The sequence below is a fragment of the Myotis lucifugus genome, unplaced genomic scaffold (assembly GCF_000147115.1).
Source record: "Myotis lucifugus unplaced genomic scaffold, Myoluc2.0 scaffold_725, whole genome shotgun sequence".
In the NCBI taxonomy this organism is placed as follows: Eukaryota; Metazoa; Chordata; class Mammalia; order Chiroptera; family Vespertilionidae; genus Myotis; species Myotis lucifugus.
Genome location: NW_005871773.1, coordinates 144562 through 215428, shown reverse-complemented (window position 1 = coordinate 215428; position 70867 = coordinate 144562). Strand labels below are relative to the sequence as shown.

At 45.9% G+C, this 70867-nt stretch overlaps 5 protein-coding genes, 1 long non-coding RNA gene and 1 pseudogene across 6 annotated transcripts; all 7 read left to right on the top strand.

Annotated features, from left to right (window-relative positions):
* Nucleotides 1-12474: 12474 nt before the first annotated feature.
* On the top strand, nucleotides 12475-12813 carry LOC102424787 (protein p13 MTCP-1-like). The gene has a single exon (XM_006105781.1). It carries the CDS (start codon nucleotides 12475-12477, stop codon nucleotides 12811-12813), a length of 339 nt encoding a protein of 112 aa, XP_006105843.1.
* Nucleotides 12814-16487: 3674 nt separating this feature from the next.
* Nucleotides 16488-18471, top strand: LOC111823853. Its single transcript, XR_002826967.1, has 3 exons — nucleotides 16488-16577; nucleotides 16671-16748; nucleotides 18250-18471. It is a non-coding gene; the product is annotated as an uncharacterized LOC111823853 (long non-coding RNA).
* Nucleotides 18472-35298: 16827 nt separating this feature from the next.
* Nucleotides 35299-35634, top strand: LOC106694939 (T-cell leukemia/lymphoma protein 1A-like). The gene has a single exon (XM_014447867.1). The coding sequence runs from the start codon at nucleotides 35299-35301 to the stop codon at nucleotides 35632-35634; it is 336 nt and encodes a 111-aa protein (XP_014303353.1).
* A 3922-nt stretch (nucleotides 35635-39556) lies between these two features.
* LOC102423864 (T-cell leukemia/lymphoma protein 1A-like) lies at nucleotides 39557-39895 on the top strand. Its single transcript, XM_006105778.1, has one exon. The coding sequence runs from the start codon at nucleotides 39557-39559 to the stop codon at nucleotides 39893-39895; it is 339 nt and encodes a 112-aa protein (XP_006105840.1).
* A 4532-nt stretch (nucleotides 39896-44427) lies between these two features.
* On the top strand, nucleotides 44428-44763 carry LOC102423558 (protein p13 MTCP-1-like). The gene has a single exon (XM_006105777.1). The coding sequence runs from the start codon at nucleotides 44428-44430 to the stop codon at nucleotides 44761-44763; it is 336 nt and encodes a 111-aa protein (XP_006105839.1).
* A 4853-nt stretch (nucleotides 44764-49616) lies between these two features.
* LOC106694938 lies at nucleotides 49617-49952 on the top strand (annotated as a pseudogene).
* A 4636-nt stretch (nucleotides 49953-54588) lies between these two features.
* On the top strand, nucleotides 54589-54924 carry LOC102423254 (protein p13 MTCP-1-like). The gene has a single exon (XM_006105776.1). It carries the CDS (start codon nucleotides 54589-54591, stop codon nucleotides 54922-54924), a length of 336 nt encoding a protein of 111 aa, XP_006105838.1.
* Nucleotides 54925-70867: the final 15943 nt, after the last annotated feature.

The following is a 70867-nucleotide window of genomic DNA, read 5'->3' as shown; positions in this document are numbered from 1 at the left end:
ATCACTGATGTTTCTTGCTCACTTCCTGTATGAAATCAATCCTATATAATAAAAGCCTAATATGCTCAGTGTCCAGTCGCCGGTCATCTGTTCAACCAATCAAAGCATAATATGCAAATGATATACTAAGGTTGCTCACTGCTCACTATGACATGCTTTGACCACCAGGCACAAGACATTCATACTGGTAGGTCAGCTTGCTGCTGGCGTCTGACTGATCGGGACTGAGTGAGATGGGCTGGACACACCCTGGATCCCTTCCTTGGTCCCTCCCCAGCTGGCCAACCTCCCGAGTCTCTCCCCAGACCTAATGGGGCACCGGTGGGGCCCCTTGGCCTGGCCTGTGGCCTCTCATAATCTGGGAACCCTCGGGGGATGTTAGAGATCCAGTTTCAGCCGATCCCCACAGGCCAGGCCGAGGCACCACACTGGTGCACGAATTCATGCATCGGGCCTCCAGTAAAAATATATTAAACAGAGAAAGACAAAGAAAAAGACCTTCAGCTTGAAAATATTAGCTCAGCCCCGGTAGGCAAGGCTCGAAGACATCGCTGGAAATAGTTTTCATTTCAATGACCAGCGTTCTCATTGATCTCCTGAGGTTCGTCAACCTTCTCTAAAAAAAGAACGAATGTTTGGGGGATTACGGGTGTTTTATGCTGATTATCTCTTTCCTTGGAGGAATTTCGAGGGATGCCAGGGCTCATCTTCTGAAGGCTGGAACCGGCTCTATGTGTGCCTTTAGCGTCTAGCTCTGGATCCATTTGTTTTTTTAATTGTGTTTAGCAACAAACCTCCACAAACAAAGCCCAACGATCATAAAATTTATATAGTATCGCACCCTAGAGAGGTGGCGGAAGGGGGGGCCCATAATGAGCCCCAGAAATCAATTTCAGGTCATCCATGGTTGCATCAAATAGATCACTGACTGCTGATTAAATTCTCCTCTTGCAGGAAAGTGTTTGCAAATGCAAATTGAGACCTTTAAGCCTGAGGACTGGGGAGCGTGAGGGTTGTGTTTCTAACGTGTGTTTCTCATATTCAAAATATTACACTTCAGTGGCTGAGTGCGAACCTATGAACCAGGAGGTCACAGTTCGATTCCCAGTCAAGGACACATGCCCAGGTTGTGGGCTCGATCCCCAGAAGGCAGCGTTGGGTGGAGGCCTATCCGTGATTCTCTCTCATCATGGATATTTCTCTCCCTCTACTTTTCCTTCCACTTTGAGACAATAAAAACATTTAAAAAAATATTAGGCCAGTGTTGCATTCAGACTAAATGCACATTGTTTTAAAACAGTTTATTATTTTTTTTGGTTTAACATACCGGGTGGGTAGTCATTTAACGACGACCTAGTGCACAAGCTGGTTTGGCTCAGTGGATAGAGTGTTGGCCTGTATCAGCTGTCAAAGGACAAGCATATTATGTACATACTATTTTCATGGGGTGGGTTATTCTATGGTTTGTGAGTTCCCTCTGAGATGATCAGAAAGAAGGTGGTAGAGTCAGGACAAAAAGAAAAGTTGAACCAACTACAAAGTTTTCATTAAGATAAAAAAAAGAAATAAAGAAGAGAAAAGAAAAGAAGAGAAAAGACAGAAAAGAAGAGAAAAGAGCCCGGCTGGCATGGCTCAGTTGTTTAGCTTAAACCTAGGAACCAGCCGATGTGGATTTGATTCCCAGTCATGGCACATGCCCGGGTTACAGTCTTGATCCCCAGTAGAGGGCATGCAGGAGGCAACCAATCACTGAATCTCTGTCATCATTGACCTTTTTCTTTCTATCCCTCTCCCTTCCTCTCTGAAATCAGTAAAACTATATGAAAAAAACGAAAGCATAGTCATGGCACAGTAAAGTAGAGCATTGAGTCAATCCTATATAATAAAAGGCTGATATGCAAATCGAACAAATGGCAGAAGAACTGGTCGCTATGACACACACTGACCACCAGGGGCAGATTCACATGTCAGGAGCTGTCCACTGGTGGTCAGTGCACTCCCACAGGGGTGCACCGCTCAGCCAAAGCCAGGTGCACAGCTGCCGAGCACAGGGGTTGGTGGGAGCCTCCACTGCAGTACTAAGCAGGCCTAAGCTGTCAGTTGGACATCCCTCAAGGGGTCCCAGACTGGGAGAGGCCGGAGGGTTGGCGGAGGGACCTCCCAGAGTGCATAGATTTTGTGCACTTAGCCTCTAGTAATATTATAACTGTGTATGGAGTCAGATGGGTATGAGATTAATTGCATGATTTCTTAGTCCATTATATAATGTCTTATAATTGGGGTGTACCCTTGAAATGAACCTAATGTTCCATGTTAACTCATTTAAAAAATGTTTTTAAAATTCCATAGGACCATGTTACCTTCATAAAGACATATTTTACATGAAGTACGTTTTGTACAGGTTGTTTCAAAGAGAGCTCTAAAGCTAAAGAGAAAGAAAAGTGGAGATTTATAAATTTGCAAAATAAACCAAAGGCAACCACAAACACAACGGTAGAAACCATAAAGATAAAAGCTGAGGTAAAATGCGTTTGGAGAACCCATCCCCTGTCTTTCGATACCAGGAACGAAGTAGTGAGAGGCTCTGAGAACTTTGGCTGTTGCTCCTTGGACAACGGAGGCGTCATGGCCAAGCTCCCATTGAAGGTGCACCTCACCTCACTCCCCATCTGCCTGACGATCCGTTTGCCCTTGGTGTATGAGGACGAGAACCAGCGCAAGTGGGTGCATATCGTCATGGACACAGGATGTGTCCTGTAAGTACGGTTGTGGCAGTACTACATCCACAGTTGGTCTATCGCACTCAACACAAGCCGGCTGACCTCGAGGACCATCCCTTAGAGGTGCACAATCCACCCTGGCAGCTCCAGCCTGTACGTGGACTCCAGGGGCCGGTTCTGGCGCATCGTGCACCATATCAAGGAGCATGACATGGAGGAAATGATCCTTGAGCTGATGGATGACTCATGGGACATGAGATGGGGTCCCTGGCTCTTATCAACCTGAGCCCCAGTCCTGCTGGCCCGCTGGAGAGATGTGTATAGTTCTATGGACCTTTTTAATAACCTCTGTTGTTCTGCCACACCTGGGTGTGATGGCACATTGATGTCTCTCTCTCTCTCTCTCTCTCTCTCTCTCTCTCTCTCTTTCTTCTTGTTCTTCTTGTTATTGTTCTTTTTCTTCCTCACATTTCTCTCTGTCTCTTTGTCTCTCTGTCTCTCTCCCTCTCTCTCAAATCAATAAAACCATTTTGATCCACGCTGGTGTTTCTCGGTGGTTGAGGGACAACCTATGAACCCAGAGGTCATGGTTCAATTTCTAGTCAGGGCACATACAAGAACTAACCAATGAGCCCTAGCTTGTTTGGCTCAGTGGATAGAGGGTTGGACTGTGGCCTCTGGAAGGTCCCAGGTTCGATTCTGGTCAAGGACACATGCTCTGGTTGTGGGCTCAATCCCCAGTAGGAGGCGTGCAGGAGGAACCCGATGTATGATTCTCTCTCATCATTGATGTTTCTCACTCCCTTCCATAATGAAATCAATCCTATATAATAAAAGCTTAATATGCTAAGTGTCCAGTCGACCAGTCATCTATTCAACCCCTCTAAGCATAATATGCAAATGATATACTAAGGTTGCTCAGCTGCTCACTATGACATGCTTTGACCACCAGGTACAAGACATTCAGACTGGTAGGTCAGCTTGCTGCTGGGGTCTGTCTGATCGGGATTGAGTGAGACATGCTAGACACACCCTGGAGGCCTCCCATGGTCCCTCCCAAGCTGGCCAACCTCCCACATCCCACCCTGGCACCGTTCGTGCACGGGTGGAATCCCTTTGCCTGGCCTGTGCCCTCTTATAATATGGAACCCCTCGAGGAATGTCATTGAACCGGTTTCGGCTGATCCCCACAGGCCAGGCCAAGGAACCACACTGGTGTACGAATTCTTGCACCGGCCCTCTAGTAAAAATATATTAAACAGAAAAAGACAAAGAAAAAGACCTTTAGCCTCAAAATATTAGCCCAGGCCCGGTAGACGAGGCTTGAAGACATCACTGGAAATAGTTTTCATTTCAATGACCAGCGTTCTCATTGTTTGATCTCCTTAGGTTTGTCCAACAATACTACCCTCTCCAAAAAAAAGAACAAATGTTTGGGGGGTTACGGGTGTTTTATGCTGATCATCTCTTTCCATTCAGGAATTTCGACGATGCCAGGGCTCGTCTCCTGAAGGCTCGAACCTGCTCTGTGTGTGGCTATAGCCTCTAGCGCTGGATGCATTTGGGTTTTTAATTGTGTTTAGCACTAAACAGCCCCAACCAAAGCCCAGGGATCATAAAATTCATCTACCAGCGCACCAGAGAGAGGTGGCTGGAGAGGGAGCTGGGGGGAGCCCCAGAAATCAATTTCAGGGCATCCATGGTTGCATCAAAGAGATCACTGACTGCTGATTAAATTCTCCTCTTGCAGGAAAGTGTTTGCAAATGCAAATTGACACCTTTAAGGCAGAGGACTGGGGAGCGTGAGGGATGTGTTTCCAAGTTGCGTTTCTCATATTCAAAATATTGCACTTCTGGCCCGATCAGCGTGGCTCAGTGGTTGAGCATCGACCTATCAACCAGGAGTTCATGGTTCAATTCCCAGTCAAGGGCACATGCCCGGGTTTCGTGCTCGATCACCAGCAGGGGTTGTGTGGGAGGCGGCCGATCCGTAATTATCTCTCATCGTGGATGCTTCTCTCCCTTTCAATATCCCTTCTTCTCTGAGTCAATAAAATCATTTAAAAAAATATTACCAATTGCTGCATTCAGATGGCATGCACATTGTTTTAATATAGTTTATTATTTTTTTGGTTTAACATACCAGGTTGGTAGTCATTTAAAGACGACCGAGCACCGAAGCTGGTTTGGCTCAGTGTATAGAGCGTCGGGCTTTTTTTTCAAATATATTTTTATTGATCTCAGACAGGAAGGGAGAGGGAGAGAGTTAGAAACATCCATGATAAGAGAATCATGGATCGGCTGCCTCCAGCAAGTCCCTCACTGGGGATCAAGCCCACAACATGGGCATGTGCTCTTGACTGGGAATCGAACCCGCGACCCTTCAGTTCGCAATCCAACACTCTATCCACTTAGCCAAACTGACCTGGGCCAATTTGACTTTTTGAAAGGGTGCAAATGCCTTGAAGAAGAACGAAGCATCTCAGCATTTGTCACAGGGGCAATTACAACTCACCTCACCCTTCTTACCACATTGTTTCTGTAAATGCAGACTCTGACTAATAATGAAGCTTGTAGATAAACAGCATGTTTGTATAAGAATCCTAGGAACTCATTTTATAAGATAGGAACTCTGACCTTCCAGGTCTGGGATATTTGTTGACCTTCAACATTAGAAGCAGGAGGACAAATGCTAGGATGACGCACACTGGACCTACACCTGACCACTTGCATGATCCTTATCAGATTGGACTGTACCTGTTGGCACTTAGAGAACTTCTCAATCCCCGCCCCCTGACCTCTTTGCTCTGCTTGGCCTCTACCTCCTTATAAAAGCCTCTGCCTGCACAGAGATGTGCAGATGGGTTTGGAGACGAGCTTCCCCCATCTTCTCAGGTTGCCTGCACCTGAATAAACCTCTTTCCCTCCTCACCACCACCTGTCTCACGGGACTGGTGTCCGGGGGGAGGGGGGTGAGTCAGGGGAACCTTGTTTTTTCTGGACACATTCCTGGTACATGGACTGCCTGGAACATGTGTATCATGTCCATTTTCTTTCTTCTACAAGTGACAGGGGGAAGCAGAGTCCGGTCACAGAGTAAAGGAGCGAAGAACGGTGCTTTGCTATCACAGAAAGAAGAACAGGTAAGGAAAAGATGGATGGGAGGAGGAGTAGCAAGGACTGGGGATGGAGTCTGATCTGAGGGAGGAATTTGGACTTTGTGGACTGAAGTGAGTTTAGCAGCAAAACCATACAGCTCTTGCCAAGAGCATGGCTGAGGTTTGGGGAAGGGAGAGATCATTCTATTAGTGATGTCATGAGACCTCAGGAATCCTACGTTCTCTTTCACCTGTCACTTCGTTTTCTGTTTTCCTGACCAGCTATCCCCGGTATATATCTGTTACTGAATAATTTGATTCTACCTCTCTCACCAGCACATGAGAAGAGAGAACTCTGTTAAGAAGCGCACCTGGTTGCTGACATTAGCTTTGTTCCTGTGTCAGCTCTTAAAGGTAAAGCATATTATTACATATTATTTTCATAGGGTGGGTTGTTCTATGGTTTGGGAGTTCCCTCTGAGATGATCAGAAAGAAGATGGTGTTGTCAAGACAAAAAGAAAAGTTGAACCAACTAAGAAGTGGGAGTTCCCTCTGAGATGATCAGAAAGAAGATGGTGTTGTCAAGACAAAAAGAAAAGTTGAACCAACTAAGAAGTTTTAATTAAGAAAAAAAGAAAAGAAAAGAAAAGAAAAGGAAAGAAAAGAGAAGAGAAGAGAAGAGAAGAGAAGAGAAGAGAAGAGAAGGAAAGAAAAGAAAAGAAAAGAAAAGAAAAGAAAAGAAAAGAAAAGACGAGAAGAGAAGAGAAGAGAAGAGAAGAGAAGAGAAGAGAAGAGAAGAGAAGAGAAGAGAAGAGAAGAGAAGAGAAGAGAAAATGGTTAGGGCATGGGTTACAGTCTTGATTCCCAGTAGGGGGCATGCAGGAGGCAACCAATCCGTGATTCTCTGTCATCATTGATCTTTCTCTTTCTCTCCCTCTCACTTCCTCTCAGAAATCAGTAAAAATATATGAAAAAAAAAAAGAATAATCATGGCACAGTAAAGTAGAGCATTGAGTCAATCAATATAATAAATGGCAAATATGCAAATCGACCAAATGTCAGAACGACTGGTCTCTATGCACCCACTGACTACTGGGGCAGATGCTCATGGCAGGAGCTGTACGTTGGTAGTCAGTGCACTCCCACAGGTGGAGTGCCACTCAGCCAAACACCAGGCTCACAGCTGCCGAGCACAGGGGGGTGGTGGGAGTCTCCAAGGCAGCAATAAAGCTGACCTAAGTTGGCAATTTGACATCCCTCAGGTGACCCAGACTGGAAGAGGCTGCAGGGTTGTTTGAGGGACCCCCCGATTGCATAAATTTGTCCACTGATCCTCCTGTAATATTATAATAATTGTGTATGGTGTCAGATGGATATGAGATTAATTGCATGATTTCTTATCCCATTATATAATGTCTAATCACTTGGTTGTACCCCTGAAATGAACCTAAGGTTCTATGTTAACTGTCATTTAAAAATGTTTTTAAAATTCCATAGGACCATGTTACCTTCATAGAGTCATATTTTACATTAAGTATGTTTTGTACAGTTTGTTCTAGAAGAAAGATCTAATGCTAAAAAGTAAGTAAAGTTGAGATTTATAAATTTGCAAAATAAACAAAAGGCAACCACAAACACAATCATAAAAACCATAAAGATAAAAGCCGAGGTAAAATAGCTTTGGAGACCCCATCCCCTGTCTTTTGATGCCAGGACCAAAGAAGCAAGAGGCTCTGAGAAGCTGTGGCTGTTTCTCCGTGGACCACAGAGTGGTCATGGCCGAGCTCCCCTTGAAGCTACACCTCACCTCGCACCCCATCTGTCTGAGGATCTGTGGGCCCTTGATGTATGAAGACGAAAACCAGCGCACATGGCATCATTTCGTCATGGGCACAGCAGGTGACCTGAAAGTACGGTTGTGGCAGGTGAACATCCCCAGGAGGCATATCGCACTCGCCACCAGCCCGCTCACATCGAACACCATGCCTTCGATTTGGACGCTCCACCTTGGCAGCCAGTACCTGGACTCCATGGGCCAGTTTTGGCGCATCGTGCACCACGTCAAGGAGGAAGACATGGAAGAAATGATCCTTGAGCTGATGGACAAGTCGTAGGACATGTGATGGGGTCCCTGGCTCTTAACAACCTGATCTCCAGTCCTACTCTCCTGCCAGTGGGACATGTATAGTTCTTTTCACCTTTGTAGTAAGCTCTGTTGTTCTATCAGCCACCCCCTGAGTGCGATCTCTCTCTCTCTCTCTTCCTCTTTCTTCTTGTTCCTATTCTTCTTGTTGTACTTGTTCTTGTTCTTCTTCTTCTTGCTCTTCTTCTTCTTCTTCTTCTTCTTCTTCTTCTTCTTCTTCTTCTCCTTCTCCTTCTCCTTTCTCTCTCTCTGTCTCTTTTTATCTCTCTCTCTTTCTGTCTCTCTCACTGTCTCTCAAATCAATAAAAGCATTCTGAGCCAATCTAGTTTTTCTCAGTGGTTGAGGGATAACCTATGTACCTGGAGATCACGGTTCGATTCCTGGTTAGGGCACAGACAAGAATTAACCAATGAGCCCTAACTTGTTTGGCTCAGTGGATAGAGGATTGGACTGTGGCCTCTGGAAGGTCCCAGGTTTGATTCTGGTCAAGGGCACGTGCTCTGGTTGTGGGCTCGATCCCCAGTAGGGGGCGTGCAGTAGTCACCCGATGTATGATTCTCTCTCATCGTTGATGTTTATCGCTCCCTTCCTGTATAAAATCAATCCTATATAATAAAAGCTTAATATGCTAAGTGTCCAGTAGACCAGTCATCTATTCAACCCCTCTAAGCATAATATGCAAATGATATACTAAGATTGCTCAACTGCTCTCTATGACATGCATTGACCACCAGGGACAAGACATTCAGACTGGTAGGTCAGCTTGCTGCTGGCGTCTGGCTGATCAGGACTGAGTGAGAAGGGCTGGACATGCCCTGGAGCCCTCCCATGGTCCCTCCCCAGCTGGCCAACCTCCCTTCTCCCTCCCCAGATATAATGCTGCATTGGTGGGGTGCTTTGGCCTGGCCTGTGGCCTCTGGTACTCTGGGACCCATTGGGATAGTCAAAGAGCCAGATTCGGCTGATCTCCGCAGGCCAGGCCAAGGCATCACACTGGTGCACGAATTCGTGCACCGGGCCTCTAGTAAAAATATAGTAAACAGAGAAAGAAAAAGAAAAAGACCTTAAGCCTGAAAATATGATCCCTGCCCCAGTAGAAAAGGCTCGAAGACATCACTGGAAATAGTTTTCATTTCAATGACCAGCGTTCTCATGGTTTGACCTCCTGAGGTACGTCAACCTATACTACCCTCTCCAAAAAAGAACGAATGTTTGGGGGATTATGGGTGTTTCATGCTGATCATCTCTTTCCTTTGAGTAATTACGAGGGATGTGAGGGCTCATCTCCTGAAGTCGCGACCCAGCTCTGTGTATGGCTTCAGCATCAAGCTCTGGATGCATTTGTGTTTTTAGTTGTGTTTCCCACTAAACAGCCCCAAATAAATCCCAGCGATCATAAAATTCATGTAGCATCACACCAGAGAGAGGCGGCTGGAGATGGAGCTGGAGGGAGCCCCAGAAATCAATTTCAGTGCACCCATGGTTGCATTAAAGAGATCCCTGAATGCTAATTAAATTCTCTTCTGACAGGAAAGTGTTTGAAAATCCAAATTGAGACCTGTAAGGCTGACGACTGGGGAGCGGGAGGGATGTGTTTCTAAGGTGTGTTTCTCATATTCAAAATAATGCACTTCAGGGCCAGCAGGCGTGGTTCATTGGCTGAGTGTCGACCTATCAACCAGGATGTCTAGGTTCGATTCCTGGTCAGGTCACATGACAGGTTTCGGTCTCAATCCTCATTAGGGGGCGTGTGGGAGGCGGCTGATCAGTGATTGTCTCTCATCATGGATATTTCTCTCCCTCTACCTTTTCCTCCTTCTCAGAGTCAATGAAAACATTTAAAAATATATTAAGCAAGTGTTGCATTCAGATGACATGCACATTGTTTTAAAATAGTTTATTATTATTTTTTTGGTTTCACATACCAGGTGGGTAGTCATTTAAAGACGACTTTGCAACCGAGCTTGTTTGGCTCAGTGGATAGAGCGTCGGCCTTTTTTTTTCATATGTATTTTAATTGATCTCAGAGAGGAAGGGAGATGGAGAGAGTTAGAAACATCCATGATGATAGGGTCATGGATCAGCCACCTCCTGCATGTCTCTCACTGGGGATCAAGCCCACAACCTGGGCATGTGCCCTTGACCGGGAATCAAACCTGAGACCCTTCAATTCTATGGCTGACACTCTGTCGACTGAGCCAATCCGGCTACGGCGTATTTGACTTTTTCAAAGGGAGGAAATGCCTTGAAGAAGAATGAAGCATCTCAGCATTCATGTCACAGTAATTACATGAATTCATGTAATTCATGGGAATTACAACTCACTTCACCATTCTTTCCACATTGTTCCTGTAAATTCGGACTCTGACTAATAATGAAGCCTGTAGGTAAACAGCCTGTTTGTATAAGAATCCTAGGAGCTAAATTTACTAGATATGAACTCTGACCTTCCCAGTTCTGGGAGATTTGATGACCTTCAACCTTAGAACCAGGAGGACAAATTCTAGGATGACGCACACTGGACTGTCACCTGACCACTTGCAAGATCCTTATCAGATTGGACTGTGCCTGTCGGCAACTAGAGAACTTCTCAAGCCACGCCCCCTGACCTCTTTGCTCTGTTTGGCCTCTCCCTCCTTATAAAAGCCTCTTCCTGCACTGCGATGTGCAGATAGGTTTTGGGATGAGCTTCCCCCAACTTCTCAGGTTGCTGGCACCTGAATAAACCTCTTTCTTTCCTCACCACCACCTGTCTCACGGGACTGGTTTCTGGGGTTTGAGTCAGGGGAATCTCGTTTTTCTGGACACATTCCTGGTACATGGACTCCTGGGAAGATGTGTATCATGGTTAGGTCCTTTCTTCTGCAGGTGACAGGGGGAAGAAGAGACCGGTCACAAGGAAAGGAGCGAAGAACTGTGCTTTGCCTTCAGAGCAAGAAGAACAGGTAAGAAAAAGATGGATGGGAGGAGGAGGAGGAAGGATTGGGGATGGAGTCTGATCTGAGTGAGGAATTTGGACTTGGTGCACTGAAGTGAGTTTAGCAGCAAAAAACATACACCTCTTGCCAAGAGCATGGCTGAGGTTTGGGGAAGTGAGAGATCATTCTATAAGTGATGTTATGAGGCCTCAGGAATCCTACGTGCTCTTTCCCCTGTCACTTTGCTTCCTGTTTTCCCATTCAGCTATCCCAGGTTTCTGTCTGTCCCTGAATATTTTGGTGTTGCCTCTCTCACCAGCAATGGAGAAGCAAGTCCGCTGTTGAGAAGCCCACCTGGACGCAGACATTAGCTTTGTTCCTCTGGCAGCTGTTATAGGTAAAGCATTTTATTTGCATATTATTTGTATGGGGTGGGTTGTTCTATGGTTTGTTAGTTCCCTTTCTGATGTGCAGAAAGAAGGTGGTATTGTCAGGACAAAAAGAAAATTTGAACCAACTACAAAGTTTTAATTAAGAAAAAAACTTTAAAAAAAAGAAAAGAAATGAAATGAAAAGAGTCCGGCTGGCATAGCTCAGTTGTTTAGCTTAAACGTAGGTACCAGGAGATGTCAATTCACTTCCCAGTCATGGCACATGCCTGTGTTACAGTCATTATCCCCAATAGGAGGCATGCAGGAGGCAACCAATACGTGAATCTCTGTCATATTGATCTCTCTTTCTCTCCCTCTCCCATCCATTCTGAAATCAGGAAAAGTATATGAAAAAAACGAAAGAATAGCCATGGCAGAGTAAAGTAGAGCATTGAGTCAATTCTATATAATAAAAGGCTATTATGCAAATCGACAAAACAGCAGAACGACTGGTTGCTATGACACGCACTGACCTCCGGGGGCAGATGCTCATGGCAGGAGCTGTCCACTGGTGGTCTGTGCACTCCCACAGGGGGAACACCGCTTTGTCAAAAGCCAGGCTCACAGCTCCCGAGCACTGGAGGTGGTGAGAGTCTCCATGACAGCACTAAAGCAGGCCTAAGCAATCAGTTGGACATCCCTCAAGGGGTCTTGGACCGTGAGAGGCTGCAGGGTTGCCTGAGGGACCCCCCCTGAGTGCATAAATTTTGTGCACTGTGCCTCTGGTAATATTTTTACAACTGTGTATGGTTTCAGATGGGTATGAGATTAATTACATGATTTCTTAGTCCACTATATAATGTGTAATCATTGGGCTGTACCCCTGAAATGAACCTAAGGTTCTATGTTAACATTCATTTAAAAAACGTTTTTAAAATTACATAGGACCATGTGACATTCATAGAGTCATATTTTACCTTAAGTACTTTTTGTACAGTTCTTTCAAGAAGAGAGATCTAAAACTGAAAAGAATGAAAAGTTGAGAATTATAAATTTGCAAAATAAACCGAAGGCAACCACAAACAAAACGGTAAAAACCAAAAAGATAAACGCCGAGGTAAAATACGTTTGGAGACCCATCCCCTGTCTTTTGATGCCAGGACCGAAGAAACGAGAGGCTCTGAGAAGCTGTGGCTGTTGCTCCGTTAACCACGGAGGGGTCATGGCCGAGCTCCCATCGAAGGTGCACCTCACCTCACACCCCATCTACCTGAGTATGCATGGGCCCTTGATGTATGAGGATGAGAACGAGCGCCCGTGGCTGCATTTCGTCATGGACACAGGAGGTGACCTGCAAGTACGGTTGTGCCAGATGAACCTCCCCAGTGTGGATATCGAACTCACCACCAGCCCGCTGATCTCGAATACCATGCCTTTGATGTGGACGCTCCACATTAGCAGCCAGTACCTGGACTCCATGGGCCGGTTCTGGCGCATCATGCACCACGTCATGGAGGATGACATGGAGGAAATGATCCTTGAGCTGATGGATGATTCATAGGACATCTGATGGGGTTTCTGGCTCTTGTCAACCTGAGCCCCAGTCCTACTGGCCTGCCGGTGGGAAGTCTAGAGTTCTGTTCACCTTTTTAGTAAACTCTGTTGTTCTATCTGCCATCCTCTGGGTGCGAGGACACATTGATCTCTCTCTCTCTCTCTCTCTCTCTCTCTCTCCCTCTTTCTTCTTGTTCTTATTCTTCTTGTTCTTCTTCTTCTTCTTCTTCTTCTTCTTCTTCTTCTTCTTCTTGTTCTTTTTCTTCTTCTTCTTCTTCTTCTTCTTCTTCTTCTTCTTCTTCTTCTCCTTTTTCTTCTTCTTCTTCTTCTTCTTCTTCTTCTTCTTCTTCTTCTTCTTCTCCTTTCTCTCTCTCTCTCTCTGTCTCTCTTCCTCATCGGCCTGCGGACTGAAGGGTCCCAGGTTCGATTCCGGTCAAGGGCATGTACCTGGGTTGCGGGCACATCCCCAGTGGGAGATGTGCAGGAGGCAGCTGATCAATGTTTCTCTCCTATCGATGTTTCTAACTATCTATCTCTCTCCCTTCCTCTCTGTAAAAAATCAATAAAATATATTTAAAAAAAAAAAGCATTTTGAGCCAAGCTGGTGTTTCTCAGTGGTTGAGGGACGACCTATGAACCCAGAGGTCAAGGTTGATTCCTGGTCTAGGCACAGACAAGAATTTACCAATGAGCCCTAGCTTGTTTGGCTCAGTGGATAGAGGGTTGGACTGTGGACACTTGAAGGTCCCAGGTTTGTTCTGCTCAAGGGCACATGCTCTGGTTGTGGGCTCGATCCCCAGTAGTGGGCAAGCAGAGGCACCCGATGTAAGATTCCCTCTCATCATTGATGTTTCTTACTCCCTTCCTGCGTAAAATCACTCCTATATAATAAAAGCCTAATATGCTAAGTGTCCAGTCGACTGGTCATCTGTTCAACCAATCAAAGCATAATATGCAAATGATATACTAAGGTTGCTCAACTGCTCACTATGACATGCATTGACCACAAGGGACAAGACATTCAGACTGGTAGGTCAGCTTGCTGCTGGGGTCTGGCTGATAGGGACTGAGTGAGACATGCTGGACACACCCTGGAGCCCTCCCGTGGTCCCTCCCAAGCTGGACAACATCTTGTGTTCCTCCCCAGACGTAATGGGGCACCGGTGGGGTGCCTTGGCCTGGCTTGTGCCCTCTTGTAATCTGGGACACCTTGGGAGATGTCAGAGATACAGTTTCAGCCGATCCCCACAGGCCAGGCTGTGGCACCACACTGGTGCATGAATTCGTGCTCCGGGCCTCTTGTAAAAATATATTAAAGAGAGAAAGAAAAAGAAAAAGACCTTAAGCTTGAAAATATTAACCCAGTCCTAGTAGAAAAGTCTTGAAGACATCACTGGAAACAGTTTTCATTTCAATGACAGTGTTCTTTTTTTTTTCTTTTTTTTTAAAATATATTTTATTGATTTTTTACAGAGAGGAAGGGAGAGAGATAGAGAGTTAGAAACATTGATGAGAGAGAAACATCAATCAGCTGCCTCCTGCACATCTCCCACTGGGGATGTGCCCGCAACCCAAGTACATGCCCTTGACCGGAATCGAACCTGGGACCTTTCAGTCCGCAGGCCGACGCTCTATCCACTGAGCCAAACCGGCTTCGGCCAATGACAGTGTTCTCATTGTTTGATCTCCTGAGGTTCATCAACCGATACTACCCTCTCGAAAAAAAAAAAACACGGATGTTTTGGGAATTAGGGGTTTTTTATTCCGATCATCTCTTTCCTTTGAGGAATTATGAGGGATGTCAGGGCTCGTCTCCTGATGTCTCGAATCAGGTCTGTGTGTGACTTTGGCATCTAGCTCTTGATGCATTTGGGTATTTAATTGTGTTTAGCACTAAACAGCCCCAAACAAAGCCCAGTGAACATAAAATGCACCTAGCATTGCACCAGAGAGAGGTGGCTGGAGAGGGAGCTGGAAGGAGCCCCAGAAGTCAATTTCAGGACATCCATGGTGGCATGAAAGAGATCAGTGACTGCTGATTAAATTCTCTTATCCAGGCCCTCACCAGTTTGGCTCAGTGGATAGAGCATTGGCCTGCAGACTGAATGGTCCCAGGTTTGATTCCAGTCAAGGGCATGTACCTTGGCTGTGGGCGCATCCCCAGTAGAGAGTGTACAGGAGGCAGCTGATCGATGTTTCTCTCTCATCGATGTTTCAAACTCTCTCTCCCTCTCCCTTCCTCTCTGTAAAAAATCAATAAAATATATTATTTAAAAAGTAAATTATCCTCTTGCAAGAAAGTATTTGCAAATGCACATTGAGACTTTTAAGCCTGAGGACAGGGGAGCGTGAGGGATGTGTTTCTAAAGTGTGTTTCTCACATTCAAAATATTTCACTTCAGTCTCAGCCGGCGTGGTTCATTGGCTGAGTGTCGACCTATCAACCAGAAGGTCACAGTTCAAATCCCGGTCAAGGGCACAGGCCCCGGTTGGGGGCTCAATACCAAGTAGGGGGCATGTGGGAGGCAGCTTATCCGTGCTTTTCTCTCATGGATGTTTCTCTTGCTCTCGCTTTTCCTTCCTCTCTGAGTCAATAAAATCATTTAAAAAATATGAAGCATGCCAAAACCGGTTTGGCTCAGTGGATGGAGTGGCGGCCTGCGGACTATTTTTCTTTTGCTTTCACATACCAGTGGGTAGTCATTTACTTGGGTTGCGGGCACATCCCCAGTGGGGGATGTGCAGGAGGCAGCTGATCGATGTTTCTCCGTGCTTTTCTCTCATGGATGTTTCTCTTGCTCTCGCTTTTCCTTCCTCTCTGAGTCAATAAAATCATTTAAAAAATATTAAGCAAGTATTGCATTCAAATTAAATGCAAACTGTTTTAAAATAGTTTATTTTTCTTTTGCTTTCACATACCAGGTGGGTAGTCATTTAAAGTGGACCTAGATCCCGAGATGGTTCGGCTGAGTGTATAAAGCATCGTTTTGTTTTTTTTTAAATATATTGTCATTGATTTCAGAGAGGAATGGAGAGGGAGAGAGTTAGAAACATCCAAGATGAAACAAACATGGATCAGCCGCCTCCTGCAACTCCTTCACTGGGGAACAAGTCCACAACCTGGGCATGTGCCCTTAACCAGAAATCGAACCCGGGACCCTTCAGTTCAAAGGCCGACACTCTATCCACTGAGCCAAACCGGCTAGGGCCTATTTGACTTTTTCAAAGGGTCAAAACGCCTTGAAGAAGAATGAAGCATCTCAGCATTCATGTCACAGTAATTACATGAATTCGTGTAATTCACGGGTGTTACAACTCACCTCACCATTCTTTCCACATTGTTCCTGTAAATGCAGACTCTGACTAATAATGAAGCTTGTAGGTAAACAGCATGTTTCTAGAAGAATCCTAGGAACTCATTTTAGACGATATGAGCTATGACATTCACAGTTCTGGGAGATTTGATGACCCTAAACCTTAGAACCAGGAGGACAAAGGCTAGGATGACGCACACTGGACCGTCACCTGACCACTTGCAAGATCCTTATCAGATTGGAATGTGCCTGACACCACCTAGAGAACTACTCAAGCCCCGCCCCCTGACCTCTTTTCTCTGTTTGGCTTCTCCCTCCTTATAAAAGCCTCTGCCTGCACTGAGATGTGCAGATGGGTTTTGGGACAAGCTTGCCCCATTTTCTCAGGTTGCCAGCAGCTGAATAAACCTCTTTCCTTCCTGACGACCACCTGTCTCACAGGATAGGTTTCTGGGGTGTGAGTCAGTGGTACCTTGTTTTTTCTGGACACATTCCTGGTACATGGACTCCTGGGAATATGTATATCATGTTCATGTTCTTTCTTCTGCAGCTGATAGGGGGAAGGAGAGACCGGTCACAGAAGAAAGGAGCAAAGAAGAGTGTTTTGCCTTCAGAGAAAGAAGAACAGGTAAGAAAAAGGTGGATGGGAGGAGGAGGAGAAAGGATTGGGGATGGAGTCTGATCTGAGGGAGGAATTTGGGCATTGTGGACTTAAGTGAGTTTAGCAGGAAAACAAACAGCTCTTGCCAAGATCATGGCTGAGGTTTGGGGAAGCAAGATATCATTCTATAAGTGATGTTATGAGACCTCAGGAATCCTACGTGCTCTTTCACCTGTCTCTTAGCTTCCTGCTTTCCCAATCAGCTATCTCAGGTATCTGTCTGTCCCTGAATATTTTGGTCCTGCCTCTCTCACGGGCACCTGAGAAGCAAGACCTCTGTTAAGAAGCCCCCCTGGACGCTTACATTAGCTTTGTTTTTCTGCCTGCTGTTAAAGATAAAGCATATTATTTGCATATTACTTGCATGGGGTGGTTTGTTCTATGGTTTGTGAGTTCCCTCTGAGATGATCAGAAAGAAGATGGTGGTGTCAGGACAAAAAGAAAAGATGATCCAACAAAAAATTTTAATTAAGAAAAGAAAAAAAGAAAAGAAAAGTAAGAGCCTGGCCAGCGTGGTTTAGTTGTTTAGCTTCAACCGAGAAACCAGGAGATCACAGTTTGATTCCCTGTCAGGGCACATGCCCGGGTTACAGTCTTGATCCCCAGTAGGAGGTGTGCAGGAGGCATCCAATCTGTGAATATCTGTCATCATTGATCTTCTTTTCTCTTTTGCTCCCTCTCCCTTCCTCTCTGAAATCAGTAAAACTATATGAAAAAAAATGAAAGAATAGTCCTTACACAGTAAGGTACAGCATAGAGTCAATGCAATTCTATATAATAAAAGGCTAATATGCAAATCGACCCAATGGCAGAACACCTGGTTGCTATGACACACACTGAACACCGGGGACAGATGCTCATGTGAAGAGCTCTCCACTGGTGGTCAGTGCACTCCCACAGGGGTAGCACCGCTCAGCCCAAAGCCAAGCTCACAGCTGCCAAGCACAGGGGTTGGTGGGAGCCTCCACAGCAGCACTAAAGCAGGCCTAAGCCATCAGTTGGACATCCTCATGTGGTCTGGGACTGCGAGAGGCCGCAGGGCTGACTGAGGAATGCCCCCCAAGTGCATGATTTTTGTGCACTGAGCCTCTAGTAATATTACAATAACTGTGTATGGTTTCAGATGGGTATGAGATTAATTGCATGATTTCTTAGTCCATTATATCATATCTATTCATTGGGTTGTACCCCTGAAATGAACCTAATGTTCTATGTCAACTGTCATTTTAAAAATGTTTTAAAAATTCTATAGGACCATGTTACCTTCACAGAGACATATTTTACTTCAAGTATGTTTTGTACAGTTTGTTCTAGAAGAAAGATCTAAAGCTAAAAAGAAAGAAAAGTTGAGATTTATAAATTTGCAAAATAAAACAAAGGCAACCACAAACACAACCGTAGAAACCATAAAGATAAAAGCCGATGTAAAATGCATTTGGAGACCCAATCCCCTCTCTTTCGATACCAGGATCGAAGTACTGAGAGGCTCTGAGAAGCTGTGGCTGTTGCTCTTTGGACCACGGAGGGGTCATGGCTGAGCTCCCATCAAAGGTGCACCTCAACTCGCACCCCATTTGCCTGAGGATCCATGGGCCCTGGGTGTATGAGGACGAGAACCAGCGTACATGGCTTCATCTGTTTATGGAGACAGGAGGTGTCCTGCAAGTACTGTTGCGCCAGGAAGACATCCCCATTGGGCATACTGCAATCACCAAAAGCCTGCTCACCTCTAGCATCATGCCTTTGATGTGGACGTTGAACACTGAAGGCCAGTACGAGGACCACATATGCCGGTTCTGGCGCATCGTGCACCACGTCAAGGTGGATGGAGTGGAGGAAATGATCCTAGAGCTGATGGAAGAAGCCGAGGACACATGATGGGGTCCCTGGCTCTTGTCAACTTAAGCTCAAGTCCAGCTGGCCTGCCAATGGGACATGTATAGTTCTGTTCACCTTTTTACTAAGCTCTGTTATTCTATCTGCCACCACCTGGGTGCGAGGGCACATTGATTTCTCTCTCTCTCTCTCTCTCTCTCTCTCTCTCTCTCTCTCTCCTGCGCACGAGCTCTCTTTCTCCTTCTTCTTCTTTTACTTCTTCTTTTTCTCGTCCTCCTCATTCTTCTCCATCTTCTTCTCCTTCTTCTTCTTCTTCTTCTTCTTCTTCTTCTTCTTCTTCTTCTTCTTCTTCTTCTTCTTCTTTTTCTTCTTCTTCTTCTTCTTCTTCTTCTTCCTCTCCACCTCCTCCTCCTCCATTACCTCTGTCTCTCTGTTTCTCTCTGTCTCCCTTCCTCATTCTCAAATGAATAAAACCCTTTTGAGCCAACCTGGTGTTTCTCGTTGGTTGAGGAACGACCTATTGATATAGAGGTCAAGGTCCAATTCCTGGTCAGGGCACAGACAAGAGTTAACCAATGAGCCCTAGCTGGTTTGGCTCAGTGAATAGAGGGTTAGACTGTGGACTCTGGAAGGCCCCAGGTTCAATTCTGGTCAAGGGCACATGCTCTGGTTGTGGGCTCGATCCCCAGTAGTGGGCGTGCAGGAGGCACCCGATGTATGATTCTCTCTCATCATTGATGTTTCTCGCTCCCTTCCTGAATGAAATCAATCCTGTATAGTAAAAGTCTAATATGCTAAGTTTCCAGTCGACCAGTCATCTGTTCAACCAATCAAAGCATAATATGCAAATGATATACTAAGGTTGCTCAACTGCTCGCTATGACATGCATTGACCACCAGGGACAAGACATTCAGACTGGTAGGTCATCTTGCTGCTGGGGTCTGGCTGATTGGGACTGAGTGAGACATGCTGGAAACACCCTGGAGCCCTCCCATCGTCCCTCCCCAGCTGGCCAACCTCCCGTGTCCCTCCCCAGACCTAATGGGGCACCGGTGGGGTGCCTTGGCCTGGCCTGTGCCCTCTCTTAATCTGGGACCCCTTCAGTGCTGTCAGAGAGCCATTTTAGGCCGATCCCAGCAGGACAGGCCGAATTCGTGCACTGGTCCTCTATTAAAAATATATTAGAGAAAGAGAAGGAAAAAAAAGTGAAGCTTGAAAATATTAGCCCAGCCCCGGTAGGCAAGGCTCGAAGACATCACTGGAAATAGTTTTCATTTCAATGACCAGCATTCTCATTGTTTGATCTCCTGAGGTTCGTCAACCGATACTACCCTCTCCAAAAAAAGAACGAATGTTTGGGGGATTACGGGTGTTTTATGCTGATCATGTGTTTCCTTTCAGGAATTACGTGGGATGTCAGGGCTCGTCTCCTGAAGGCTCGAGCCGGCTCTGTGTATGGCTTTAGTATCTAGCTCTGGATGCATTTGGGTTTTTAATTGTGTTTAGCACTAAACAGCCCCAAACAAAGCCCAGCGATCATAAAATTAATCTACCATCGCACCAGAGAGAGGAGGCTGGAGAGGGAGCTGGGGGGATCCCCAGAAATCAATTTCAGGGCATTCATGGTTGCATTAAAGAGATCACTGACTGCTGATTAAATTCTCCTCTTGCAGGAAAGTGTCTGCAAATGCAAATTGACACCTTTAAGGCTGAGGACTGGGGAGCATGAGGGATGTGTTTCTAAGGTGTGTTTCTCATATTCAAAATATTGCACTTCCGGCCTGGCCTGCGTGGCTCAGTGGTTGAGCATCGACCTATCAAACAGGCGGTCATGGTTCGATTCCCGGTCAAGGGCACATCCCCGGGCTTCGGGCTCGATCGCCAGTAGCTCGGTCTGGGAGGCGGCCTATCCATGATTCTCTGTCATCATGGATGTTTCTCTCCCTCTCGATTTCCCTTCCTCTCTGAGTCAATAAAATAATTTAAAAAAATATTAGCAATGGCTGCATTCAGATGGCATGCACATTGTGTTAAAATACTTTATTATTTTTTGGTTTAACATACCAGGTGGGTAGTCATTTAAAGACGACCTAGCGCCCGAGCTGCTTTGGCTCAGTGGATAGAGCGTCGGCCTGCGGACTGAAGGGTCCCCGGGTTTGATTCCAGTCAAGGGCACATGCCCGGGTTGCGGGCTCGATCCCCAGTGGGGAGCGTGCAGGAGGCAGCTGGTCCATGATTCTCTCTCATCGTCACTGATATTTCTATCCCTCCCTCTCCCTTCCTCTCTAAAATCAATAAAAATTATGTATATATTTTTCAAGAGCCCACAGCCTCGAGATTTGTCATGTGTCCCCCTGCAGACACTGTCTCCTGACCCTTTTGGGCTTGATTCCTTCGAGGGCAGTATGAGGGTGACATTTGAATTATGTTGTGTGTTTTTCTACCCTTTTTTATTTTTTTATTTTCTTCTCCTAAATGCCAACTGTCAGGTGCCTGACATGTCCTTACACCCCCATTCATCTTTCCTTCCTAACTGGGGAAGAGCTTGCCTCAGTCCAGGTCATTGATTGGGAGTTTTGTTTTGTTTTGTTTTGTTTTTTATTTCAGAGTTGAAGGGAGAGGGAGAAACATCCCTGATGAGAGAGAATTATGGATCGGCTGCCTCCTGCAGGCCTCCACCTGGGCATGGAGCCTACAACCCTGGCATGTGCCCTTGACTGGAATCCAACCCAGAACCCATCAGGCCGAAGCTCTATCCACTGAGCCAGACCAGTTAGGGTTGCATATCTATACTAATAAAAGGGTAATATGCTAATTAGACCCAGGTTGACTGGACACCTTCCAGACATCTGACTCCCTTCTGGACAAAGCCATGGTGGCCGGGGCCGAGGCAGAGGTGGTTAGGGGCATTCAGGCTTTCAGGGGAGGGCAGTTGGGGGCGATTAGGCTGGAAGGCGAGGGCAGTTAGGGGCGATCAGGCCAGCAGGGGAGAGCAGTTACAGGCAATCAGGCTGGCAGGGAGGGCAGTTGGGGGCGAGGAGGCTGGCAGGGGGGCAGTTGGGGGCGATCAAACCAGCAGGGGAGGGCATTTGGGGATGATCAGGCTGGCAGGGAGGGCAGTTGAGGGCGATCAGGTCGGCAGGGGAGGGCAGTTGGGGGCAATCAGGCCAGCAGACAGGTGAGTGGTTAGGAGCCAGGATTATGAGATTAATCCTGCATTAATCTCAGTACCTGGATTATGAGAGGGATGTCCCAGGAGTCCCAGATTGGAGAGGGTGCAGGCCTGGCTGAGGGACACTCTCACCCGCCCCCGTGCACAAATTTCGTGCACTGGGCCTCTAGTCATTTTATAATTCTCTGAGGGATTTTGCCATGGATAGGGCTTGAGTTGCTGTGAGAAGGGACATGCTTCGAAGCTCCCTCCCCAAGTCCTTCTGTTCATTTACTGACAGGGTCTGACCTGTGTCAACAAGATAAGGGCTTTCTTGCAAAAGGGCCTATAAATCAGCAGCCAATTCCCTGAGGGGAATGCGTCATATGCTTCCCCTGTTTCAGAGTAAATTTGCAGACGACGGAAATCTGAGGTGGGCATGAGAGTTTGTTATTTAGATACTGAGCTCTGGTGAATTTATTTCAGTTTATTTTTAAGAAGATATTTTTATTGATTTCAGAGAGGAAGGGAGAGGGAGAGAGAAACATCAAAGTTGAGAGAGAATCATGGACCGGCTGCCTCCTGCACACCCGCTGCTGGGGATCGAGCCCATAACCCGGGCATGTGTCCTGACCAGGAATTGAATCTTGACCTCCTGGTTCCTAGGTTGATGCTCAACCACTGAGCCACGCCGGCCGGGCAAGCCCACACATTTGATAGCATTAATATCCTGGTTATGATTAACAGGAAGCTGGTTAACAATCACCAAGTCTGTTCTCAGCAGATTGCTGGGGGAAGGGAATGGACAATAGACACACGCCCAGTGAGGTCTGGGTGACGTGAGGGATGCTTAGCTGTCAGTCACACCTTGGAGCCAGTCAGTGGCTCAAATAGGCATGGACACTGCAAGGGCATGAAATCTGAGATACTTAACTGCTGGACACAGGGTCCTCTTGCTCTCTCTCTCTGCTTGCACCTGATCCATGGCTTGTGGGACTCTTGCACTCTGCACTCACCCATGAGGCCCACAGCCATGTGGGACACACACAATGGACTGATGGACTGTAACTATTAATTCATCATCTATTTGTTCATCTATCCATCTACCATCAATCCACAATCCATCTATCCATCCATCCATCCATGCATCCATCCACTCATCCACCATTTCTCCATCCATCCATCCACCCAACATCTATCCATCCATCACTTATGAACCTATTTATACAATTATCTATCTACCCATTCATTCACCCATTCATTCATATCCATTGATTCATCATTTGTTCATTTATCCATCTACCATCCCATTCACCATTCATCTACCCATCTCTCCATCCATCCATCCATACATCCTTACATCCACTTATTCATTCATCCATCTATCCATCCATCTATCCATCCATCATTCATGCACCCATTTATCCAACCATCTATCTACCCATTCATTCACCCATCCATTCATATCCATTAATTCATCATGTATTTGTTCATCTATCCATCTACCATCCATCCACCATCCATCTACTCATCTATCCATCCATCTATCCATGCATCCATCCATTCATCTGCATCTATCTCTTTATCCATCCACTCATCCACTATTTATCCATCCATCCACCATCTATCCATCCATCACTCATGAACTTATTTATACAACCATCTATCTACCCATTCATTCACCCATTCATTCAAATCCATTAATTCATCATTTGTTCATCTATCCATCTACCATCCCATCCACCATCCATCTACCCATATATACATATATCCATCCATCCATCCATTCATCCTTCCATCTACTTATTCATTCATCCATCCATCCATCCATCCATCCATCCATCCATCCATCCACTCATCCACCATTTATCCATCCATTCACCATCTATCCATCCATCATTCATGCACCTATTTATCCAACCATCTATATACTCATTCATTCATTTCCATTAATTCATCATGTATTTGTTCATCTATCCATCATACCATCCATCCACCATCTATCCATCCATCCATCCATCCATCCATCCATCTACTTATCCATTCATCCATCCATTCATCTGCATCTATCTCTTCATCAATCCATCCATCCCATCCATCCATCCATCTACTTATCCATTCATCCATCCATTCATCTGCATCTATCTCTTCATCAATCCATCCATCATCCATCCATTCATCCATAGAAAGAGAGAGAGAGAGAGAGAGAGAGAGAGAGAGAGAGAGAGAGAGAATTCGCAGTGCTTTCCATCCTCATACATTTCTGTTGAGCGTGGACAGCATAATTGACTTGAAGGTCTAATAGTGGCTGAAAGACACGCCAACCAGCTGAACAAATAGCAGTCACAGCCACTCAAGAAGGCAAGCCATCCCCCGTGAAAACAAACTCAGACCCCGTGAGCTCTCCTTTTGTGAGTCTTTTGCATTCAAATTGGTCGTGTGTGAGCCAAGATAAACACGGCTGGCCTTTCGCTAATAGAAGGGTGCTCCCCAAACAGCGACCCTTGTCTTAAATGACATGACAAATATTAAAGGGAAAGGGGTTGATCCTCTATCAGAATGCAAACTTCCTCAGAGCATGCTGCCTGCAAAAGCCCTTTATTTTTCTCCTGTTAATCTTTACTGTTGAAATTATTAATAGGTCTTCCTTTTTTTCCCCCGCATTAACCTCTTGCAGCCCGCTCCCATCCCCCACAAGTCCTCACCATCTCATGGTCTGTGTCCATGGGTGATGCATATATGCACACAAGTTCATTAGTTGATCTCTTCCCACTTCCCCCCCTCCCCTGCCTTCCCTCTGACATTCAACAGTCTGTTCATCCTTCTATGACTCTGAGTCTATTTTTTAAAAATATCTATATATTTACTGATTTCAGAGTGGAAGAGAGAGAGAGAAACATCAATGATGAGAGAGAATCATGGACCAGCTGCCTCCGGCACGCCCCCTACTGGGGATCGAGCCTACAACCCGGGCATGTGCCTTATATCAGAATCGAACCCGAGACACTTCAGTCCACAGGCCGATGCTGTATCCAGTGAGTCAAACCAGCTAGGACCATATTTTTTATTTCTTCTTCTTCTTCTTCTTCTTCTTCTTCTTCTTCTTCTTCTTCTTCTTCTTCTTCTTCTTCTTCTTCTCCTCCTCCTCCTCCTCCTCCTCCTCCTCCTCTGCTTCTTCCACCTCTTCCTTCTAATTCTTCTTCTTCCTCTTCTTAAAGAATACCTTTCAAGCCCAGCCATATGGCTCAGGGGTTAACCATCGATCTATGAACCAGGAGGTCACAGTTCGATTCCCGGTCAGGGCACATGCCCAGGTTGTGGGCTCCATTCCCAGTAGTGGGTGTGCAGGAGGCAGCTGGTCTATGATTCTCTCTCATCATGGGTGTTTCTCTCTCTCCCTCTCCCTTCCTCTCTCTGAAGTCAATACAAATATATTTTAAAAATAAAAATAAAAGAGAAGTCACAGTAAGTATAACTGAGGTTGAAAAGCAGGTCAGTGAGAGAGGAAGGTGGCTGCATGTTACCAGCGATCATGGCCAGGATCTCGAGTTTTGCCCAAGGGCAAGGATGGAAATGCCTCGTTGAGAAAAAATGTTGACGCAAATCTGTGTTTCTGTTTCCTTTAATGCAGTGGTTCTCAACCTTCCTAAGGCAGCGACCCTTGAATGCAGTTCCTCATGCTGTGGGGACCCCTAACCATAAAATTATTTTTGTTGCTACTTCATCACAATATCTATATCATCTATATCTATATCTATATCTATATCTATATCTATATCTATATCTGAATCTATACCTATATCTAAATCTATGTCTATATCATCTATATCTATATCTATATCTAAATCTATATCTAAATCTATATCTATATCTATATCTATATATCTATTTATATATCTATCTATATCAGTTGTTCTCAACCTTCCTAATGCCACGACCCTTGAATGCAGTTCCTCATGCTGTGGGGACCCCCAACCGTAAAATTATTTTCGTAGCTGCTTCATCACTGTCATGTTGCTGCTGTGATGAATCGTCATGGAAATATCTGATCTGCAGGATGGATTTTCATGGTTACACATTGAACATCATGAAAGCATAGTGATTCATCACAAAAACAATATGTAATTATAGATGTGTTTTCCGACGGTCTTAGGCAACCCCTATGAAAGGGTCATTCGACCCCCAAAGGGGTCGCGACCCACAGGTTGAGAACCGCTGCTTTCATGGGTAAAGACAAAGATGGGTGACGTCTATTCTCTGAATCCCTCCTAATGGCCTCACCTCATTCATGGACCAGCTTTGTAGGGAGCAGACATAGAATCATGGAGACGAGCTATGGGTACGGGAAAGATGAATCCTGTTCTGTTCACAAGGATTGTTTTGCTCTGATGAGAGAAAACACATGCTGTCCTGCCTGGGAGTTAAACGCCCTGGGATGTGGGAGTCCTCATTGGAATGCAGTCCCTCCTCTTTTTCCAAGAACTGCCTGTCGTCATGGAAATGGTCACAACCTTGTCTCTGTCGAAATCTGGCCCCAGGGGCACCCAGCCTTTTTGAGCTCAGCCTGCAATGGCTGTAGCCTGTAGCTATTACACCATGCCTCCTTCCCCAGGCCTAGCATTCCAACTTCCCCTGATGTAATCTTTTTAAAAAAACAAATATATTTACATATATTTTTTTGATTTCAGAGAGGAAGGGAGAGGTAGAGAGAGATAGCAAATATCCATGATGTTTTTGTGCACTGAGCCTCTAGTAATATTATAACTGTGTATGGTGTCAGATGGGTATGAGATTAATGCCATGATTTCTTAGTCCATTATATAATGTCTAATCATTGGGGTGTACCCCTGAAATAAACTTAAGGTTCTATGTTAACTGTCATTTAAAAAATGTTTTTAAAATTCCATAGGACCATGTTACATTCATAGAGTCATATTTTACCTTACCTACTTTTTGTACAGTTTGTTTGAGAAGAGAGCTCCAAAACTGAAAAGAAAGAAAAGTTGAGATTTATAAATTTGCAAAATAAACCAAAGGCAACCACAAACACAACCGTAAAAACCATAAAGATAAAAGCCGAGGTCAAATGCGTTTGGAGACCCATCCCCTGTCTTTCGATACCAGGACAGAAGTAGCGAGAGGCTCTGAGAAGCTGTGGCTGTTGCTCCTTGGACCACGGAGGGGTCATGGCCGAGCTCCCATCGACCGTGCACCTCACCTCGCACCCCATCTGCCTGAGGATCCGTGGGCCCTCGGTGTATGAGGACGAGAACCAGCGCACATGGCTGCATCTCATCATGGAGACAGGAGGTGACCTGCAAGAACGGTTGTGCTCGGTCGACTACCCCAGTGGGCGTATCGCACTCACCACCAGCCCGCTGACCTCGAGCACCATGCTTTCATGGTGGACGCTCCACCTTGGCAGCCAGTACCTGGACTCCATGGGCCGGTTCTGGCGCATCGTGCAGCACGTCAAGGAGAATTGCGTGGAGGAAATGATCCTTGAGCTGATGGAAGACTCGTAGGACATGTGATGGGGTCCCTGGTTCTTGTCAACCTGAGCCCCAGTCCTACTGGACTGCTGGTGTGACGTGTATAGTTCTGTTCACCTTTTTAATAAGCTCTATTGTTGTACCTGCCACCCCCTGGGTGTGAGGGCACATTGATGTCTCTCTCTCTCTCTCTCTCTCTCTCTCGCTCTCTTTCTTCTTGTTCTTATTCTTCTTGTTGTTCTTGTTCTTCTTCTCCTTTCTCTCTCTGTCTCTTTGTCTCTCTGTCTCTCTCTGTCTCTCTCTCTCTCTCTCTCAAATCAATAAAAGCATTTTGATCCAAGCTGGTGTTTCTCAGTGATTGAGGGACGACATATGAACCCAGAGGTCACGGTTCGATTCATGTTATGGGCACAGTCAAGAGTTAACCAATGAGCCCTAGCTAGTTTGGCTCAGTGGATAGAGGATTGGACTGTGGACTCTGGAAGGTCCCAGGTTCGATTGTGGTCAAGGGCACATGCTCTGGTTGTGGGCTCGATCCCAATTAGGGGCATGCAGGAGGCACCCGATGTATGATTCTCTATCATCATTGATGTTTCTCACTCCCTTCCTGTATGAAATCAATCATATATAATAAAAGCCTAATATGCTAAGTGTCCAGTCGACCGGTCATCTGTTCAACAAATCAAAGCATAATATGCAAATGATATACTAAGATTGATCTACTGCTCGCTATGACATCCATTGACCACCAGGGACAAGACTTTCAGACTGGTAGGTTAGCTTGCTGCTGGGGTCTGGCTGATCGGGACTGAGTGAGACATGCTGGACACACCGTGCAGCCCTCCCATGGTCCCTCCACAGCTGCCCAACCTCCCGTGTTCCTCCCCAGACCTATTGGGACACTGGTGGGGTGCCATGGACTGGACTGTGCCCTCTCGTAATCTGGGACCCTCTCGTAATCTCATTGTTTGCCTCAGTCCAGGTCATTGAGTTGGGAGTTGTTTCTATATTTTTATTTTTTTCAGAGAGGAATGGAGAGGGAGAGATTTAGAAACATCCATGATGAGAGAATCATGGATCGGCTGCCACCTTCAGGTCCCTCACTGGGGATCAAGCCCACAACCTGGGCATTTGCCCTTGACTGGGAATCGAACCCGGGACCCTTCAGTTTGCAGGCCAACACTCTAACCACTGAGCCAAACCAGCCAGGGCCAATTTGACTTTTTTAAAGGGTGCAAATGATTTGAAGAAGAACGAAGCATCTTAGCTTTCATGTCACAGTGGGAATTACAACTCACCTCACAATTCTTTCCTAATTGTTCCTGTAAATGCAGACTCTGACTAATAGTGAAGCTTGTAGATAAACAGCATGTTTGTATAAGAATCCTAGCAAATAATTTTACAAGATGTGAACACTGGACGTCACCTGACCACTTGCAAGATCCTTATCAGATTGGACTGTGCCTGTTGGCATGTAGAGACCTTCTCAAGCCCCGCCCCCTGACCTCTTTGCTCTGTTTGGCCTCTCCCTCCTTATAAAATCCTCTGCCTGCACTGAGATGTGCAGATGGGTTTTGGGACCAGCTTCCCCCTTTTTCTCAGGTTGCCGGCACCTGAATAAACGTCTTTCCTACCTCACCACCACCTGTATCACGGAACTGGTTTCTGGGGTGTGAGTCAGGGGAACCTTGTTTTTTCTGGACACATTCCTGGTACATGGACTCCTGGAAATATGTGTATCATGGCCATGTTCTTTCTTCTGCAGGTGACAGGGGAAGTAGAGACTGGTCACAGAGAAAAGGAGTGAAGAACGGTACTTTACATTCAGAGCAAGAAGAACAGGTAAGAAAAAGACGGATGGTAGGAGGAGGAGGAAGGATTGGGGATGGAGTCTGATCTGAGTGAGGAATTTGGACTTTGTGGACTAAAGTGAGTTTAGCAGCAAAACTATAGAGCTCTTTCCAAGAGCATGGCTGAGGTTTGAAGAAGGGAGCGATCATTCTATAAGTGATGTTATGAGACCTCAGGAATCCTACTTGCTGTTTCACCTGTCTCTTTGCTTCCTGTTTGCCTGATCACCTATCCTAGTATCTGTCTGTCCCTGAATATTTTGGTCTTGCCTCTCTCTCCAGCACCTGAGAAGCAAGACTGCTGTTAAGAAGCCCACCTGGATGCAGAAGTTAGCTTTGTTTCTCTGCCACCTGTTAAAGGTAAAGCATATTATATGAGATCCCTCTGAGTTGATCAGAAAAAAGGAGGTGGTGTAACGAGAAAAAGAAAATTTGAACCAACTACAAAGTTTTAATTAAGAAAAAAGGAAAAGTAAAGAAAAGAAAAGAATAGAAAAGAAAAGAAAAGGAAAGAAAAGAAAAGAAAAGAAAAGAAAGAAAAGAAAAGAAAAGAAAAGAAAAGAAAAGAAAAAAGAAAAGAAAGGAAAAGAGCCCAGCTGGCATGGTTCAGTTGTTCAGCTTAAACCTAGGAATAAGGAGATGTGGATTCAATTCCCAGTCATGGCACATGCCCGGGTTACAGTTTTGGCCCCCAGGAGGGTGCGTGCAGGAGGCAACCAATCTGTGATTCTCTGTCCTCATTGATCTTTCTCTTTCTCTCCCTCTCCCTTCCTCTCTAAAATCATTAAAAGTATATGAAAAAAACGAAAGAATAGTCATGGCACAGTAAACTAGAGCATTGAGTCAATCCTATATAATAAAAGTCTAATATGAAAATCGACCAAACGGCAGAATGACTGGTCGCTATGACACACACTGACCACCGGGGGAAGATACTCATGGCAGGAGCTGTCCACAGGTGGTCAGTGCACTCCCACAAGGGGAGATCCGCTCAGCCAAAAGCCAGGCTCACATCTGCCGAGTACAAGGGGGTGGTGGGAGCCTTCAGGGCAGCACTAAAGCGAGCCTAAGCTGTCAGTTGGACATCCATCAAGGGGTCCCGGATTGTGAGAGGCCACAGGGCTGACTGAAGGACGCCCACAAGTGCATGAATTCTGTGCACTGAGCCACTAGTAATATTATCATAACTGTGTATGGTGTCAGAAGGGTATGAGATTAATTGCATGATTTCTTAGTCCATTATATAATATCTAATCATTGGGGTGTACCCCTGAAATTAACCTAAGGTTGTATGTCAACTGTCATTTGAAAAATATTTTAAAAATTCTATAGGACCATGTTACTTTCACAGAGTCACATTACAATTCAAGTATGTTTTGTACAGTTTGTTTTAGAAGAGAGATCTAAAGATAAAAAAGAAAGATAAGTTGAGATTTACAAATTTGCAAAATAAACCAAAGGCAACCACAAACACAACCGTAAAAACCATAAAGATGAAAGCCGAGGTCAAATGCTTTTGGAGACCCCATCCCCTGTCTTTCGATACCAGGACCGAAGTGTTGAGAGGCTCTGAGAAGCTGTGGCTGTTGCTCCTTGGACCACGGAGGGGTCATGGCCAAGCTCCCGTCGAAGGTGCACCTCAGCTCGCACCCCATCTGCCTGACTATCCGTGGGCACTCGGTGTATGAGGACGAGAATGATCGCACGTGGCTGCATGTCGACATGGACACAGAAGGTGACCGGAAAGTACGGTTGCGCCAAGAAGACATCCCCAGTGGGCATATCTCACACACCACCAGTCTGCTGACCTTGACCACCATGCCTTGGCTGTGGACGCTCCACCCTGGCAACAAGTACATGGACTACCTGCGCCGGTTCTGGCGCATCGTGCACCATATCAAGGAGAATGGCGTGGAGGAAATGATCCTTGAGTTGATGGAAGACTCATAGGACACGTGATGGGGTCCCTGGCTCTTGTCAACCTGAGCCCCAGACCTGCTGGCCTGCCGGTGGGACGTGTATAGTTCTGTTCACCTTTTTAATAAGCTCTGTTGTTCTATCTGCCTCCCCCTGGGTACGAGGTCACATTGATGTCTCTCTCTTGCTCTCTCTCTCTCTCTCTCTCTCTCTCTCATTCTTCTTCTTTTGTTGTTGTTGCTGTTGTTGTTGTTGTTGTTGTTCTTCTTCTTCTTCTTCTTCTTCTTCTTCTTCTTCTTCTTCTTCTTCTTCTCCTCCTCCTCCTCCTCCTCCTCCTCCTCCTCCTCCTTTCTCTCTTTCTCAGTCTCTTTGTCTCACTGTCTCTCTCTGTCTCTCTCCCTCTCTTTCAAATCAATAAAAGAATTTTGAGCCACGCTGGTGTTTCTCAGTGGTTGAGGGACGATCTATGAACCTGGAGGTCACGGTTCGATTCCTGGTCTGGGAGCAGACAAGAATTAACCAATGACCCCTAACTTGTTTGGCTCAGTGGATAGAGGTTTGAAATGTGGACTCTGGAAGATCCCAGGTTCGATTCTGGTCAAGGGCACAGGCTCTGCTTGTGGGCTCGATCTCCAGTACAGGGCATGCAGGAGGCACCCGATGTATGTTTCTAGCTCCCTTCGTGTATGAAATCAATCCTACATAATAAAAACCTAATATTCTAAGTATCCTGTTGACCGGTCATCTGTTCAACCAATCAAAGCATAATATACAAATGATATTCGAAAGTTGCTCAACTACTCACTATGACATGCATTGACTACTAGGGACAATACATTCAGACTGTAGGTCAGCTTGCTGCTGGGGTCTTGCTGATTGGGACTGAGTGAGACGGTCTGGACAGGCCCTGGAGCCCTCCAATGGTCCCTCCCCAGCTGGCCAACCTCCCATGTCCTTCCCCAGACCTAATGGTGCACCGGTGGGGTCCCTTGGCCTGGCCTGAATACTCTGATAATCTGGGACCTCTTGGGGATGTCAGAGAGCCAGTTTCAGACTATCCGCGCAGGCCAGGTCAAAGCACCACACTGGTGCATGAATTCGTGCACCAGGCCTCTAGTAAAAATATATTAAACAGAGAAAGAAATAGAAAAAGACCTTATGCCTGAAAATATTAGCCCATCCCCAGTAGACAAGGCTCAAAGACAGCACTGGAAATAGTTTTCATTTCAATGACCAGCGTTCTCATTGTTTGATCTCCTGAGGTACGTCAACCTATACTACCCTCTCCAAATAAGAATGAATGTTTGGGGGATTATGGGTGTTTTATGCTGATCATCTCTTTCCTTTGAGGAATTACGTGGGATGTCAGGGCTCGTCTCCTGAAGTCTCCAGCGGGTTCTGTGTATGGCTTTAGCATCTAGCTCTGGATGCATTTGGGTTTTTAGTTGCGTTTAGCACTAAACAGCCCCAAACAAATCCCAGCCATATAAAATTCATGTAGCATCACACCAGAGAGATGCGGCTGGAGAGGGAGCTGGAGGGAGCCCCAGAAATCAATTTCAGGGCATCCATGGTTGCATTAAAGAGATCACTGGCTGCTGATTAAATTCACCTCTGGCAGGAAAGTGTTTGCAAATGAACATTGAGAACTTTAAGGCTGAGGACTAGGGAGCGTGAGGGATGTGTTTCTAAGGTGTGTTTCTCATATTCAAAATATTGCACTTCAGGTCCAGCTGGTGTGGTTCAGTGGCTGTGTGTCGAACTATCAACCATGAGGTCAGGGTTCGATTCATGGTCAAGCTCACATGACCAGGTTGCGGGCTGGAACCCCAGTAGGGGGAGTGTGTGAGGCAGCCAATCAGTGATTCTCTCTCATCATGGATGTTTCTCTCCCTCTCGCTTTTCCTTCCTCTCTGAGTAAATAAAAACATTTAAAAAATATTAAGCAAGTGTTGCATTCAGATGCCATGCCCATTGTTTGAAAACAGTTTATTATTTTTTTTGTTTAACATACCAGGTGGGTAGTCATTTAAAGACGACGTTGCGGCCAAGCAGGTTTGGCTCGGTGGATAGAGCATCGGCCTTTTTTAAAAATATATATTTTTAATGATTTCAGAGACAAAGAGAGAGGGAGAGAGTTAGAAACATCCATGAGGAGAGAATCAAGGATCAGCCACCTCCTGCATGTCCCTCACTGTGGATCAAGCCCACAACATGGGCATGCGCCCTTGACCGGGAATCAAACCCGAGACCCTTCAATTCGAAGTCTGACACTCTATCCACTGAGCCAATCTGGCTATGGCCTATTTGACTTTTTCAAAGGGTGGAAACGCCTTGAAGAAGAACGAAGCATATCAGCATTCATGTCACAGTAATTACATGAATTCATGTAATTCATGGGTATTACTACTTACCTCACCTTTCTTTCCACATTGTTCCTGTAATTGTGGACTCTGACTAATAATGAAGATTGTAGGTAAACAGCATGTTTGTATAAGAATCCTAGAAACTAATTTTACAAGATATTAACTCTGACCTTACCCGTTCTGGGAGACTGGATGACCTTCAAACTTAGAACCAGGAGGACAAAGTCTAGGATGACGCACACTGGACAGACACCTGACCACTTGCAAGATCCTTATCAGATTGGACTGTGCCTGTCGGCACATAGAGAATTTCTCAAGCCCCGCCCCCTGACCTCTTTGCTCTGTTTGGCCTCTCCCTCCTTATAAAAGCCTCTGCCTACACTATGATGTGCAGATGGGTTCTGGAACGAGCTTCCTCCATCTTCTCAGGTTTCAGGCACCAGAATCAACCTCTTTCCTTTCTGACGACCACCTGTCTCACGGGACTGGTTTCTGGGGTGTGAGTCAGGGGAATCTTGTTTTTTCTGGACACATTCCTGGTACATGGACTCCCTGGAACAGGTGTATCATGGACATTTTCTTTCTTCTGCAGACGACAGAGGGAATCAGAGACCAGTCACAGAGGAAAGGAACGAAGAACGGTGCTTGGCCTTCAGAGCAAGAAGAACAGGTAAGAAAAAATGGATGGGTGGAGGAGGAGGAAAATTGAGGATGGAGTCTGATCTGAAGGAGGAATTTGGACTTTGTGGACTGAAGTGAGTTTAGCAGCGAAAACATACAGCTCTTGCCAAGAGCATCGCTGAGGTTTGGGGAAGGGAGAGATCATTCTATATGAGACTTGATGAATCCTACTTGCTGTTTCACCTCTCTCTTTGCTGCCTTATTTCCCCATCAACTTTCTCAGGTATCGGCCTCTCTCACCAGCACCTGAGAAGCAAGACCGCTGTTAAGAAGCCCACCTTGATGCTGATGTTAGCTGTTCCTTTATCAGCTGCTAAAGGTAAAGCATATTATTTACAAATGATTTCCATGGGTTGGGTTATTCTATGGTTTGTGAGTTCCCTCTGAGATGATAAGAAAGACGTTTGTGGTGTCAGGACAAAAAGAAAAGTTGATCCAACAACAAAGTTTTAATTAAGAAAAAAAGAAAAGAAAAGAAAAGGACATCCCTCAAGGGGTCCTGGACTGGGAGAGGCTGCAGGATTGGCTGAGGGACCCCCAAGAGTCCATAGGTTTTGAGCACTGCGCATCAAGTAATATTATAACTGTGTATGGTGTCAGATGGGTATGAGATTAACTGCATAATTTCTTAGTCAACTATATAATGTCTAATCATTGAGGTGTACCCCTGAAATGAACCTAACATTCTATTTCAACTGTCATTTAATAATGTATTAAAAATTCTACAGGACCATGTTACTTTCATAGAATCATATTTTACATTAAGTACATTTTGTACAGTTTGTTCTAGGAGAGAGATCTAAAGCTATAAAGAAAGAAAAGTTGAGATTTATAAATTTGCAAAATAGCCGAAACCGGTTTGGCTCAGTGGATAGAGCGTCGGCCTGCGGACTGAAGGGTCCCAGGTTCGATTCCGGTCAAGGGCATGTACCTTCGTTGCGGGCATATCCCCAGTGGGAGATGTGCAGGAGGCAGCTGATCGATGTTTCTAACTCTCTATCTCTCTCTCCCTTCCTCTCTGTAAAAAATCAATAAAATGTATTTTTAAAAAAAATTTGCAAAATAAACCAAAGGCAACCACAAACACAACCGTAAAAACCATAAAGAATAAAGCGAAGATAAAATGCGTTTGGAGACCCCATCCCCTGTCTTTCTATAACAGGTCCGATGTAGCGAGAGGCTCTGAGAACTGTGTCTGTTGCACCTTGGAACACGGAGGGGTCATGGCCGAGCTCCCATCAAAGGTACACCTCACCTCGCACCCCAAGTGCCTGAGGATCCTTGAGCACTTAGTATATGAGGACGAGAAGCATCGCACATGGCTGCATCTCTTCATGGACACAGGTGTCATGCAGGTACGCTTGCGCCTGGAAGACATCCCCAGTCAGCATATTGCCCTCAGCACCAGCCCGCAGACCTTGAGCACCATGCCTTGGATGTGGACGCTCCATTCTGGCAGCCAGTACGTGGACCCCTTAAACCGGTTCTGGCGCATCGTGCACCACGTCAAGGAGAATGGCGTGGAGGAAATGATCCTTGAGCTGATGGCCGACTTGTAGGACACTTGCTGGTGTCCCTGGCTCTTGTCAACCTGAGCCCCAGTCCTGCTTCTGCTGGTGGGATGTGTATAGTTCTGTTCACCTTTTTACTAAGCTCTGTTGTTCTATCTGCCACCCCCTGGGTTCCAGGGCACATTGATGTCTCTCTCTCTCTCTCTCTCTCTCTCTCTCTCTCTCTCTCTCTCTTTCTCCTTGTTCTTCTTGTTGTTCTCGTTCTTCTTCTTCTTCTTCTTCTTCTTCTTCTTCTTCTTCTTCTTCTTCTTCTCCTTCTCCTTCTCCTTCTCCTTTTTCTTCTTCTCATCCTCCTCCTTTCTCTCTCTCACTCTGAATCTTTGTCTTACTGTGTCTCTGTGTCTCTCTCTTTCTCTCTCAAATCAATAAAAGCATTTTGAGCCAAGCTGGTGTTTCTCAGTGGTTGAGGGATGACCGATGAACCTGGAGGTCACGGTTTGATTCCTGGTCAAGGCACAGACAAGAATTAACCAATGAGCCCTAGCGTGTTTGGCTAAGTGGGGAGAGGGTTGGAAAGTGGACTCTGGAAGGTTCCAGGTTTGATTCTGGTCAAGGGCACATGCTCTGGTTTTGGGATCGATCCCCAGGAGGGGGCGTGCAGGAGGCAACCAATGTATGATTCTCTCTCATCATTGATGTTTCTTGCTCCCTTCCTGTATGAAATCAATCCTATATAATAAAAGCCTAATATGCTAAATGTCTAGTCGACCTGCCATCTGTTCAACCCATCAATGGATAATATGAAAATGATATACTAAGGTTGCTCAACTGCTCACTATGACATGCATTTACCACCAGGGTCATGACATTCAGACTGGTAGGTCAGCTTGTTGCTGGGGTCTGGATGATTGGGACTGAGTGAGACATGCTGGACACATCCTGGAGCCCTCCCATGGTCCCTCCCCAGCTGGCCAACTTCCTACATCCCACCCAGGCCCCGATCGTGCACCAGTGGGGTCCCTCACCCTGGCCTGCACCCTCTCATAATCGGGCACCCCTCAGGGGATGTCAGAGAGCCAGTTTCAGCCAATCACCGCAGGCCAGGCTAAGGCACTACACTAGTGCACGAATTTGTGCACCAGGCCTCTGGTAAAAATATATTAAACAGAGAAAGACAAAGAAAAAGACCTTAAGCCTGAAAATATGAGCCCAGCCCCATTAGACAAGGCTCAAAGACATCACTGGAAATAGTTTTCATTTCTATGACCAGCGTTCTCATTGTTTGATCTCCTGAGGTTCGTCAACCGATACTACCCTCTCCAAAAAAAGAACGAATGTTTGGGGGATTACAGGTGTTTTATGCTGATCATCCCTTTCCTTTGAGGAATTACGAGGGATGCCAGGGAGCATATCCTGAGGGCTTGAACCGGCTCTGTGTATGGCTTTAGCATCTAGCTCTGGATGCATTTGGGTTTTTAGTTGTGTTTAGCACTAAACAGCCCCAAACAAAGCCCAGCGATCATAAAATTCATCTAGCATCGCACCGGAGTGAGGCGGCTGAAAAGGGAGTCGGGAAGAGTCCCAAAAATTAATTTCAGGGCATCCATGGTTGGATTAATGAGATCACTGACTGCTGATAAAATTCTCCTACTACAGGAAAGTGTTTGCAAATGCAAATTGAGACCTATAAGGCTGAGGACTGCGGAGCGTGCGGGTCATGTTTCCAAGTTGCGTTTCTCATATTCAAAATATTGCACTTCCGGCCCCGCCGACGTGGCTCAGAGGTTGAGCGTCAACCTATCAACCATGAGGCCATGGTTTGATACCCAGTCATGGGCACGTGCCCGGGTTGCGGGGTCCATCCCCAGTAGGAGGCGTGTGGGAGGCCGCCGGTCCGTGATTCTCTCTCATCATGGATGTTTCACTCCCTGTTGACTTTCTTTCCTCTCTGAGTCAATAAAATCATTTGAAAAAATATTAAGCAAGTGTTGCATTCAGATTAAATGCACATTGTTGTAAAATAGTTTATTATTTTTTTGGTTTAACATACCAGGTTGGTAGTCATTTAAAAACGACTTAGCACCCGAGATGCTTTGGCTCAGTGGATAGAGCGTCGGCCTATTTTTTCAAATATATTTTTATTGATTTCACAGAGGAAGGGAGAGGGAGAGAGTTAGAAACATCCATGATGAGAGAATCATGGATCAGCTGCTTCCTGCAAGTCCCTCATTGGGGATCAAGCCCACAACCTGGGCATGTGCCCTTGACTGGGAATCAAACCTGGGACCCTTCAGTCTGCAGGCCGACACTCTATCCACTGAGCCAAACCAGCCATGGCCCATTTGACCTTTTTAAAGGGTGGAAACGCCTTGAAGAAGAATGAAGCAGCTCAGCATTCACGTCACAGTGGGAATTACAACTCATCGCACCATTCTTTCAACATTGTTCCTGTTAATGCAGACTCTGACTAATAATGAAGCTTGTAGGTACACAGCATGTTTGTATAAGAATCCTAGCAACTAATTTTACAAGATGTGAACTCTGACCTTCCCAGTTCTGGGAGATTTGCTGACCTTCAACATTAGAACCAGGAGGACAACATCTAGGATGACGCACACTGGACTGACACTTGACCACTTGATAGATCCTTATCAGATTGTACTTTGCCTGTTGTCACGGAGAGAACTTCTCAAGCCATGACATCTGACCGCCTTGCTCTGTTTGGCCTCTCCCTCCTTATAAAAGCCTCTGCCTGCACTTAGATGTGAAAATGGGATTTGGGACGAGCTTCCTCCATCTTCTCAGGTTGCCGGCACCTGAATAAACTTCTTTCCTTCCTCACCACGACCTGTCACACAGGACTGGTTTCTGGCGTGTGAGTCAGGCAAACCTTGTTTTTTCTGGACACATTCCTGATACATGGACTCCTTGGAAAATATGTATCATGGCCATTTTCTTTTTTCTGCAGGTGACAGCGGGAAGCAGAGACCGGTCACAGAGGAAAGGAGTCAAGAACGGTGCTTTCCCTTCAGAGCAAGTAGTACAGGTAAGAAAAAGATGGATGGGAGGAGGAGGAGGAAGGATTGGGGATGGAGTCTGATCTGAGGGAGGAATTTGGACTTTGTGGACTGAAGGGAGTTTAGGAGCAAAACTATACAGCTCTTGCCAAGAGAATGGCTGATGATTGGGGAAGGGAGAGATCATTCCATAAGTGTTGTTATGAGACCTCAGGATTCCTACTTGCTGTTTCACCTGACACTTTGTTTCCTGTGTTCCCGATCAGCTATCCAAAATGTCTGTCTGTCCCTGAACATTTTGGCACTGCCTCTCTCACCAGCACCTGAGGAGCAAGACCTCTGTTAAGAAGCCCAGGTGGATGCTGACATTTGCTTTGTTCCTCTGCCAGCTGTTAAAGGTAAGGCATATTATTTGCAAATTTTTTGCCTGGGGTGGGTTGCTCTATGGTTTGTGAGTTCCCTCTGAGATGATCAGAAAGAAGGTGTTGGTGTCAGGACAAAAATAAAAGTTGAACAAACTACAAAGTTTTCATTAAGAAAAAAAAAAGAAAAGAAAAGAAGAGAAAAGAAAAGAATAGAAGGGAAAAGTGCCAGGTTGGCATGGCTCAGTTGTTCCGATAAAACCTAAGGTTCTTTGTTAACTGTCATTTAAAAAATGTTTTTAAGATTCTATAGGACCATCATTCATTCATAGAGTCATATTTTACCTTAAGTACTTTTTGTACTGTTTTGTCGAGAAGAGAGCTCTAAAACTGAAAAGAAAGAAAAGTTGAGATTTTTTAATTTGCAAAATAAACCAAAGGCCACCACAAACACAACCATAAAAACCATAAAGATAAAAGCCGAGGTAAAATAGGTCTGGAAACCCCATCCCCTGTCTTTCGATGCCAGGACCGAAGTAGCGAGAGGCTCTGAGAAGCTGTGGCTATTGCTCCTTGGACCACAGACGGGTCATGGCGGAGCTCCCATCGAAGGTGCACCTCCGCTCGCACCCCATCTGCCTGAGTATCCGTGGGCACTCGGTGTATGAGGACGAGGACCACCGCACATGGCTGCATCTCGACATGGACACAGGAGGTGACCGGAAAGTACGGTTGCGCCAGGAAGACAACCCCAGTGGGCATATATCACACACCATCTGCCCGCTGAACTCGAGCACCATGCCTTTGATGTGGACACTCCAAACTGGCAGCCTGTACCGGGACTCCATGGGCCGGTTCTGGCGCATCGTGCACCATGTCAAGGAGGATGACATGGAGGAAATGATCCTTGAGCTGATGGAAGACTCGTAGGACATGTGATGGGGTCCCTGGTTCTTGTCAACCTGAGCCCCAGTCCTGCTGGCCCGTTGGTGGGACATGTATAGTTCTGTTCACCTTTTTACTAAGCTCTGTTGTTCTATCTGCCACCCCCTCGGTGCGAGGGCACATTGATGTCTCTCTCTGTCTCTCTCTCTCTCTCTCTCTCTCTCTCTCTCTCTGTTCTTATTCTTCTTTTTCTTCTCCTCCTTCTCCTTTCTCTCTCTCTCTCTCTCTCTCTCTCTCTCTCTCTCTCTCCCTCTACCACAAATCAATAAAAGCTTTTGAGCCAAACTGGTGTTTCTCAGTGGTTGAGGGACGACCTATGAACCCGGAGGTCACGATTCGATTCCTGGTCAGGGCACAGACAAGAATTAACCAATGAGCCCTAGCTTGTATGGCTCAGTGGATAGAGGGTTGGACTGTGGACTCTGGAAGGTCCCAGGTTCGATACTGGTCAAGGGCACATGCTCTGGTTATGGGCTCAATCCCTAGTAGGGGGCGTGCTGGAGGCACCCGATGTATGATTCTCTCTCATCATTGATGTTTCTCGCTCCCTTCCTGTATGAAATCAATCCTATATAATAAAAGCCTCATGTGCTAAGTGTCCAGACGACCGGTCATCTGTTCAACCAATCAAAGCATAATATGCAAATGATATGCTAAGGTTGCTCAACTGCTCACTAAGACATGCATTGACCACCAGGGACAAGACATTCAGACTGGTAGGTCAGCTTGCTGCTTCGGTCTGGCTGATCGGACTGAGTGAGATGGGATGGACACACCCTGGAGTCCTCCTACGGTCCTGCCCCAGCTGGCCAAAATCCCACATCCCACCCCGGCCCCGATCATGCACTTGTGGGATCCCTTGGCCTTGCCTGTATGCTCTTGTAATCTGGGACCACTCATGGGATGTCAGAGAGCCAGTTTCGGCCGATCCCCGCAGGCCAGGCCTTGGGAACACACTGGTGCATGAATTCGTGCACCAGGCCTCTAGTAAAAATATATTAAACAGAGACAAAGAAAAAGACCTTAACCCTGAAAATATTAGCCCAGCCCGAGTAGACAAGGCTCGAAGACATCACTGGAAATAGTTTTCATTTAAATGACCAGCGTTCTCATTGTTTGATCTCCTGAGATTCGTCAACCAATACTACCCTCTCCAAAAAAAGAACGAATGTTTGTGGGATTACTGGTGTTTTATGCTGATCATCTCTTTCCTCTGAGGAATTATGAGGGATGCTAGGGATCGTCTCCTGGAGGCTCCCGCTGGCTCTAGCATCTAGCTCTGGATGCATTTGGGTTTTTAGTTGTGTTTAGCACTAAACAGCCCCAAACAAAGCCCAGCGATCATAAAATTCATCTAGCATTGCACCAGAGAGAGGCAGCTGGAGAGGGAGATGGAGGGAGCCCCAGAAATCAATTTCAGGGCATCCATGGTAGCATTAAAGAGATCACTGACTGCTGATTAAATTCTTCTCTGGTAGGAAAGTGTTTGCAAATGCACATTGAGACTTTTAATGCTGAGGACTAGGTACGTGAGGGATGTGTTTCTAAGGTGTGTTTCTCATATTTAAATATTGCACTTAGGACCAAGCTGGCGTGGTTCCGTGGCTGATTGTTGACCTATCAACCAGGAGGACACGGTTCGATTACCTGTCAAGGGCACATGCCCGGGTTGTGGGCTCGATCCACAGTAGGGGGCGTTTGTCAGGCGGCCGATCCGTGATTCTCTCTCATCATGGATGTTTCAATCCCTCTCGCTTTTCCTTCTTCTCTGAGTCAATAAAAACATTTAAAAAATATTAAGCAAGTGTTGCATTCAGATGACATGCACATTGTTTGAAAATAGTTTATTATTTTTTTTTGTTTCACATACCAGCTGTGTAGTCATTTAAACACGACCATGTGCCCGAGCAGGTTTGGCTCAGTGGAAAGAGCGTCAGCCTTTTTTTCATATAAATTTTTATTGATTTCAGAGACAAATAGAGAAGGAGAGAGTTAGAAACATCCATGATGAGAGAATCATCGATCGGCCAACTCCTGCATGTCCCTCACTGGAGATCAAGCCCACAACCTGGGCATGTGCCCTTGATGGGGAATCAAACCCGAGACCCTTCAATTCGAAGGCTGACACTCTATCCACTGAGCCAAACCTGCTATGGCCTATTTGACTTTTTCAAAGGGTGGAAACGCCTTGAAGAAAAACGAAGCCTCTCAGCATTCATGTCACAGTAATTTCATGAATTCATCTGATTCATGGGTATTTCAACTTACCTCACCATTCTTTCCACATTGTTCTTGTAGATGCGGACTCTGACTAATAACGAAGCTTGTTGGTAAACAGCATGTTTGTATAAGAATCCTAGGAACTACTTTTAGAAGATATTAACTCTGACCTTTCCCGTTCTGGGAGACTTGATGTACTTCAACCTTAGAACCAGGAGGACAAAGTCTCTGATAATGCACACTGGACCGGCACTTGACCACTTGCAAGATCTTTATCAGATTGTATTGTGCCTGTGGTCATGTAGAGATCTTCTCAAGCCCCTCCCACTGACCTCTTTGCTCTGTTTGGCCTCTCCCTCCTTATTAAAGCCTTTGCCTGCACTACATGTGCAGAAGGGTTTTGGGACGAGCTTTCTCCATCTTCTCAGGATGCCAGCACCTGAATAAACCTCTTTCCTTCCTCATCACCACCTGTCTCACGGGACTGGTTTCTGGGGTGTGAGTCAGGGGAACCTTGTTTTTTCTAAACACATGAACTTCTGGGAATATGTGTATCATGGTCATATTCTTTCTTCTGCAGGTGACAGGGGGAAGCAGAGACCGGTTACAGAGGAAAGGAGCAAAGAACCATGCTTCAGAGCAAGAAGAAACAGTAAGAAAAAGATTGATGGGAGGAGGAGGAGGAAGTATTGGGGATGGAGTCTGATCTGCTGTTAGAATTTGAACTTTGTGGACAGAAGTGAGTTTAGCAGCAAAACCATACAGCTCTTGCCAAGTGCATGGCTGAGGTTTGGGGAAGGGAGAGATCATTCTATAAGTGATGTTATGAGACCTCAGGAATCCTACTTGCTGTTTCACCTCTCTTTGCTTCCTGTTTTCCCGTTCAGCAATCCCAGGTATCTGTCTGTCCCTGAATATTTTGGTCATGCCTCTCTCACCAGCACATCAGAAGCAAGACTGCTGTTAATAAGCCCACCTGGATGCTAACGTTAGCTTTGTTCCTCTGCCAGCTGTTAAAGTAAAGCATATTATTTGCATATTACTTGCATGGGGTGGGTTGTTCTATCGTTTGTGAGTTACCTCTGAGATGATCAGGAAAAGGTGGTGTAGAAAGGACACAAAGAAATGTTGAACCAACTACAAGGTTTTAATTAAGAAAAAAGAAAAGTAAAGGAGAGAATAGAAAAGAAAAGAATAGAAAAGAAAAGAAAAGAAAAGAAAAAAAGAAAAGAAAAGAAAAGAAAAGAAAGGAAAGGAAAAGAAAAGAAGAGACAAGAGCCCGGCCGGTGTGGCTCATTTGTTTAGCTTAAATCTAGGAACCAGGAGATGTCAATTCGATTCCCTGTCAGGGCACATGCCTGGGTTACAGTCCTGATGCCCAGTAGGGGGCATGCAGGAGGCAACCAATCCGTGATTCTCTGTCATCATTGATCTTTCTCTTTCTCTCCGTCCCTTCCAACCTGAAATCAGTAAAACTATATGAAAAAAATGAAAGAATAGTCATGGCACAGTAAAGTAGAGCATTGAGTCAATGCAATCCTATATAATAAAAGCCTAATATGCAAATTGACCAAATGGCAGAACAACTGCTCACTATGACACACACTGACCCCCGGGGGCAGATGTTCATGTCAGGAGCAGTCTACTGGTATTCAGTGCACTGCCACAGGGGAGCGCCGCTCAGCCAAAAGCCAGGCTCACAGCTGCCGAGCATAGGGGTTGGTGGTAGCATCCACGGCAGCACTAAAACGGGCCTAAGCCGTCAGTTGGACATCCCTCAAGGGGTCCCGGACTGGGAGAGGCCTCATGGTTGGCAGAGGGACCCCCCACATTGCATAGATTTTTGTGCACTGAGCCTCTAGTAATATTATAACTGTGTATGGTGTCAGACGGGTATGAGATTAATTGCATGATTTCTTAGTCTTTTATATAATGTCTAATCATTGGGGTGTACCCCAGAAATGAACCTAATGTTCTATGTCAACTGTCATGTAACAAATATTCTTGAAAATCCATAGGACCATGTTACCTTCATAGAGTCATGTTTTACCTTAAGTATGTTTTATACAGGTTTTTCAAGAAGAGAGATCTAAAGCTAAAAAAGAAAGAAAAGTTGAGATTTATAAATTTACACAATAAAGCAAAGGCAACCACAAACACAACCGTAAAAACCATAAAGATAAAAGTCGAGGTAAAATGCATTTGCAGACCCCATCCTCTGTCTTTCGATACCAGGACTGAAGTAGCGAGAGGCTCTGAGAAGCTGTGCTTTTTGCTCCTTGGACCTCGGAGGGGTCATGGCCCAGCTCCCATCAAAGGTGCACCTCTACTCGCACCCCATCTGCCTGAGGCGTAGGCCCTCGGTGTATGAGGACGAGAATGATGGCACATGGTTGCCCCTCGTCATGGAGACAGGAGGTGTCCTGCATGTACGGTTGCGCCAGGAAGACATCCCCAGTGGGGATATCCCACTCACCACCAGCCCGCTGACCTTGTGCGCCATGCCTTTGATGTGGACGCTCCACCTTGGCAGCCAGTACCTGTACTGCAGATGCCGGTTCTGGCGCGTCGTGCACCACATCAAGGAGAATGGCGTGGAGGAAATGGTCCTTCAGTTGATAGAAGACGCCTAGGACACGTGATGTTGTCCCTGGCTCTTGTCAACCTGAGCCCCAGTCCTGCTGGCCTGCCGGTGGGACGTGTATAGTTCTCTTCACCATTTTACTAAGCTCTGTTGTTCTATCTGCCACCTCCTGGGTGCGAGGGTACATTGATGTCTCTCTCTCTCTTCTTGTTGTTGTTGTTGTTGTTGTTGTTGTTCTTCTTCTTCTTCTTCTTCTTCTCCTTCTTCTTCTCCTCCTCCTTTCTTTCTTTCTTTCTCTCTCTCTCTGTCTCTTTGTCTCGCTGTCTCTCTCTGTCTCTATCCCTCTCTCTTCTTCTTCTCCTCCTCCTCCTTCTTTCTTTCTTTCTTTCTTTCTCTCTCTCTCTGTCTCTTTGTCTCGCTGTCTCTCTCTGTCTCTGTCTCTCTCTCTCAAATCTATAAAAGCATTTTGAGCCAAGCTGGTGTTTCTAAGTGTATGAGGGACGACCTATGAACCCAGAGATCACAGTTTGATTCCTGGTCAGGGCACAGACAAGAATTAACCAATGAGCCTTAGCTTGTTTGGCTCAGTGGATAGTGGGTTGGACTATGGACTCTGGAAGGTCCCAGGTTCAATTCTGGTCAAGGGCACATGCTCTGGTTGTGGGCTTGATCCCATGTAGGGGGCATGCAGTAGGCACCGGAAATATGATTCTCTCTCATCATTGATGTTTCTTTCTCCCTTCCTGTATGAAATCAATCCTATATAATAAAAGCTTAATATTCTAAGTGTCCAGTCGACAGGTCATCTGTTCAATCAATCAAAGCATAATATGCAAATGATATGCTAAGGTTGCTCAACTGCTCACTATGACATGCATTGACCACCAGGGACAAGACTTTCAGACTGGTAGGTCAGCTTGCTGCTGGGGTCTGGCTGATCGGGACTGAGTGAGACATGCCGGACACACCCATGATCCCTCCCCAGCTGGCCAACATCCCGTGTCCCTCCCCAGATCTAATGTTGCACCGTTGGGGTCCCTTGGCCTGGCCTGTGGCCTCTCATAATCTGGTACCCCTTGGAGGATGTCAGAGAACCAGTTTCAGATGATCCCGCAGCCCAGGCCAAGGCACCACACTGGTGCATGAATTTGTGCACCAGGTCTCTGGTAAAAATATATTAAACAGAGACAGACAAAGAAAAAGACCTTAACCCTGAAAATCTTAGCCCACCCCCAGTAGACAAGGCTCAAAGACATCATTGGAAATAGTTTTCCTTTAAATGACCAGCGTTCTCATTGTTTGATCTCCTGAGGTTCGTCAACCGATATTACCCTCTCCAAAAAAAGAATGAATGTTAGAGGGATTATGGTTGTTTTATGCTGATCATCTCTTTCCTTTGAGGAATTATGAGGGATGCCAGGGCTCATCTCCTGAAGGCTAGAACCGGCTATGTGTGTGGCTTTAGCATCTAGTTCTGGATGCATTTGGGTTATTAATTGTGTTTAGCACTAAACAGCCCCAAACAAAGCCCAGCGATCATAAAATTCATCTAGCATCGCACCAGAGAGAGGAGGCTGGAGGGGGAGCCGGAGGAAGCCCCAGAAATCTATTTCAGGACATCCATTGTTGCATTAAAGAGATCACTGACTGCTTTTTAAATTCAGTGGCTGAACATGGACCTATCAACCAGGAGGTCATGGTTTGATTCCCTGTAAAGGGCACATGCCCGGGTTGCGGGCTCCATCCTTAGTAGGGGGTTTGGGGAGGTTGTCAATCCCTGATTATCTCTCATTATGGATGTTTCTCTCCCTGTCGTTTTCCGTTCCTCTCAGAGTCAGTAAAATCATTTTAAAAAATATTAGCAATTGTTACATTCAAATGGCCTGCAAATTGTTTTAAAATAGTTCATTATTTTTTTGGTTTAACATACCAGGTGTGTAGATATATAAAGATGCCCTAGCGCCAGTGCTGGTTTGGCTCAGTGGATAGAGCGTAGGAATGTGAATGGAAGTGTCCAGGTTTGATTACACTCAAGGGCACAGGAACAGGTTGCGGGTTCTATTCCCAGTGGGGGGTGTGCAGGAGGCATCCAGTCCATGATTCTCTCTCATCAGCACTGATGTTTTTATTTCTCTCTCCCTTCCTCTCTGAAATCAATAAAAAATATATACATATATTTTTTATAAAAGAGCCCACCCCTCGAGATGTGTCATGTGTCACACTGCAGACACTCTGTCCCGTGACCCCTTTGGGCTCGATCCTTTCGAGGGCAGTATGAGGGTGACATTTGAATTTTTTTTCCTCCCATATATTATTTTATTATTTTATTCTTTTCTCCTAAATGCAAACAGGCAGATATCAGACTTTTCCTTATGGCCCCATTCATCTTTCCTTCCTAACTGGGGAAGAGTTTGCCTCTGTCCAGGTCATTGAGCTGGGAGTTGTATTTAATTTTTCTTTTCAGAGAAGGATGGAGAGGGAGAGAGTTAGAAACATCCATGATGACAAAATCATGGATCGGCTCCCTCCTGCAAGTCCCTCCCTGGGGATCAAGCCCACAAACAGGGCATGTGCCCTTGACCGGGAATTGAACCCGGAACCCTTCAGTTCGCAGGCCAGCACTCTATCCACATAGCCAAACCAGCCACGGCCAATTTTACTTTTTCAAAGGGTGGAAATGCCTTGAAGAAGAAAGAAGCATTTCAGCATTCATGTCACAGTGGGAATTACATCTCACCTCACCATTTCTAAATTGTTCCTGTAATTGCAGACTCTGACTAATAATGAATCTTGTAGGTAAACAGCATGTTTGTGTAAGAATCCTAGGAACTAATTTTACAAGATATGAACTCTGACCTTTTCAGTTCCGGGAAATTTGTTTACGTTCAGCCTTAGAACCAGCTGGACAAAGGCTATGATGACGCACTCTGGACCGACACCTGACCACTTGTAAGATCCTTATTGTATTGGACTGTGCCTGTGGGCACATAGAGTACTTCTCAAGCCCCGCCCCCTGACCTCTTTGCTCTGTTTGGCCTCTCCCTCCTTATAAAAGCCTCTGCCTGCACTGAGATGTGCAGATGGGTTTTGGGACAAGCTTCCACCCTCTTCTCAGGTTGCCAGCAACTGAATAAACCTCATTCCTTCCTCACCACCTCCTGTCTCACGTTTCTGGCGTGTGAGTCAGGGGAACCTTGTTTTTCTGGACAAATTCCTGGTACATGGACTCCTGGGAATATGTGTATCATGGTCATGTTCATTCTTCTGCAGGTGACAGGGGGAAGCAGAGACCGGTCACAGAGGAAAGAAGCAAAGAATAGGCTTTTGCCTCCATTGCAAGAAGAACCGGTAAGAAAAGATGGATGGGAGGAGAAGGAGCAGGAGGAGGAGGAAAGATTGGGGATGGAGTCTGATCTGAGGGAGGAATTTAGACTTTGTAGACTGAAGTGAGTTTAGCAGCAAAACCATACAGCTCTTGCCAAGAGCATGGCTGAGGTTTGGGGAAGGGAGAGATCATTCTATAAGTGATGTTATGAGAACTCAGGAATCCTACTTGCTGTTTCACCTGACTCTTAATTCCGGTTTGCCTGATCAGCTATCCCAGTATCTGTCTGTCCCTGAATATTTTGGTCTTGCCTCTCCCTCCAGCACCTGAGAAGTAAGACCGCTGTTAAGAAGCCCACCTGGACGCTGACATTAGCTTTGTTCCTCTGCCAGCTGTTAAAGGTAAAGCATATTATTTGCATAATATTTGCGTGAGGTGGCTTATTCTATGGTTTGTGAGTTCCCTCTGAGATGATCAGAAAGAAGGTGGTGTTGTCAGGACAAAAAGAAAAGTTGAATCAACTACAAAGTTTTAATTAAGAAAAAAAGGAAAGAAAAGAGCCCGGCTGGCCTGGCTCAGTTGTTTAGCTTAAACCTAGGAACCAGGAGATGTCGATTCGATCCCCAGTCAAGGCACAAGCCCGGGTTAAAGTCTTGATCCCCAGTAAGGGGCATGCAACAGGCAAAAAATCCGTGATTCTCTGTTATCATTGATCTTTCTCTCTCTCTCTCCCTCTCCCTTCCTCTCTGAAATCAGTAAAACTATATGAAAAAAATGAAAGAATAGTCATAGCACAGTAAAGTAGAGCATTGAGTCAATCAATATAATAAATGGCTAATATGCAAATGGACCAAACAGCAGAAAGACTGGTCACTATGACACGCACTGATTACCTGGGGCAGATGCTGATGGCAAAAGCTGTCCACCGGTGGTGATGCGCTCCAACAGTGGGAGCGCCAGTCACCCAAAAGCCAGGCTAAGAGTTGCTGAGCACAGGGGGGTGATGGGAGCCTCCATGGCAGCAATAAAGCGGGCCTAAGCCGTCAGTTGGACAACCCGCAAGGGGTCCCAAACTGGAAGAGGCTGAAGCGCTGACTAAGGGACCCCCCGCAAGTGCATGAATTTTGTGCACTGAGCCTCTAGTTATATTATAATAACTGTGTACGGTGTCAGATGGGTTTGAGATTAATTGCATGATTTGTTGGTCCATTATATAATGTCTAATCATTGGGGTGTACCCTGACAGGGACCTAATCTTCTAAGTCAACTGTCATTTTAAAAATGTTTTTAAAATTCTATAGGACCATGTTACCTGCAGAGAGTCATATTTTTCCTTAAGTACGTTTTGTACAGTTAGTTCTAGGAGAGAGATCTAAAGCTAAAAAGAAAGAAAAGTTAAGATTTATAAATTTGCAAAATAAACCAAAGGGAACCACAAACACAACGGTAAAAACCATAAAGATAAAAGCCAAGGTAAAATGCATTTGGAGACCCATCCCCTGTCTTTCGATACCAGGACCGAAGTAGCGAGAGGCTCTGAGAACAGTGACTGTTGCTCCTTGGACCACGGATGTGTCATGGCCGAGCTCGGGTCGAAGGTGCACCTCACCTCGCACCCCATCCTCCTGAGGCGTGGGACCTCAGGGTATGAGGACGAAAACGATCGCACATGGTTGCACCTCATCATGGAGACAGAAGATGTCCTGAAAGTCCTGTTGCACCAGGTAGACATCCCCACTGAGGATATTGCACTCACCCCAAGCACGCTGACCTCGTTCACCATGCCTTTGATGTGGACGCTCCAATCTGGTAGCCAGTACGTGGACAACATGCACAGGTTCTGGCGCATCGTGCGCCACATAAAGGTGAATGGATTGGAGGAAATGATCCTTGAGCTGATGGAAGACTCATAGGACATGTGATGGGGTCCCTGGCTCTTGTCAACCTGAGCCCCAGTCCTGCTGGCCTGCTTGTGGGACATGGATAGTTCTGTTATCCTTTTTACTAAGCTCCATTGTTCTATCTGCCGGCTCAAGTGCAAGGGCACATTGATGTCTCTCTCTCTCTCTCTCTCTCTCTCTTCTCCTTCTTATTCTTCTTCTTGTTCTTATTCTTCTTCTTGTTTTTGTTCTTCTTGTTCTTCTTGTTCTTATTGTTCTTCTGGTTCTAGTTCTCCTCCTCCTCCTTCTTCTTCTTCTTCTTCTTCTTCTTCTTCTTCTTCTTCTTCTTCTTCTTCTTCTTCTTCTTCTTCTTCTTCTTCTTCTTCTTCTCCTTCTTCTTCTTCTTCTTCTCCTTCTTCTTCTTCTTCTCCTCCTCCTCCTCCTTTCTCTCTCTCTCACTCTCTGTCTCTTTGTCTCCCTGTATGTCTCTGACTCTCTCCCTCTCTCTCAAATCAATAAAAGCATTTTGACCCAAGCTGGTGTTTATCAGTGGTTGATGGAGGAGTTATGAACCCGGAGGTCACAGTTCCATTCCTGGTCCGGGCACAGACAAGAATTAACCAATGAGCCCTAGCTTGTTTGGTTCAGTGGATAGAGGGTTGGACTGTGGACTCTGGAAGGTCCCAGGTTTGATTCTGGTCAAGGGCACATGCTCTGGTTGTGGGCTCAATCCCCAGTAGGGGGTGTTTAGGCGGCACCCGATGTATGATTCTCTCTCATCATTGATGTTTCTCGCTCCCTTCCTGTATGAAAGCAATCCTATATAATAAAAGCCTAATATGCTAAGTGTCCAGTCGATTGGTCATCTGTTCAACCAATCAAACATAATATGCAAATGATATACTAAGGTTGCTCAACTGCTCGTTATGACATGCATTGACCACCAGGGACAAGACATTCAGATTGGTAGGTCAGATTGCTGCTGGGGTCTGGCTGATGAAGACTGAGTGAGACAGGCTGGACACACCCTGGAGCCCTCCCATGGTCCCTCCCCAGCTGGCCAACCTCCCGAGTCCCTCCCCAGACCTAATGGGGCACCGGTGGGGTCTTTTGGCCTGGCCTGTGCCCTCTCGTAGTCTGGGAACCCGCAGGGGATGTCTGAGAGCCACTTTCGGCCAATCCCCGCAGGCCAGTCCGAGGCACCACACTGGTGCACGAATTCGTGCATCAGGCCTCTAGTAAAAATATATTAAACAGAGACAGACAAAGAAAAAGACCTTCTGCTTGAAAATATTAGCCCAGCCCCGGTAGGCAAGTTTCGAAGACATCACTGGAAATAGTTTTCATTTCAATGAGCAGCGTTCTCATTGTTTGATCTCCTGAGCTTTGTCATCCAATACGACCCTCTCCAAAAAAAGAACGAATGTTTGGGGGATAGGGGTGTTTTATGCTGATCATCTCTTTCCTTTGAGGGATTACGAGGAATGCTAGGGCTAGTCAGCTGAAGGCTTGAACAGGCTCTATGTGTGGCTTTAGTGTCTAGCTCTGGATGCATTTGGGTTTTTAATTGTGTTTAGCACTAAACATCCCCAAACAAAGCCCAGCGATCATAAAATTTATCTAGCATCACACCTAAGACAGGTGGCGGGAGGAGGGCCCAGGATGAGCCCCAAAAATCAATTTCATGTCATCCATGGCGGCATTAAAGTGATCACTGAGTGCTGATTAAATTCTCCTCTTGCAAGAAAGTGTTTGCAAATGCACATTGAGACCTTTAAGCCTGAGGACTGGGGAGCGTGAGGGTTGCGTTTCTAAGGTGTGTTTCTCATATTCAAAATATTGCACTTCGGGCCCAGCCGGAGTGGTTCAGTGGCTGAGTGTGGACCTATCAACCAGAAGGTCACGGTTCGATTCCCCTTCAAGGGCACATGCCCAAGTTTCGGGTTCGATCCCCAGTAGGCAGCGTTGGGTGGCGGCCTATCCGTGATTCTCTCTCATCATGGATGTTTCTCTCCCTCTCCTTTTCCTTCCTCTCTGAAACAATAAAAACATTTAAAAAATATTAAGCAAGTGTTGCATTCAGATTAATTGCACATTGTTTTAAAATAGTTTGTTATTTTTTTTGAATTAACATACCAGGTGGGTAGTCATTTAAAGACAACCTAGCACCAGAGAAGGTTTGGCTCAGTGGATAGAGTGTTGGCCTTTTTTTTCAAATATATTTTCATTGATTTCAGAGAGGAAGGGAGAGGGAGAGAGTTATAAACATCCATGATGAGAGAATCATGGATCGGCCGCCTCCTGCATCTAACTGCAGATCAAGCCCACAACCTGGGCTTGTGCCCTTGACTGGAATCGAACCCGGTACCCTTTGGTTTGCATGCTGATGTTCTATTCACTGAGCCAAACCAGCCAGGGCCAATTTGATTTTTTAAAAGGGTGCAAATGCCTTGAAGAAGAACGAAGCATCTCAGGGCTCATGTCACAGTGGAAATTACAACTCACCTCCCTATTCTTTCCACATTGTTCCTGTAAATGCAGACTCTGACTAATAATGAATCTTGTAGGTAAACAGCATGTTTGTGTAAGAATCCTAGGAACTAATTTTACAAGATATGAACTCTGACCTTCCCAGTTCTGGGAGATTTGATGACCTTCAACCTTAGAACAAGGAGGACAAACTCTATGATGATGCACTCTGGACCGACACCTGACCACTTGTAAGATCCTTATTGTATTGCACTGTGCCTGTGGGCACATAGAGAACTTCTCAAGCCCCGCCCCCTGACCTCTTTGCTCTGTTTGGCCTCTCCCTCCTTATAAAAGCCTCTGCATACACTGAGATGTGCAGATAGGTTTTGGAACGAGCTTCCCCCATCTTCTCAGGTTGCTGGCACCTGAATAAACCTCTTTCCTTCTTCACCACCACCTGTCTCACCGGACTGGTTTCTGGCGTGTGAGTCAGCGGAACCTTGTTTTTCTGGACAAATTCCTGGTACATGGACTCCCTGGAATATGTGTATCATGGTCATGTTCATTCTTCTGCAGGTGACAGGGGGAAGCAGAGACCGGTCACAGAGGAAAGAAGCAAAGAATAGGCTTTTGCCTCCATTGCAAGAAGAACCGGTAAGAAAAGATGGATGGGAGGAGAAGGAGCAGGAGGAGGAGGAAAGATTGGGGATGGAGTCTGATCTGAGGGAGGAATTTAGACTGTGTAGACTGAAGTGAGTTTAGCAGCAAAACCATACAGCTCTTGCCAGAGCATGGCTGAGGTTTGGGGAAGGGAGAGATCATTCTATAAGTGATGTTATGAGAACTCAGGAATCCTACTTGCTGTTTCACCTGACTCTTAATTCCGGTTTGCCTGATCAGCTATCCCAGTATCTGTCTGTCCCTGAATATTTTGGTCTTGCCTCTCTCTCCAGCACCTGAGAAGTAAGAGCGCTGTTAAGAAGCCCACCTGGACGCTGACATTAGCTTTGTTCCTCTGCCTGCTGTTAAAGGTAAAGCATATTATATGTTCAGGGTGGCTTATTCTATGGTTTGTGAGTTCCCTCTGAGATGATCAGAAAGAAGATGGTGTTTTCAGGACAAAAAGAAAAGTTAATGAAGAGGAAAGGAAAGAAAAGAAAAGGAAAGGAAAAAAAGAGCCCAGCTGGCATGGCTTAGTTGTTTAGCTTAAACCTAGGAACCAGGAGATGTCGATTCGATTCCCAGTCATGGCACATGCCCGGGTTACAGTCTTGATCCCCAGTAAGGGGCATGCAGCAGCAAACAATCCGTGATTTTCTGTTATCATTGATCTTTCTCTCTCTCTCTCCCTCTCCCTTCCTCTCTGAAATCAGTAAAACTATATGAAAAAAATGAAAGAATAGTCATGGCACAGTCAAGTAGAGCATTGAGTCAATCCTATATAATAAATGGCTAATATGCAAATGGACCAAACAGCAGAAAGACTGGTCACTATGATACTCACTGATCACCGGGGGCAGATGCTCATGGCAGGAGCTGTCCACCGGTGGTCAGTGCACTCCAACAGTGGGAGCGCCAGTCACCCAAACGCCAGGCTAAGAGCTGCTGAGCCCAGGGGAGTGATGGGAGCCTCCATGGCAGAAATAAAGCGGGCCCAAGCCGTCAGTTGGACATCCTGCAAAGGGTCCTAAACTGGAAGAGGCTGAAGAGCTGACTAAGGGACACCCCCAAGTGGATGAATTTGGTGCACTGAACCTCTAGTTATATTATAATAACTGTGTACGGTGTCAGATGGGTTTGAGATTAATTGCATGATTTGTTGGTCCATTACATAATGTCTAATCATTGGGGTGTACCCCTGACAGGAACCTAATGTTCTAAGTCAACTGTCATTTTAAAAATGTTTTTAAAATTCTATAGGACCATGTTACCTGCAGAGAGTCATATTTTTCCTTAAGTACGTTTTGCACAGATTGTTCTAGAAGAGAGATCTAAAGCTAAAAAGAAAGAAAAGTTCAGACTTATAAATTTGCAAAATAAACCAAGGGAAACTGCAAACACAACGGTAAAAACCATAAGGATAAAAGTCGAGGTCAAATGCATTTGGAGACTGCATCCCCTGTCTTTCGAAACCAGGACCGAAGTAGCGAGAGGCTCTGAGAACAGTGACTGTTGCTCCTTGGACCACGGAGGGGTCATGGCCAAGCTCCTGTCGAAGGTGCACCTCACCTCGCACCCCATCTTCCTGAGGCGTGGGCCCTCGTGGTATGAGGACGAAAAAGATCGCACATGGTTGTACCTCATCATTGAGAAAAAAGATGTCCTGAAAGTACTGTTGCACCAGGTAGACATCTCAATTGAGGATAACGCACTCACCCCAAGCACGCAGACCTCCTACATAATGCCTTTGTTGTGGACGTTCCACTCTGGTAGCCAGTACGTGGACCACATGTATCGGTTCTGGCGCATCGTGCACCACATCAAGGTGCATGGAGGGGAGGAAATGATCCTTGAGCTGATGAAAGACTCATAGGACATGTGATGGGGTCCCCGGCTCTTGTCAACCTGAGCCCCAGTCCTGCTAGCCTGCTGGTGGGACGTGTATAGTTCTGTTCACCTTCTTACTAAGCTCAGTTGTTCTATCTGCCACGCCCTGGTGCGAGGGCACATTCATTTCTCTCTCTCTCTCTCTCTCTCCCTCTCTCTCTCTCTCTCTCTCTCCTCATTCTTATTCTTCTACTTGTTGTTGTTCTTCTTGTTCTTCTTCTTCTCCTCCTCCTCCTCCTTCTCCTCCTTTCTCTCTCTCTGTCTCTTTGTCTCCCTGTATCTCTCTGTCTCTCTCCCTCTCTCTCAAATCAATAAAAGCATTTTGAGCCAAGCTGGTGTTTCTCAGTGGTTGAGGGACGACTTATGAACCCAGAGGTCACGGTTCAATTTCTGGTCCGGGCACAGACAAGAATTAACCAATGAGCCCTAGCTTGTTGGGTTCAGTGGATAGAGGGTTGGACTGTGGCCTCTGGAAGGTCCCAGGTTCGATTCTGGTCAAGGGCACACACTCTGGTTGTCGGCTCGATCCCTAGTAGGGGGTGTGCAGGATGCACCCGATGTATGATTCTCTCTCATCATTGATGTTTCTCCCTCCCTTCCTGTATGAAATCAATACTATATAATAAAAGCCTAATATGCTAAGTGTCCTGTTGACTGGTCATCTGTTCAACCAATGAAAGCATAATATGCAAAGGATATACTAAGGTTGCTCAACTGCTCACTATTACAAGCATTGACCACCAGGGACAAGACATTCAGATTGGTAGGTCTGATTGCTGCTGGGGTCTGGCTGATGGGGACTGAGTGAGACAGGCTGGACACGGCCTGGAGCCCTCCCATGGTCCCTCCCCAGCTGGCCAACCTCCCATGTCCCTCCCCAGACATAATGGTCCACCGGTGGGGTCCCTTGGCCTGGCCTGTGCCCTCTCATAATCTGGGACCCCTCGGGGGATGTCCGAGAGCCAGTTTTGGCCCGATCCCGCAGGCCAGGACAAGGCATCGCTCTGGTTCACGAATTCGTGCACCGGGCCTCTAGTAAAAATATATTAAACAGAGAAAGACAAAGAAAAAGACCTTAAGCTTGAAAATATTAGCCCAGGCCCGGTAGACAAGGCTCGAAGACATCACTGGAAATAGTTTTCATTTCAATGACCAGGGTTCTCATTGTTTGATCTCCTGAGGTTCGTCAACCAATACTACCCTCTCCAAAAAAAGAACGAATGTTTGAAATATTACTGGTGTTTTATGCTGATCATCTCTTTCTTTTGAGGAATTACGAGGGATGCCAGGGCTCGTCTCCTGAAGCCAGAGCCGGCTCTGTGTATAGCTTTAGCATCTAGCTCTGGATGCATTTGGGTTTTTAGTTGTGTTTAGCACTAAACAGCCCCAAACAAAGCCCAGGGATCATAAAATCCATCTAGCATCGCGCCAGACAGAGGCAGCTGGAGGGGGTGCTGGAGGGAGCCCCAGAAATCAATTTCAGGGCATCCATGGTTGCATTAAAGAGATCACTGACTGCTGATTAAATTCTCCTCTTGCAGGAAAGTGTTTGCAAAGCAAATTGAGACCTTTAACGCTGAAGACTGGGGAGCGTGAGGGTTGTGTTTCTAAGGTGTGTTTCTCATATTTAAAATATTGCACTTCCGGCCCAGCCAGCATGGCTCAGAGGTTGAGTGTTGACCTATCAACCAGGAGGTCACGGTTCCATTCCCGGTCAAGGGCACATGTCGGCGTTGTGGGCTCGATCGCCAGCAGGGGATGTGTGGGAGGCGGCCGATCTGTGATTCTCTCTCATCATGGATGTTTCTCTCCCTCTCGATTTCCCTTCCTCTCTGAGTCAATAAAATCATTAAAAAATATTAGCAATTGTTGCATTCAGATGACATGCACATTGTTTTAAAACAGCTTATTATTTTTTTGGTTTAACATACCGGGTGGGTAGCCATTTAAAGATGATCTAGCGCACGAGCAGGTTTGGCTCAGTTGATAGAGCATCGGCCTGCGGACGGAAGGGTCCTGGGTTTGATTCCAGTCAAGGGCACATGCCCGGTTGCGGGCTCGATCCCCAGTGGGTGGTGTGTAGGAGGCAGCCGGTTCATGATTCTCTCTCATCATCACTGATGTTTCTATCTCTCTCTCCCTTCCTCTCTAAAATCAATAAAAATACATATATATTTTTTTATAAAAGAGCCCATGGACTCGAGATCGGTCATATGTCCCACTGCAGGCACTATGCCACGTGACCACTTTAGTCTCGATTTCTTCGAGGGCAGTATGAGGGTGACATTTGTATTATGTTTTTTTTTCCACCCCTTTTTTCTTTTTTCTTTTTATTTTCTTCTCCTAAATGCCAACAGGCAGATGTCTGATATTTCCTATGGCACCATTCATTTTTCCTTCCTAATTGGGGAAGAATTTGCCTCAGTCCAGGTCATTGAGATGGGAGTTGTTTTTAATTTTTTTTCCAGAGAGGAATGGAGAGGTTAAGAGTAAGAAACATCCATGATGACAGAAACATGGTTCGGCTGCCTACTGCACATCCCTCACTGGGGATCAAGCCCACAACCTGGGCATGTGCCCTGGACCGGAATCGAACCCGGGACCCTTCAGTTCGCAGGCCAACACTATATCCACTGAGCCAAAACAGCCAGGGCCAGTTTGACTTTTTCAAAAGGTGCAAATGCCTTGAAGAAGAACGAAGCATCTCAGGGCTCATGTCACAGTGGGAATTACAACTCACCTCCCTATTCTTTCCACATTGTTCCTGTAAATGCAGACTCTGACTAATAATGAAGCTTGTAGGTAAACAGCATGTTTGTGTAAGAATCCTAGGAACTAATTTTACAAGATATGAACTCTGACCTTCCCAGTTCTGGGAGATTTGATGACCTTCAACCTTAGAACAAGGAGGACAAAATCTATGAGGACGCACTCTGGACCAACACCTGACCACTTGTAAGATCCTTATTGTATTGGACTGTGCCTGTAGGCACATAGAGAACTTCTCAAGCCCCGCCCCCTGACCTCTTTGCTCTGTTTGGCCTCTCCTTCCTTATAAAAGCCTCTGCCTACACTGAGATGTGCAGATAGGTTTTGGAACGAGCTTCCCCCATCTTCTCAGGTTGCCGGCACCTGAATAAACCTCTTTCCTTCCTCACCACCACCTGTCTCACGGGACTAGTTTCTGGGGTGTGAGTCAGGGGAACCTTGTTTTTCTGGACAAATTCCTGGTACATGGACTCCCAGGAACCTGTGTATCATGGTCATGTTCATTCTTCTGCAGGTGACAGCGGGAAACAGAGACCGGTCTAAGAGGAAAGAAGTGAAGAACAGGCTTTTGCCTCCATTGCAAGAAGAACCGGTAAGAAAAGATGGATGGGAGGAGAAGGAGCAGGAGGAGGAGGAAAGATTGGGGATGGAGTCTGATCTGAGGGAGGAATTTAGACTTTGTAGACTGAAGTGAGTTTAGCAGCAAAACCATACAGCTCTTGCCAAGAGCATGGCTGAGGTTTGGGGAAGGGAGAGATCATTCTATAAGTGATGTTATGAGACCTCAGGAATTCTACTTGTGTTTCACCTGTCTCTTTGCTTCCTGTTTGCTTGATCAAAAATCCCAGTATCTGTCTGTCCCTGAATATTTTGGTCTTGCCTCTCTCACCAGCACTTGAGAAGCAAGACCGCTGTTAAGAAGCTCACCTGGACGCAGACCTTAGCCTTTTTCCTCTGCCAGCTGTTAAAGGTAAAGCATATTATTTGCATGGGATGGCTTGTTCTATGGTTTGTGAGTTCCCTCTGAGATGATCAGAAAGACGGTGGTGTTGTCAAGACAAAAAGAAAAGTTGAACCAAGTACAAAGTTTTAATTAAGAAAAACAAAGAAAAGAAAAAAAATAGACTGGCTGGCATCGCTCAGTTGTTTAGCTTAAACCTAAGAACCAAGTGATGTCGATTCAATTCCCAGTCATGGCACATGCCCGGGTTACAGTCTTGCTCCCCTGTAGGGGGCCTGCAGGAGGCAACCAAACCCTGATTCTCGGTCATCATTGATCTTTCTTTCTCTACCACTTCCTTCCTCTCTGAAATCAGTAAAACTATTTGAAAAAAATGAAAGTATAGTCATGGCACAGCAAAGTAGAGCATTGAGACATTCCTATATAATAAAAGGCTGATATGCAAATCGACCAAACGGCAAAACGACTGGTCTCGATGACACCCACTGACCACCAAGGGCAGATGCTCACGGCAGGAGCTGTCCACTGGTGGTCAGCGCACTCCCACAGAGGAGCGCCGCTCAGCTAAAAGGCAGGCTCATAGCAGCCTAGCACAGGGGGTTAGTGGGAGCCTCCACAGAAGCACTAAAGTTGGCATTAACCATCAGTAGAACATCGCTCAAGGGGTCCTAGACTGGGAGAGGCTGCAGGGTTGGCTGAGGAACCACCTTGAGTGCATAAATTTTGTGCACTGAACCTCTAGTAATATGTAATAACTGTGTATGGTGTCAGATGGGTATGAGATTAATTCCATGATTTCTTAGTCCATTATAAAATGCCTAATCATTAGGGTGTACCCCTGAAATGAACATAAGGCTCTATGTTAACTGTCATTTAAAAATGTTTTTAAAATTCCATAGGACCATGTTATTTCCTAGAGTCATATTTTACCTTACATACTTTTTGTACAGTTTGTTTGAGAACAGAGCTCTAAAACTGAAAAGAAAGAAAAGTTGAGATTTATAAATTTGCAAAATAGCCGAGACCGGTTTGGCTCAGTGGATAGAGCGTCGGCCTGCGGACTGAGGGGTCCCGGGTTCGATTCCGGTCAAGGGCATGTGCGTTGGTTGCGGGCACACCCCCAGTAGGAGATGTGCAGGAGGCAGCTGGTCGATGTTTCTCTCTCATCGATGTTTCTAACTCTCTATCCCTCTCTCTTCCTCTCTGTAAAAAATCAATAAAATATTAAAAAAAAATTTGCAAAATAAACCAAAGGCCACCACAAACACAACCGTAAAATCCATAACGATAAAAGCCGAGGTAAAATGCATTTGGAGACCCATCCCCTGTCTTTCCATAACAGGAACGAAGTAGTGAGAGGCTCTGAGAAGCTGTAGCTCTTTCTCATTGAACCACTAAGGGGTCATGGTCGAGCTACTGTCGAAGGTGCACCTCACTTCGCACCCCATCTGCCTGAGGATCCGTGGGCACTCCGTGTATGAGGACGAGAACCAGCGCACATGGCTGCATCTTGTCTTGGACCCAGAAGGTGACCTGCAGGTACGGTTGTGGCAGGACGACATCCCCAGTGGGTATATCGCACTCTCCACCAACCCGCTGACCTCGAGTACCATGCCTTCGATGTGGACGCTTCACCAGGGCAGCCAGTACCTGGACTCCATGGGCCGGTTCTGGCGCATCGTGCACCATGTCAAGGTGGATGACCTGGAGGAAATGATCCTTGAGCTGATGGCCGACTCGTAGGACATCTGATGGGGTCCCTGGCTCTTGTCAACCTGAGCCCCAGTGTATAGTTCTGTTCACCTTCTTAATAAGCTCTGCTGAGAGATGGGTGATGAATTTTATGATAGCTGGGCTTTGTTTGGGGCTGTTTAGTGCTAAACAAAATGAAACCCAAATGCACACAGAGGTAGATGCTAAAGCCCTGATTTTCTCTCATCATGGATGTTTCTCTCGCTCTCGATTTCCCTTCCTCTCTGAGTCAATAAAATAATTTACAAAAACATTAGCAATTGTTGCATTCAGATTAAATGCACATTGTTTTAAAACAGTTTATTATTTTTTTGGTTTAACATACCAGGTGGGTAGTTATTTAAAAACTACCTAGCCCCCATGCTAGTGTGGGTCAGTGGATAGAGCGTCGGACTGCGGACTGAAGGGTCCCGGGTTTGATTCTAGTCAAGGACACATGCCCAGATTGTGGGTTCAATCCACAATGGGGTCGTGCAAGGGCTGCCGGTCCATGATACTCTCTCATCATCACTGATGTTTCTATCACTCTCTCTCCTTTCCTCTCTAAAATCAATATATATATATATATATAATTTTTTTAAAAGAGCCCACGCTTCGATATCTGTCATGTGTCGCACTGCAGACACTCTGTCTCATGACCCCTTTGGGCTCGTTTCCTTGGAGGGCAGTATGAGGGTGACATTTGAACTATGTTTTTTTCCGCCCATTTTTTTTCCTTTTTATTTAGCTTCTCCTAAATGCCAACAGGCAGATATCTGACATTCCCTTAGGACCCCATTCATCTTTCCTTCCTAACTGGGGAAGAGTTTGTGTCATTCCAGGTCACTGAGCAGGGAGTTGTATTTAATTTTTTTTTTCAGAGAGGATAGGAGAGGTAGAGAGGGAGAAACATCCATGATGAGAGAATCATGGATCGTGTGCCTCCTGCAAGTCCCTCCCTGGCGATCAGGCCCACAACCTAGGCATGGGCCCTTGACCGGGAATCGAACCTGGGACCCTTCAGTTACCAGGCCAACACTCTATCCACTGAGCCAAACCTGCCAGGGCCAATTTGACTTTTTCAAAGGGTGGAAATGCATTGAAGAAGAACGAAGCATCTCAGCATTCATGTCACAATGGGAATTACGACTCACCTCACCATTCTTTCCACATTGGTCCTGTTATTGCAGACTCTGACTAATAATGAAGCTTCTGGTAAACAGCATGTTTGTATAAGAATTCCAGGAACTAATTTTACAAGATAGGAACTCTGACCTTCCCAGTTCTGGGAGATTTGATGACCTTCAACTTTAGAACCAGGAGGACAAAGTATAGGATGACACACACTAGACCGACACCTGACCACTTGCAAGATCCTTATCAGATTGGACTGTGCCTGTCGGCATGTAGAGAACTTCTCAAGCCACTCCCCCGGACCTCTTTGCTCAGTTTGGCCTCTCCCTCCTTATAAATGCCACTGCCTGCACTGAGATGTGCAGATGGGTTTTGGAACAAGCTTCCCCCATCTTCTCAGATTGCCGGCACCTGAATAAACCTCTGTCCTTCCTCACCACCACCTGTCTCACTGGACTGGTTTCTGGGGTGTGAGTCAGGGGAACCTTGTTTTTCTGGACACATTCCTGGTACATGGACTCCCTGGAACTGGTGTATCATGGCCATGTTCTTTCCTCTGCAGGTGACAGGGTGAAGCAGAGATGGGTCACAGAGGAAAGGAGTGAAGAACAGTGCTTTGACTTCAGAGAAAGAAGAAGAGGTAAGAAAAAATGGATCATAGGAGGAGGAAGCATTGGGGATGGAGTCTGATCTGAGAGAGGAATTTTGACTTTGTGGACTGAACTGAGTTTAGCAGAAAAACCATACAGCTCTTGCAAAGAGCATGGCTGAGGTTTGGAGTAGGGAGAGATCATTCTATAAGTGATATTATGAGACCTCGGGAATCATACTTGCTGTTTCACCTGTCTCTTTGCTTCCTGTTTTCCCAATCAGCTATCCCAGTACCTGTCTGTCCCTGAATATTTTGGTCTTGCCTCTCTCACAAGCACCTGAGAAGCAAGACCTCTGTTAAGAAGCCTACCTGGACGCTGACATTAGCTTTGTTCCTGTATCAGCTGTTAAAGGTATAGCATATTATTTGCATATAATTTGCACGGGGTGGCTTGTTCTATGGTTTGTAAGTTCCATCTGAGATGATCAGAAAGAAGGTGGTGGTTTCAGGACAAAAAGAAAAGTTGATCCAACAGCAAAGTTTTAATTAACAAAAGAAATATTAAAGAAAAGTGCCCAGCTGGCATTGCTTACTTGTTTAGCTTAAACCTCGGAACCAGGATTTCTCGGTTCGCTTCCCTGTCTGGGCAATGCCCAGGTTACAGTCTTGATCCCCACTAGGGGGCATGCAGTAGGCAACCAATCCATGATTCTCTGTCATCATTGATCTTTCTCTCTCTCTCTCCCTCTTCCTTCTTCTCTGAAATCAGTAAAACTATATGAAAATAATGAAAGAATAGTCATAGCACAGTAAAGTAGAGCATTGAGTCAATACAATATAATAAAAGGCTAATATGCAAATCAATAAAACGGCAGAAGGACTGGTCGCTATGACACCCACTGACCACCAAGGGCGGATGCTCATGGCAGGAGCTGTCCACCAGTGGTCAGTGCACTCCCACAGGGGGAGCGCCGCTCAGCCAAAGGCCACGCTCACAGCTATCAAGCAAAGGGGGGTGGTGGGAGCATCCACAGCAGCACTAAAGCAGTTCTAAGCCATCAGTTGTACATCCCTCAAGGGGTCCTGGACTGGGAGAGGCTGCAGGATTGGTAGAGGGACCGCCATGAGTGCATAAATTTTGTGCACTGAGCCTCTAGTAATATTATAGCTGTTATGGTGTCAGATGGGTATGAGATTAATTGCATGATTTCTTAGTCCACAATATAATGTCTAATCATTGGGGTGTACCCCTGAAATGAACCTAACATTCTATGTCAACTATCATTTAAAAAATGTTTTAAAAATTCTATAGGACCATGTTACTTTCAAAGAATCATATTTTACATTAAGTACATTTTGTACAGTTAGTTCTAGGAGAGAGATCTAAAGCTAAAAAGAAAGAAAAGTTGAGATTTATCAATTTGCAAAATAAAACAAAGGCAAACACAAACACAACTGTGAAAACCATAAATATTAAAGCCGAGGTAATATGCATTTGGATACCCCATTCCCTGTTTTTCCATACCAGGACTGAAGTAGCAAGAGGCTCTGAGAACAGTGACTGTTGCTCCTTGGACCACGGAGGGGTCATGGCTGAACTACCGTCGAAGGTGCACCTCACCTCACACCCCAAGTGCCTGAGGATCCGTAGGCACTCTGTGTATGAGGACGAGAAACATCGCACATGGCTGCATCTAGTCATGGACACAGGTGTCCTGCAGGTACGCTTGCGCCAGGAAGACATCCCCAGTCGGCATATCAGACTCATCACCACCCCGCTGACCTCGAGCACCATGCCTTGGATGTGGACCCTCCATTCTGGCAGCAAGTACATGGACCCCATGGGCCGGTTCTGGCGCATCGTGCACCACGTCAAGGTGAATGGCATGGAGGAAATGATCCTTGAGCTGATGGACGACTCGTAGGACACCTGATGGCGTCCATGGCTCTTGTCAACATGAGCCCCAGTCCTGCTGGCTTGCCAGTGGGATGTGTATAGTTCTGTTCACCTTTTTAATAATCTCTGTTGTTCTACCTGCCACCCCTTGGGTGAGAGGGCACATTGATTTCTCTCTCTCTCGCTTTCTTGTTGTTGTTGTTGTTGTTGTTGTTGTTGTTCTTCTTCTTCTTCTTCTTCTTCTTCTTCTTCTTCTTCTTCTTCTTCTTCTCCTTCTCCTTTCTCATTCTTTCTCTCTCTGTGACTCTCTGTCTCTCTCTGTCTCCTTCTCTCCCAAATCAATAAAAGCATTTTGAGCCAAGCTGGTGTTTCTCAGTGGTTGAGGGATGACCTATGAAGCTGGAGGTCACGGTTTGATTCCTGGTCAGGGCACAGACAAACATTAACCAATGATCACTAGCTAGTTTGGCTCAGTGGATAGAGGGTGGGACTGTGGACTCTGGAAGACCCCAGATTTGATTCTGGTCAAGGGCACATGCTCTGGTTGTAGGCTGGATCCACAGTAGGGGGCGTGCAGGAGGCACCCGATGTATGATTCTCTCTCATCATTGATGTTTCTCTCTCCCTTCCTGTATGAAATCAATCCTATATAATAAAAGCCTAATATGCTAAGTGTCCAGTCAACTGGTCATCCGTTCAACCAGTCAAAGCATAATATGCAAATGATATACTAAGGTTGCTCTACTGCTCGCTATGGCATTCATTGACCACCAGGGACAAGACATTCAGACTGGTAGGACAGCTTGCTGTTGGGTGCTGGCTGATCGGGACTGAGTGAGACATGCTGGACACACTCTGGAGCCCTCCCATGGTCCCTCCCCAGCTGGCCAACCTCCCGTCCTTCCCCAGACTTAATGGGGCACCAGTGGGGTGCCTTGGCCTGGCCTGTACCCTCTCGTAATCTGGGACCCCTCGGGAGATGTCAGAGAGCCAGTTTCGGCAGATCCCCACAGGCCAGGCAGAGCCACCACTCTGGTGCTCGAATTGCCCCAAACATTCGTTCTTTTTGGAGAGGAAAGTATTGGTTGATGAACCTCAGGAGATCAAACAATGAGAATGCTTGTCATTGAAATGAAAACTATTTCCCGTGATAGCCTCGAGCCTTGTCTACCGGGGCTGGGCTAATAGTTTGAGGCTTAAGGTGTTTTTCTTTTTCTTTCTCTGTTTAATATATTTTTACTAGAGGCCCAGGTTTCGGACTCGATCGCCAGTAGGGGGCGTGTGGGAGGCGGCTGATCCGTGATTCTCTTTAATGCAACCATGGATGTCCTGAAATTGATTTCTGGGGCTCCCTCCGGCTCCTCCTCCAGCCTCCTCTCGCTGGTGCGATGGTTGATGAATTTTATGATAGCTGGGCTTTGTTTGGGGCTGTTTAGTGCTAAACACAATTAAAAACCCAAATGCACACAGAGGTAGACGCTAAAGCCATGATTTTCTCTCATCATGGATGTTTCTCTCGCTCTCGATTTCCCTTCCTCTCTGAGTCAATAAAATAATTTACAAAAACATTAGCAATTGTTGCATTCAGATGGCATGCACATTGTTTTAAAACAGTTTATTATTTTTTTGGTTTAACATACCAGGTGAGTAGTCATCTAAAGACTACCTAGCGCCCATGCTAGTGTGGGTCAGTGGATAGAGCGTCGGACTGCGGACTGAAGGGTCCCGGGTTTGATTCCAGTCAAGGACACATGCCCAGGTTGCGGGTTCAATCCACAATGGGGGTGTGCAGGGACTGCCGGTCCATGATTCTCTCTCATCATCACTGATGTTTCTATCTCTCTCTCCCTTCCTCTCTAAAATCAATAATATATTTATAAAAGAGCCCACGCCTCGATATCTGTCATGTGTCGCACTGCAGACACTCTGTCTCATGACCCCTTTGGGCTCGTTTCCTTCAAAGGCAATATGAGGGTGACATTTGAACTATGTTTTTTTCCTCCCATTTTTTTCCTTTTTATTTTGCTTCTCCTAAATGACAACAGGGAGATGTCTGACATTTCCTGAGAACCCCATTCATCTTTCCTTCCTAATTGGGGAAGACTTTGCCTCAGTCCAGGTCATTGAGCTGGGAGTTGTATTTAATTTTTTTTTCAGAGAGGAATGAGAGAAAGAGAGTTAGAAACATCCATGATGAGAGAATCATGGATTGGCTGCCTCCTCTATGTCCCTCACTGAGGATCGAGCTCACAACTGGGGCATGTGTCCTTGACCAGGAATCGAACCCGGTACCCTTCAGTTCGCAGGCCGACAGTCTATCCACTGAGCCAAACCAGCTAGGGACAATTTGACTTTTTTAAAGGGTGCAAATGCCTTGAAGAAAAATGAAGCATCTCTGCATTCATGTCACAGTGGAAATTACAACTCACCTCACCATTCTTTCCACATTGTTCCTGTAAATGCAGACTCTGACGAATAATGAAGCTTGTAGGTAAACAGCATGTTTGTATAAGAATCCTAGGAACTAATTTTAGAAGATATGAACTCTGACCTTCCCAGTTCTGGGAGATTTGATGACCTTCAACCTTAGAACCAGGAGGACAAAGTCTAGGATGACGCACAATGGACCAACACCTGACCACTTGCAAGATCCTTATCAGATTGGACTGTGCCTGTCAGCATGGAGAGAACTTCTCAAGCCCCGCCCCCTGACCTCTTTGCTCTGTTTGGCCTCTCCCTCCTTATTAAAGCCTCTGCCTGCACTGAGATGTGCAGATGGGTTTTGGGGCGAGCTTCTCCCTTTTTCTCAGGTTGCCGGCACCTGATTAAACCTCTTTCCTACCTCACCACCACCTGTCTCACGGAACTGGTTTCTGGGGTGTGAGTCAGTGGTACCTTGTTTTTTCTGGACACATTCCTGGTACATGGACTCCCAGGAACCTGTGCATCATGGTCATGTTCTTTCTTCTGCAGGTGACAGGGGAAAGCAGAGACTGGTCACAGAGAAAAGGAGGGAAGAACGGTGCTTTGCATTCAGAGCAAGAAGAACAGGTTAGAAAATGATGGATGGGAGGAGGAGGAGGAAGGATTGGGGATGGAGTCTGATCTCAGGGAGGAATTTGGACTTTGTGGACTGAAGTGAGTTTAGCAGCAAAACCATACAGCTGTTGCCAAGAGCATGGCTGAGGTTTGAAGAAGGGAGCGATCATTCTATAAGTGATGTTATGAGACCTTAGGAATCCTACTTGCTGTTTCACCTGTCTCTTTGCTTCCTGTTTGCCTGATCAGATATCCCAGTATCTGTCTGTCCCTGAATATTTTGGTCTTGCCTCTCTCTCCAGCACCTGAGAAGCAAGACAGCTGTTAAGAGCCCACCAGGACGCTGACATTAGCTTTGTTCCTCTGCCAGCTGTTAAAGGTAAACCATATTATTTGCATAATATTTGGGTGAGGTGGCTTATTCTATGGTTTGTGAGTTTCCTCTGAGATGATCAGAAAGAAGGTGGTGGTGTCAGGACAAAAAGAAAAGATGATCCAACAACAATGTTTTTTATTTATTTATTTATTTTTTATTTATTTTTATTTTTTTATGAAATCTTTATTGTTCAGATTATTACATTTGTTCCTCTTTTTTCCCCCCATAACTCCCTTCCTTCCAGTTCACACCTCACCCCCCGCCATCACTCCCCACCCACTGTCCTCATCCATAGGTGCACAATTTTTGTCCAGTCTCTTCCCACATCTCCCACACTTTCCCCCCCCCCCCCAGGAATAGTCAGTCCATTCCCTTTCTATGTCCCTGATTCTATTATAATCACCAGTTCATTCTGTTCATCAGATTATTTATTCACTTGATTCTTAGATTCACTTGTTGATAATGCATATTTGTTGTTCATAATTTGTATCTTTACCTTTTTCTTCTTCTTTCTCTTCTTAAAGGATACCTTTCAGCATTTCATATAATACTGGTTTGGTGGTGATGAACTCCTTTAGCTTTTCCATATCTGTGAAGCTCTTTATCTGACCTTCAATTCTGAATGATAGCTTTGCTGGATAAAGTAATTTTGGTTGTAGGTTCTTGGCATTCATCACTTTGAATATTTCTTGCCACTCCCTTCTGGCCTGCAAAGTTTCTGTTGAGAAATCAGCTGACAGTCGTATGGGTATTCCCTTGTAGGTAACTGAGTTTCTTTCTCTTGCTGCTTTGAAGAGTCTCTCTTTGTCTTTTGCTCTTGGCATTTTAATTATGATGTGTCTTGGTGTGCTCCTCTTTGGATTCCTTTTGTTTGGGGTTCTCTGTGCTTCCTGGAGTTGTAAGTCCATTTCTTTCACCAGGAAGGGGAAGTTTTCTGTCATTATTTCTTCAAATAGGTTTTCAATATCTTGCTCACTCTCAACTTCTGGCACCTCTATAATTCTGATGTTGGAACGCTTGAAGCTGTCCCAGAGGCTCCTTACACTATCTTCATATTTTCGGATTCTTTTTTCATTTTGCTTTTCCAGTTGGGTGTTTTTTGCTTCTTTGCATTTCAAATCTTTGACTTGATTCTTGCGCTCCTCTGGTCTGCTGTTGGGCGTCTGTATAATATTCTTTATTTCAGTCCGTGTATGCTTAATTTCTAGTTGGTTCTTTATCACAACATCGAGGGTCTCATTAGATTTCTTGTAGATCTCAATAAGTTTATCGGCGGCTTCTAGACAGTTCTTGAGGGACCTTAAAAGTGTGGTTCTGAACTCAATATCCTCCATTGACAATTTTGTCCTGTTTCTTTGTCTCCGAATTTTTTATGCTTTCTTGGTGCACCCCCTAGTGGTCTTTGTGCGCAGTCTTGTTGTAGTTAAGCCTTGATTGCTGTAGTTAATACTAGCGGGATTTGGACTCCAGGCCAACTGGCTGTGAGAATCAGCTGTGTCTGCAGTGGGAAAACTTCTGTCCTCTGGGGAGGTGCTAATCTAGCCTTTGTCTGAGGCTATCTTACAAATGGCTCTAAACAGGGCTTGGACGGGGCGGGTCGCACGTGATCAACATGGCGGGCGGAGCGAGCAGTTATGGCTGCTCTCAGTCCCGTCCCCAGAGGCTCTGCCTCTCAGAGTCCCAACAACCGCTGCAAACCTCGGAGAGAAAGCTGCCCTCTCATTTCGACCGATGCCAGACAGTCCCGCTCCTCCCGTTTGAGTCTGGGTCCCTAGAGACTCACCCAGAACTGGAGCTCAGAGTCTGAGACTCCCTCCCGATTGAAAACGACAACCGCACCCTCAGCCACCAGCCCGCTCGGCGCGTACCTCCGCACCTTTGTATTTTCTGCACTGCGCCTCCTCTGAGTCTCAGCACGCTGTTCTCCTTCCTTCTAGTTGAAGAATTTCCCCTCAGCCAGCCTTCATGTGGTTCTGGGTGATGTCCGTTCTGTCTTTTAGTTGTATTTTTGAAGTGGTTGTTCGAGGCAGCACACTCCGGTGTTTACCTATGCCGGCATCTAAGTTTCTCCCCAAGAACAAAGTTTTAATTAAGAAAAGAAAAAAATAAAAGAAGGGTAAGAGCCTGGCCAGCGTGGCTTAATTGTTTATCTTCAACCGAGGAACCAGGAGATCACAGTTCGATTCCCTGTCAGGGCACATGCCCAGGTTACAGTCTTGATCCCCAGTAGGAGGTGTGCAGGAGGAAACCAATCTGTGATTCTCTGTCATCATTGATTTTTTTTCTCTTTCTCTCCCTCTCCCTTCCTCTCTGAAATCAGTAAAACCATATGAAAAAAACGAAAGAATAGTCATGGCACAGTAAATTAGAGCATTGGGTCAATCCTATATAATAAAAGTCTAATATGCAAATCGATCAAATGGCAGAACTACTGGTTGCTATGACACACACTGACCACCGGGGGCAGATGCTCATGTCAGGAGCTGTCCACTGGTGGTCAGTGCACTCCCACAGGGGGAGCACCGCTCATCCAAAAGCCAGGCTCACAGGTGCCGAGCACGGGGGAGGGGAGGGGGGAGGAGCCTCCACGGCAGCACTAAAGCTGTCAGTTGGACACCCATCAAGGGGTCCAGGACTGTGAGAGGCCGCAGGGCTGACTGAGGAACACCCCAGGTGCATGAATTTTGTGCACTGAGCCTCTAGTAATATTATCATAACTGTGTATGATTTCAGAAAGGTATGAGATTAATTGCATGGTTTCTTAGTCCATTATATAATATCTAATCATTGGAATGTACCCCTGAAATGAACCTAAGGTTCTATGTCAACGCATTTGAAAAATTTTTTAAAAATTCTATAGGACCATATTACCTTCACAGAGTCACATTATACTTCAAGTATGTTTTGTACAGTTTGTTCTAGAAGAGAGATCTAAAGCTAAAAATGGAAGAAAAGTTGAGATTTATAAATTTGCAAAATAATCCAAAGGCAACCACAAACACAACCGTAAAAACCATAAAGATAAAAGCCAAGTTAAAATCCATTTGGAGACCCGATCCCGTTCTTTCGATACCAGGACCGAAGTGTTGAGAGGCTCTGAGAAGCTGTGGCTGTTGCTCCTTGGACCATGGAGGGGTCATGGCCGAGCTCCACTCAAAGGTGCACCTCCACTCGCACCCCATCTGCCTGATGCTCCGTGGGCCCTCCGTATATGAGGACCAGAACCAGCGCACGTGGCTGCAACTCCTCATGGAGACAGGAGGTGTCCTGCAAGTTCGGTTGCGCCAGGAAGACATCCCCATTGGGCATATCTCACTCACCACCAGCCCGCTGACCTCGATCACCATGTGGACGCTCCACCCGTGCGGCCAGTACGTGGACCCCATGTGCCGGTTCTGGCGCATCGTGCACCACGTCAAGGAGAATGGAG

Bases quoted from the DNA above. Each gene is read 5' to 3' on its own strand.
- LOC106694939 (XM_014447867.1), top strand. From the start codon at position 35,299: ATGGCCGAGCTCCCATCAAAGGTACACCTCACCTCGCACCCCAAGTGC.
- LOC102424787 (XM_006105781.1), top strand. From the start codon at position 12,475: ATGGCCGAGCTCCCATCGAAGGTGCACCTCACCTCACACCCCATCTAC.
- LOC102423864 (XM_006105778.1), top strand. From the start codon at position 39,557: ATGGCGGAGCTCCCATCGAAGGTGCACCTCCGCTCGCACCCCATCTGC.
- LOC102423558 (XM_006105777.1), top strand. From the start codon at position 44,428: ATGGCCCAGCTCCCATCAAAGGTGCACCTCTACTCGCACCCCATCTGC.
- LOC102423254 (XM_006105776.1), top strand. From the start codon at position 54,589: ATGGCCAAGCTCCTGTCGAAGGTGCACCTCACCTCGCACCCCATCTTC.